Source organism: Macaca nemestrina, chromosome X, assembly GCF_043159975.1.
Source record: "Macaca nemestrina isolate mMacNem1 chromosome X, mMacNem.hap1, whole genome shotgun sequence".
NCBI lineage: Eukaryota > Metazoa > Chordata > Mammalia > Primates > Cercopithecidae > Macaca > Macaca nemestrina.
The window spans coordinates 54,640,668-54,712,756 of NC_092145.1; the positions used below are offsets into that span (position 1 = coordinate 54,640,668).

At 39.3% G+C, this 72,089-nt stretch overlaps 1 protein-coding gene across 1 annotated transcript; it reads right to left on the reverse strand.

Moving 5' to 3' along the window:
• Window positions 1-1,956: 1,956 nt before the first annotated feature.
• Window positions 1,957-17,761, reverse strand: LOC105499290 (tenomodulin). Its single transcript, XM_011771805.2, has 7 exons — window positions 17,463-17,761; window positions 17,167-17,298; window positions 8,261-8,401; window positions 7,933-8,034; window positions 4,189-4,342; window positions 2,660-2,826; window positions 1,957-2,330 (listed from the first exon to the last, which is right to left on the reverse strand). The coding sequence occupies exons 1-7, from the start codon at window positions 17,508-17,510 to the stop codon at window positions 2,121-2,123; spliced, it is 954 nt and encodes a 317-aa protein (XP_011770107.2). The 5' UTR covers window positions 17,511-17,761; the 3' UTR covers window positions 1,957-2,120.
• Window positions 17,762-72,089: the final 54,328 nt, after the last annotated feature.

The window sequence follows — 72,089 nt, forward strand, 5'->3', positions numbered from 1 at the left end:
GAGGCGGGAGAATGGCGTGAACCCGGGAGGCAGAGCTTGCAGTGAGCCCAGATCGTGCCACCGCACTCCAGCCTGGGCAACAGAGCCAGACTCCGTCTCAAGAAAAAAAAAAAAAAAAAAAAAAGAATGATATAATGGACTTTGGTGACTTGGGAGAAAGGGTCGGGGTGGGAGGGCAGTGAGGGATAAAAGACCACAAATAGAGTGCAGTGTATACTGCTTGGGTGATGGGTGCACCAAAATCTCACAAATCACCATTAAAGAACTTACTCATAAAATCAAATACCTCCTGTACTCCAATAACCTGTGGAAAAATAAATAAAAAATAGAAAAAATAAATAAAATTATTGGCTGATCTAAAAAAGCAATGTTAAAAATGGGTAGTCTTATTAAAAAACAATGATAGAAACATCATGAAGTTCATATAACCTCAAAGTAATTTCATATCTTTTATGTTTTTCTATTTCAACTATAAATTAATGCTTGTTATGATAATCAAAGTACTCTAAAACAATCAGATGTCTTCTAAATCATCAATTAAAAATATTTTCAGTAATGTGCATTGTTAGATATATTTTATTGTGCTCTCATTCTGTGAAAATTGGTAATCCAAGTATGGCATATATGCTAATTACCAATTAATGACTGACTAATCGCAACTCAACCTTGGGCAAAGCCATTTTCTATGGATTTCCTCAACTATTAACTGGGAGAAAATGACTCCTGCCCACAGGCATCTTGGTGAAGAATTTATTTGAAAATACTTTTCTGATAGAAAGTTCCAGACAGACATTTTCATGACACAATAACTTTGAAGTTGAGCAATGAAGTATGCTACCTTCAAATGAAACTAGAAGGGGTGCCAGATTGGTAGAGCACGAATTTTGAAACTGAAACTGGCTGGGACATCAAGGTTAACGTTACCCTTTAACCTCTTTCTTTCCCCTTTACCCCCTTTTCCTTTCCCAAGCAAAGTATGGAGTGATTGGGAAATAGGCCCTTACATTTTCTTTAAGAAAGTGGTATAGTGCTAGTTCCCTGTGATTTGGGAGGGAAAATCTCATTTGATTCCTCACCTCAACAATTTCCTATGATGCCTGTTTCTGCGAGTGGTATTTATGAGTTCTTGTTTTTTAGACAATTGTCTTGGAAATGTATCTAATCAAATACTGATATAAAGAGGAGCCAGATGGGAAGGCTATGGAATGTTGAATTTGTCCTAAGTTGAGTTCCTGTTTATAGGAGGAGAGCCTGAGACCCTTTTTGCTAGTTTAGCTTTCTCCTTTGCTGAGTCTGCACATTTGAAATATTTTAGTGTTAGCCCGCTGTGACACACTGCCTGTCCAGCAGCTTAATTGATACTTAAGCAAGTTCACAATATGTCCTTCATATAATTAAACACTGGGGCTATGCACAAAAGGATATGTTTTTAATGCATCAGTTATGGAGACATTTTATCATCAGCCCCTTATTTCCACTGTCTTAATACAGCAGAGTAAAATATGATATTTAGGTATCATTATGCTTTGCCCTTTTCTACTTCCAAACCTGTTGGATCCTCTCTGGAAAGGGAGTCTTATGACCTACAGTCAAACAAGCTAGGTCAGATAATTTCCTTATGGCCAGCTTTTACCCAGAAAAGCAGAGGAAAAATCAGAGTGATATTTTTAGGTTTAATGACTGACTTTGGAAAAAAGGGGTTCTGATTTCTATGACACGCCTTGAGGAAGAGAGATTCTAGTTTTTATGGCTATCCTCGGGGGAGAATGGGACTGAGAGACTGGCAGTTAGGGGAAGGTCAGAGAAAAACTTTTGCTTCTGATGCTTTCATTTTGGGGCATTGTTTTCTGAGCCTCAGCATAGTCATCTATGTTTGACAGGTCTGCTCCATTTCAGCGCTGGGAATATTCTCAGCAAACACTTACCCAGTGTGTTCAGCAGCAATCAGGCTGTTGGTGATAATGTAGAAGTTTATTAGAACATGAAGAGAGGAATTACCTACAAGTAATTCTGGAGAGCTGGCTACCAGGAGCCAAATGCCTCATAGGCAGAAATTCATTGAATAGCATGCATTTATTATATGTTGCCAGCAGTTTAAGCATTTGAGCTCAAACCTCCTATTAGACCCTCCCCAGCATGCGGGCCACCCACCAGTTACAAGGCATGATGACACGACAGATGACCCGTCCTCCTTGGTAGCAGTACGGATATGGGTAGTAACCTAGTAAAGGTTCACAGACGCGGCGGCAGTAGCGGTTGCCTCGACGGCAGTAAATACAACAATAACCTCTCTCATCCAGCATGGGATCAAATTCTATTCCATTTTCAGTCTGAAAGAAGAAGAAGCCAGTGTTGGGGGTGGGAGAGGAAGGTTCACTAGCAAGAGTTCTCACCAAGCAGGGGAGAACTAGAAGACTGTATGAGTTGGGGGCTTGTGAGAAAATTAAGTTCCTTAGCCTGATCATGGAGATATATCTACAGAGATTGAGATTGATTTTGAATGAGCCTCCCGGAGATTTCAAGTTGCTTAAACATTTTTTTTTTTTTTTTGTTAAAGCCATGATCATTCTCCTTCCAACGATTGTGATCTGAGGGGTAGTAAGTTTTGTGAGGGCTCTTTTTTTCTCCTCTATCAAGAGTTTACATAAACATAACTCACATAGTCATTTATTGGAAGTTCTTCCTCACTTGCTTGTCTGGCGTGACGGGTCTTCTCTACCTTCACTTGAGGGACCACCCACTGTTCATTTTGTTCAATCCCTTTTTTTTCATTGGCAGGAAAGTGAAGATCTTCTCCATCCTCCTCAAAGTCTTGTAACTCAGAAACTAAGATAATAAATGCAAAGTTGTGATGCAACTGCTTTGCAAATGTTCCTGAAAGAAGTGCTTGGGGGAATAGCAGCTGGGGATAGAGATTTTCATTGTGTCTTTAAACTGGCATCATTCAGGCATGGACCACTTTTCCAAGCTCCTTCAGTTGATATTTTAGAGTCGTTTCCAAAACAAGCCTGATCATTTCTACATACACAAACTTCTTTGCTTCTTTGGCATGAAACATTTACTGCTTTGCCTTACCAGCGTACTAAATTAAAAACTGAGAACAAGGGACTTCTGTATCTCCTACAGTGATGATTTTACCCATGGTAGATGCTCAATAAATATTTCTTGGTTGCCTGAATTGATTTGACATCCTCTGTCCTCCCACTTTCCTTATGTTTCTTGTCTTAAAAATTTTTTTAAAAACTTTCTGTTTAGAAGTAATCTTAGATTATGGAAGAGTTGCAGAAATAGTACAGAGTTCACATATTCTTCACCCAGTTTCTCCTAATGTTATCTTACATAACCATGGTACAATGATAAAAAATCAGAAGTTAGCATTGGTGCAATGTTATTAACTAAACTACAGACTTTATTCAGATTTCATTAGTATTTTTACTAATGTTCTTTTTCTGTTCCAGCATCCAGTCCAGGATACCACACTGCATTTAGTCACCTTTTTTATATCTCTAAAGAGTACACACAGATGCTTACATTGGTGAGAATAACCTCTCTTGGGTAATAGAGTAATCTATGCTGTGCAGAATGAGGGAGGCCAAATTGCATGTTAGCTAAACAGACTAAGACATCCGGGGGCCTTTACCTTTTCTATGGGCTGACTGGAAGTTGAGGGCTGGACTCTTCTACTCTGGACGTCTAGCCCTCAACTACTTTTATAGTAATTCCTAAAAGAGCGACAAAGAAATTTGTATTGCAGTGATTGTCTTATTTTCTAAGGAAAATGCCACCATTTGACATAGGGAATCCTTCTTGACAGCAGAGTATTGTTTTTGCCCTTCTCTCCTCTATTCTTGGGTTGGACCCACAGTGGTTTGAGCAACGGTCTGGTATAACGACTGCAATGAATATAGATGTGCAAAGAAAGATAGATTAGTTTTTTGCTATCACTAGTCACATTAGGATGGTGTTACCTTTGCTGGGATATTTAAAAGCCTGTCAACATTAATTTTTCTGATTTATAACTTGGCTGTGAAAAATTCCCTCCTCACTGGCAGTCAGCATATATAGACTCATCCAAGAAGGTATAAACCAATCATTTGTTTTCCTAGAAATGTAGCCTCTAAATGCTGGGAATGTTAACCTGTTACTGTCTTAGAAAATAGGAGGAGGATGAGGGTAAGGATGTCATACCTGATATTAGAGTGGGATTGATCCAATACATGGTCACGTTGTCACAAATCTCCAGAATTTTGGAATTTTTAAGAAAATCTCGGTTTTCAATAGGCTTTTCTGCTGGGACCCAAATCACTGACTGTTCAAAAAAAGTTGTGGTAATTTCTTCATTCTGAAAGAAGAAAGTAGCTTAGGGTGGGGATTGGCAGAGAAATTAATAGAACAAGTGAGACATTATGGGATGCTGGAAAACAACATATTTTGAGTGTGAGTAACAATTTTAATCCTAGTGCTGCTGGTGAACTAGCTCTGTGCCTTGCATTCAGTGGGTGTTGGGGGAGTTAACAACTGATCCTTCCTCCATCCTGGGTCTAACAGCAAGGCTGCTTACTAAACTAGGAGCCTTCTCTGTTACCATTTCACTCAAAGTCAGAAAGGCGCTTCATTATTTTCAGCATGTCCTGGGTCTGTGTATGTTTTAACTTGAGCTTCTGGAACCCTGAGTGATTTACATTTGTTTTCTTTTTTATAAATACATTTTGTTAGCCTGCCTTATTTAGGCTTGCATCTTGGGTGGCAAGCAGGATTTGATCTGGAGCTGAAAAAATTCCTATAATCCAAACTCGTGAGATCAATTCAATAACAATGGGATCTAATATTTGGGTTTTACAAGATTTGCCTGTTGATGGTAGCCAGTTATCGTACAAAAGATGTCTTTTTATGTTTTAAAGTGAGGTCTCCAGTTTTTGACTTCACTGGCCTTCCTACTATTGCATTCCTTTCATTGTAGATGCTTAGAGTTTATCTCACAGAGTGTTTTTGCTTTAAGCAGCTTTTTGTATACTGTGAAGGACGCCACTTTCTCTTCAGTTTCTAGTATGGAGGTAATTGTGTTGTATATCTAGTTCTTACTAATTTCTCCCGGAATCATTTACAATTCTAAAGTCTTAGCACCTTTGTCCTTGAGTCTGTAATGACCTCGAGATGCATTGAAAGGAATTGTATAAAATGAGGTTGGTATGCTGACTAGCTTTGTTAGCAAAATCAGGGCTATTTATATACCTGCTCTGCATGTTTAAAATACACATGCCATGGATACAGTGTGGAGGGAAGTACAGAAGAGAGTTTTGTCATTCAGGACCACAAATTTGTCTCATTAAAAAAAAATCTGTGGTGTGTATATAAAAAATAAGATTTACTTGAAGCTACAATATTCTTACTATCATGAAATGAATATTCGTGTTATTTAAAATATTTGGTGAAATTAACTGAAGACTAAATTAGGGCCAAAATGAGACATTATGAGCCTTTTCCTTTATTTTTTATTTGTTTATTTATTTTTTGACACTGAGTCTCGCTCTGTCGCCCAGGCTGGAGTGCAGTGGCGCGAACTCGGCTGACTGAAACCTCCACCTCCTGGGTTCAAGCAATCCTCCCACCTCATCCTCTTCAGTAGCTGGGATTACAGGCACGCGCCATCATGCCTGGCTAATTTTGTTTTGTTTTAGTAGAGATGGGTTTTCACCATGTTGACCAGAGTGGTCTCGAACTCCTGACCTCAAGTAATCCCCCTCTTCAGCCTCCCAAAGTGCTGGGATTATAGGTGTGAGCCACCGTGCCCAGCCCCCTTTGCCTTAATCTTTCAGAAAAATAAATCCTATTATATCACTTCAGGTTCTCATTGCTGGCTGGCCTACTCAAATGCTTACATTATTTTCTGAACGTAATTAGCATATGTTATTGTGTATAGTAGCTTTTTAATCCTATTGATTTTCCTTTTATCTTACCTTTGCCTACTGTAGTCATTCCTAATATCCTGAACGTTGATCTATTCCTCAGATGCATCTAACTCATGCTTACTTTAAAAAAAAAAAAAAAGTCTCCAAACTCTGTCACTACCATAGACCTTGGGAGCAGAGCATCATCTTTGGGAGAACGTTCTTTGTTTTCTTGGAAATTCTAGTAACAAGAGTCTGTAACTTCTCTGGCCCTGAGGAGACCAGTAGCATGAAAGAGTAAAATGGGAGCCAATGACAGCTCTAAGACTTGGGTAAGGGAAGGAAAAATAGTCCTCCCCACCCACTACCCCCAAATAAAGAAAAAATAAAGGAAAAGAAATGGGTTAGTGAGAATCAAGATGGAGGGAGCTGGGTGGGAGAAAAGTGAAAAAGAACAGGGAGAGAGAGAAGAAAGAAAGAGGTTTTTATAGTTTGTAGAAAGATCACTCTGCCATGGCCGGGCGCGGTGGCTCACGCCTGTAATCCCAGCCTTTGGGAGGCCTAGGCGGGCGGATCACGAGGTCAGGAGATTGAGACCATCCTGGCTATGGTGAAACTCCGTCTCTACTAAAATACAAAAAAAGAAATGAAAAAAAATGACGGGTGCTTGTAGTCCCAGCTACTCAGGAGGCTGAGGCAGGAGAATGGCATGAACCCAGGAGGCGGAGCTTGCTGTGAGCTGAGATTGCCCCACTGCACTCCAGCCTGGGAGACAGTGTGAGACTCCGTCTCAAAAAATAAATAAATAAATAAATAAATAAATAAATAAAGAAGGATCACTCTGACATTGCCATAATTCCACTTTAGATTTGCCAGCTAAGCAGTAAACTAAACCAATGCTTGTTTTTTTCTTGCTATAGTGGGGATATGTTGTCACAATATGACCTTAACTGAGGTCCCCCTTCTCCCACTAATAAAACCATACTGTAATTATAGACAAAATATCAGGAAACAATAAAGAGCCTCAGGGACCTTACAGATAGTTGTATTATAGGCAATAACATCCATCTCCCATTAGGTTTTCAGGGGCCATCCAGTGATTGCACCAGCACCCTAGGTTGCCTTACTTTGGCCTAGCAGGGTGTTTTTAGAGAGTTTGTATCACATTTCAGTGTTCACCTTCTTTGCTTTTGCCTTTCCTAGTAAGGTTAAATGTGAATTATTGGCCGGGCGCCGTGGCTCAAGCCTGTAATCCCAGCACTTTGGGAGGCCGAGACGGGCGGATCACGAGGTCAGGAGATCGAGACCATCCTGGCTCACACGGTGAAACCCTGTCTCTACTAAAAAAAAAAATATATATAAAAAACTAGCCGGGCGAGGTGGCGGGCGCCTGTAGTCCCAGCTATAGGGAGGCTGAGGCAGGAGAATGGCGTAAACCCGGGAGGCGGAGCGTGCAGTGAGCTGAGATCCGGCCACTGCACTCCAGCGTGGGTAACACAGCAAGACTCCGTCTCAAAAAATAAAAATAAAAGTGAATTATTCCATTAGCAGCCCAGCATAAAATGGTAAGGTGAATGAACCACAGTCTTTAAAATAGGTGAATACTGAAGTGTGACAAAAGTGGCAAGAACCCCAGGTGGCTTTGGAACTTTCTTTTTTAAAAATGCTTTATCTGAGGCAAGATTTTGTTTCTCTGGCTCATCCCTCTTACTAGAAATCTTTGGCTTCAGAGAAAATCAACATAACGTTAATGGGTGCCCTGGTATAAAAGTATAGCATTGCACCTAAAATTATGCAATTCAGTTTTTTGAAAGGCCTAAGTTCAAGACCCCAGTCTGCTACTCACTAGCTGTGTGACCTTGAGCAAGTCACTTTTTGGCTCTGAGTTCGAGTTTCCTGATCTGAAAATGATGATAATAATAGCACCTATCTATAAGGTTGTCGGAGAATCAAAGAAAAGTGAAGCATTTAGTACAATGTTTGGCACATAGGTAGCATCCAATAAATGATGTCTTTTGCCACCACAATTATTCTTCTTACATACCTCGTCTATTTCCTCTTCTGGTTCAGAAAATTCAGGAATCACTTTAATCTGAGTTTTGATAAAACATTTTTGAAGACCCACGAAGTAGATGCCAGTGTATCCCTATGAAACAGACAAAACAACAATAAAGCTTCCCAAAAGACCCACTATTAGTAAGTTCCATGATCTGTTGGGGTACCAGACTAGCAAAATTTGAATTCATAATGGAATGCTAGCCTCCTCTAGGTTTCCATTTGAATTCAAATTTTAGATGGAGGCTATTTTTAACTTGACTCAACTGCTCTAATATTTTAAGTGGAAAGCCTTAGGGGGAAAACATCCAACTTACGTTTTTAAAGTCGTGTACTTCCAATGTTTCATCAGTGCCATTTCCGCTTCTGAATATTTCAGTTCTGGTCACAGGATCAATTTCCATGTAAATCTTCTTCTTCTCTCCATTGCTGTAGAAAGTGTGCTCCATGTCATAGGTCTGGGAGAACAGAGGAAAACAATCTCTAAGATATTCAGTGTGGGTCAGGAGATGGAGATCATCCTGGCTAACACGGTGAAACCCCGTCTCTACTAAAAATACAAAAAAATTAGTCAGGCGTGGTGGCGGGCGCCTGTAGTCCCAGCTACTCGGGAGGCTGAAGCAGGAGAATGGCGTGAACCTGGGAGGCGTAGCTTGCAGTGAGCCGAGATCTTGCCACTGCACTCCAGCCTGGGCGACTGAGCAAGACTCCATCTCAAAAAAAAAAAAAAAAAAAAAAAAAAGGATACTCAGTGTGTCCCTAAAGTGAGGTGCTTTTTGGTGCTGCAGCTGATATGGAGATCACTTCAGAGCTGGTATTTTGAATTCAAGCCAAGCTGCTGAACTAATTACTAAGAATTCCAACAGTTTTCTTGGCAGCCTTGGCTAAATAGCAAATGATAGTTTGTAAACCAGCCTATAAAGTATTTTCCCCTTGTGTTAAGCTGAGGGATCACCTAAAACCTATGCTGCTTCTTTAAGCTACCACTTCCCTTTCCAAGTGCTAAGTAATCACGCCCCCCAATCCCCCCACACTGCCCCTTCCCTCGCCCATGAAATTCATTAGGTCTGAGAAAGAGATTTGAATACACTTAAAATGGTTACGTATTGTTTGTCTCCTTATCTATCCAGGGCTTTAATATTGCCACAACAGCCTTGAGTCTATCCTTTTAGAATCTGAAGACTTTCTCCTTGCCAATATTAGTCCTACCCTGCTCTGTTTGCTTCCTTTTGCACCTTAAACTCCAGGAAACATTTATACCTTTCCTTAGTCTTCTCTTTATAGGGCAACCAACCCCACCCAGTTTGTTCCTGGGTTCTGTTTCCCAAGCCATATTCAGTTGTTTTCAAGTTCTGCAGATTCTTTTGTGTATATGGAATTAAGCCAACTGAGCCAAGTGTCCTGCATTAAGTAACGTGGAGCCTCCCAAGAAGAAAGGCTGCTCATCAGGTCTTTCTTGAGTGGCTAAAACAAAACCCCAGATTTTCTCCTGTGCTCTAAAAGAGGCAATTGTATTTCTAGAGACCAAGAGGACCAGTCCCATATGGTACTGCAGTTTAGGAGTAAGCCCTTATCTTATAATTTTAGGGCATATTTATAGGTAGAAGCAAATAAGCGTAAAGGAATTTGTTATCTGTCACGAACCAGGCCAGACCTGATGATGCCTTTTGGAAGTCTATCTTATCTCTGTCATTAGGAGACCTTTGTTTATCAAGTTTCTTCATATTCATTTTTCCTTATGAAAAAAAATTTGGAAAACTAAAAGCCTTAAAAAGCAAGTCTTCAGAGCCCACATTGCTTTCTAATGATACGGTTCCCAGTGGCAGCCTTGTAGAGAACTTACACCAGGTTGGGTCGTTTTTTAGTGTCTGCTGATGCCATTGACTGAATGTTAGTTTAACCTGGTCAAATATTCACCAACTCAACTAGAGAAAAACAAATTGGAACCATTTGTAGAAGCAAGTATTACTTCAAGGGTGGCAAGTCTAATGTAGCTGCTGAAGAGAAAATCAAGAGTCAATGTAATTTACCCCTTGGTAGCTCTACAGTGCCTTGGACATGGTTGGAACCTAAGTATTTGTTGAATAAATTTTCCCCACCAATGGCACATCCTTATCTTCCTAAAGAGAGATTTTTGAGTATTGGCAAGGTCTTTTTAAAAAACCATTTTAAAAGTGAAAGAAAAACAATACTTAGAACTCTCCAGCAACTGCAGAGTTAACTCAGGAAGTCTGGCTTGGTTTGTGATAGTTAGCAAATTCCTTTAGGTTTGTTATTTGCTTCTAGCAATAAATATGTCCTTAGTTCCAGCTCTGCAGCCAGCTTGAGAAGAGAAATGTCTACCTATGGCAACAAATTGAGCTCTCAGTCTGTCTGACTTAAGTAGAGGAGAGAGGCATCCACTTCAGATCCAGTCTTGTCAGCTCTCCCAACGGGGGAATTTTGTTAGAAATACTATCCATTTTTGAGACAAATGTTGATGCCACTAGCCACTGGGGGCTGGGGTGGGGTGTTTATTTCATCAGTAGCACCACTGATGGATTATTGTATGGAAAAATGAGGTTAGAGACTAGGGGATGCTGGAACACTGCCTAACTGGGCGAAAGAAAAAATACAGGCTGTATTTTCAATCACTGGTAGAAGACTATGGAACCTACTGGTGACATTTAGAATTTCAGTGTGTTTCTGTGGAATGAGTTTTCCTGCACTGTTGGCAATGCACTTTACTTGGACACCTTGCTAGATGAAAACTATTGGAAACTGCCAAGCTCAGCAGATCTTGATTATTTTCAACATTCCTGCAAAGAGTTTTTTTTTGGTAGGAGAGAAGGGGTCCATTCTGATTGTGCTCATTAACTTGTTGACTTTATGTTAGTAATGATAAGTTACTAAATAGAGTGGGAACAGAATGACTTCGTTTATGTGTGACTCCTTGGTAGGGGGTAGGAGTGGGAAGCTATATATTCACCCAGACAGAATTTCACTATCAAGGTGTCCTTTTGGAACAGACCATTCTTCGTCTAGGAAGATGATGCTGGTGGCCCACTTTGGACTGTTTGGAGATGGGTATGAGCAAATCCAGACACACTGTCTCGCCTGGGTCCCTGTGGAGCACATTGCTTGGGTAATGGCTATGCAAGCTTCACTGGCCCATATGAAGACTGAGCTCATGCCTTTGGCATCACAAGTACTTTGCTCTCTACTAAGCTTCCTGGCTCAGGGGTTGAAGGTCTTTCTGGAGATGAAAGAATAAATGGCTTTGTCCTCTCCAGGAGCAAGCTAAAACAGAGACAGGATGACTGGCCTGAAGAGAGGTGTGAGTGGGCTACAAGTAGCTCATCTCAGCTGCCTCCAACTCAGCTTTATTCCAGGAAGGATAAGGCAAGGACAGAATATGATGAGAAGTACACCCCTGCCCCACTGGCAAATAGAGTTAATTTTTGGTGCTTCTAGCTTTCCTTTTCTGTTCTATTTTCATATTCATTCTATACCCTCATAGCCCTTCCCCCTTCTCTTCCCATCTCTCTCTGTCCCTTTGTCTCCTGTCTAGACATCTAGGAATCTTGTGGTGCTTCAGGTACCTTATGACAAAGAAGAAATCAATCTGACTCATGATTTCACACTTAGATATTAGTGATGAATGTTTGTCTGTTTAAAAATTTGAGTGCAATACTTCACTCAGAGGAATGAAGTACTAATGGTCGATTTTATTACTTTATTACTTTGCCATTACTTTCAATGGCAAAAACCACAATTACTTTTGCACCCATCTAATAGGCACAGTGGCACGAGGAATGGGAGATATTTGGGGGCAAGGGCATCTTTCCAGCACCACTCAAATGGGCTCTTACTCCACCCACACATAAGGCTGGCCTTAACTATAAGAACCAGAACACTGGAATGGAACAAGGAAGCCAATGGAGTGGAATAGGAATCAGAAGTGAAATGAGACAGATATGTGATTAAGTCCAGGCAGTGAGAGGTGTAAGAAGACCACACTGACAAAACATGTAGAGGACACAACCCATTTTTCTTCCCTGCCCAGGAATTCTGTCTTCAGTCCAGTTAAATCCTCCATTCAGGCAGCAAATGAGCCCTAACATCCCTCTTTCACGGTTTTCCCTGTTTTCTTGCCTCTGTGGCAGTCCCTGAGATCAGAAAAGAAAGCTTTTTATAAAAAGTAAAGCTATCTCAGACCTCAGTGTGATGGATCTGTTTTGGGGGCAAGAAGCTTTAGCCTGTCCTGACAGGGATTTGAGGGCATTTGGCTTAGGTTTGTTTTTTGAAGCCTGTGATTAATCTAGCTGCTCTTCACTCCATCTTCATCCCTTACTGTCTGTTTATGAGGTACACTCTCCAAAGGTGAAATACATGCTCAGAATAGCTGGCTAGCAGGTGTTAGGCTGGAAGGAAGGGAAGAGAATGCACTGTACCATATTATTATTAACCTAACTTGGGGGAATTAAAGGGCCTCTGGGTATTTCTTTACCAACACAGAACAGACAGATTGTTCCTTATGCGAAGTTAGAGTTCTGCATCTTCAATCACCATTTGGAAATATGCAAAATATTGGCATAAGCAGTACAGACATTCTTTTTCAACAAGAAAAAGCTACTTCTTTTATCTACAGACTTGAGCTGGCCAGTACGTTTTTCCCCTACCCATTATCCCCATCCCTGATTCTTAAATGCAGCTGAAGAATAGTGGAAAGAATCTTCAGACTAGCCTCTAGTTCTAACATTAACCCCACCACTTACAAGCTGTATGATTTTGGGCAAGTCACTGAGTGTCTCTAGGGACTCAGTTCCTATTTTAATCCTTCACTCCTTTTCATCTGTAACGTTAGATAGTTAGCAAAGTCCGCCGAGATTTGCTCAGATCAACCTGTCAGGTTGATCATTGGACTACTCCTACTGCTACCATCTGTTGATCATCCAGGCTACTTCCTCTACAGCCCCAATTCCACTCCCAACCACTCCAGAACAGCTGTCTTTGAAGGCCTAGGCTCTTCATCCTGGTGTCATATAAGTTGTTCAGCAAATGCTGCCTTAGGAGAATGAAGAGGCTGACTAAGAAGAACATGCCATCACAACCACAGCCTGGCTCCACATAATTGCTGGGAGCTGCCCTTGAGTAGCCCAGAGTAAGAGCTGGCCCAGTGAGAGTTGTACAAGGGTGGCCCTGGGTCTCACAGTGCATTAGGAGGAAAATGAAGGGAGGTCTTTTTTTTTTTTTTTTAAGAATGCCAACATGGCACCATCTGGTAAAGCTCAGTCTCCCTGTCAAAAAATATTCCAGTTACGTCTTCAACTTTTTCCTTGAGGGTATATTAATATTTCTCTAGACCCACATTTCACCCACCAGACTGTGGTGTAGGAAAGCCCAGAGGACCTGGGGAGGAAAGTTGTTTTCCTTGTGTGCCTAGAGAGGAGTGAAAAAAGTTAATATTGGGCTAATGCCCAATTGTGCGTGCCAAGAAATAGGCACGCACAAAAAGTTGCAATCAGACTCATCAAGAAAGTGCTTCTTCTGAGCAAAGGATTTTCAGCCTAGAATGACAGTGGGCTCACAACGCTGTGGGAGACTGTTTTAATGATCACCTGCAAATGAGGTGTGGCAGGAGGGCAGAAAAACGCCCGCTTATGCCTACCACTCCTCATTGCTCTGGTAATATGTAGAAGTTGAAGGAACATCCTCACAAATCTGTTGATTGCTGTGTGGTCCTGATGGCTTTCAAACAACCCGAAAGTCACCAGGCAGCTCCTATGTAAGGCAATAAGGACCATCTTTTATTTATTAAATGTATGATTCTTCTGCCTCACTCCACAAAGGATTGGCAGGGATGGCTACAAGGTCTGTGCTATGTTTCTAAACTGTTGGTTTAAAGGCTAGGATTTTTCTGATTTGTTTTCTTCATGTTGGATTAATTAGCTGAGGAGTTGGCTTCTGACTGTTTCCAGTAAAATGTGTAATACAGGGGGCTTTAAGCAAGAATGTTTCTTTGGCGATTCTGCTTCAGTGATCCCAGGGCAATCACTGCCTGGAAGGGAAGCCTCATTACGATGCTTTCTCAAAATTGCTGGGACTGAATAGGTCTCTTCTGCTTATTTAAGAAAGCTGAATAGAGAGCTGGATGGACCTGGCTTTCATTTAGCTCAGGTGGCTCCTATATGTGGCTGTGGGTCAGGGGCCTGGGACCTGTAAGAAAATGCAGCATCTCACCCAGAGTTAGTCATCCTTGTTTCACTTTATTTCGATTTCTTTCTCTCTCTGGTGTGTGTGTGTGTGTCTGTGCGTGTGCACACCTGTGTGCACACACACCTGAGGTGTGTGAGGGGAGGAGGTCAGGCATGGCTTTTTCTCAATTTGGATACAGGAATCTGGATCTTTTGTACACACCAAAGCGGGAGTGAGGAGAAGGACTTACTGGCATGGAAATGTCAACACCAGATGTGGGATGTTAAATAAATACTGTTTATTATACACAGATGTTGAAAGGCAAAATAAAACGGAGGCGTGGTGGAGGCTAGGAGAGCAAACACTAAGAGCTTGGAGGAATTCCCAGGACAGCAAACAAATCACTGCCACCGGTAAGCACAGTTGCATACACAGCTCTCTCTACCAAGGGCCACAGAGTCCCCACAAGTCTCACAGACTTGTTAAGGAAAGCCCAAAGAGACTGGATTTTAATCTGCTAACTCTTGTTTCTTGCTAGGCCATACCATTAAGGAGAGAGTCTTTAATTTGTGTAAGATACCTGGATCCTTTTCCTGTGCAGCTCTTCCAAGACTAACCTGACTGCTAGTCTCTTCCCAGAATTCTTAAGTCTGCTCTAAGGCAGGCTTATTGACAGTCTCAGCCATTGGAAACATAGATGGTCTCCTGAGCTCTTTGTCTGGGACTTGAAGGTAGTAGTGGACTAAGTAAAACATCCACATTTCCAGCTGATTTCTTAGTTTTCAATGAACCAAACCTGGTCTTGTGAAGGCCAGGACTTAAATATCAAAGACAATAAATCATAACTCCCCACTGGAACGGAAAACCAACAACATTTGTTCATGGTAGAGAAACTTGCTCTAGGGGACACCTGTTGTCTTTATCTGGATTACTTCATTATAGCTTTGTTCATTTCTGAGAGTCTCTTTGCTGAAAGTGACATCCCAAAATGGATTACTTCAAAAGAGGTTTGATTTTTGATAAACTTTATTCAGCAGCATATCCCACCTCTTCTGTGCATGCACTGACCAAGTTTTACTTTTGGTTTGAGGTATCATAGGATTGCTCCTTATAATCATTAAAAACAGAACTAGAATGAGATGTAAAGGTGACATAATAGGGAAACAGAGGAGACCATGGACCTGCTAGTGAGTTTGACACTTTGCAATATAAATGCAAGGTCTCCACCTAGTCGTTTATAGCTGCACTGAGGCAAATAGCACTACAAGTTTATAAAAACACATACACTCTTTTGGAATAGCATTTGCAGTACCAACGACAACAATAAAACAAGAAAGGCCATCTGGCCCCTTATTTAGGCAAGCCTCTAAGGATGGTCAAAAGGACTAGCTATCCACCATGCCCAGTTAAGTACATTGTGGCTATGGAGAACAAAAGGGTTTATGGCCCTTTAACTCGTGTATAATTTTCAAGAGGATCCAAGATTCAACTTGTGGGGTGACATATCACCTTGGGAATTAGCTAAGTGGTACCAGAATTGTATTGGAATGCATTTTGGCACTCTTATTAATTCGCTGTTTTCTTCCTGATCTCTATTGCTTTACCCACCCTGCCGGCCTGAACACAGGTGGCTTCTCTAGAAAGACATTTGAACGGTAAGTAGTTCAGAAGCAAGGAGCAGTAAGGGGAGGAGGAGGGGATAGGGCTAACTATAGGCATTGGGTGATGCCTGAAATCCTTTCTGGAACAAGGTATAAATAAAAAGGCAAACAAAGTAGGCTGGCTTGCTCTCCCTTCTACTTAAACCTGATAAGATATCCTTTGGGACTAAATGAAAGTGGGTATGACAGCAGAGGTGGAGAACTCAAGGGTGGTTATGCCTTATATCTCTGTTTTCTTTCAGACACTTAGCCAGCTTATTTTCTACTTTTCCCCCTCTGCCTTTCTCTCCCCACTGACCCATATCTTTATCTCTGCTCCTATTGCTCCTTTGGCTCCTAATGGTCCATGCCAACCCATTTTCTTGTATCATCCTCTTTCCTGGATTTGTGCTTTTTCCTCCCTACACCTGTTACCAAATAGAAATGAGCATCTTATGACAACAAATTAACAACAGTAATAACAATAACTTCAGCAGCAATCCACACACCAACAGAAAAACATGGCAAAGCCAGAAAACTATCTTCACAACTTGTAGTTTGTATATTTGTTGATTATCTTTCAAATGGAAATTGTGAACATGAAGGGATTATGGTTTTATTTGGGACTATGGTTTTATTTATTTATTGTATATCTAAACTTGCCCATTGCATATGAGCCCAGGAGTAACAATAACACTAAGGTACAGAAATACAAACTACAGTGGCTAGCCAAGCTTCACCAAATGACCCCCGTATCAGAAGCTTTCTGAGTTATCTGTGATTAATGACTTGGGGTCGCATGCTTCTACCTTGTGGCATTACTATCTCCGTGGGACAGTGATGATTGCAGCTGGCAAGGAGCTGAAAAGCTCTGTTTTTTTTTTTTTTTAAGTCATAAATAAATGTGAAGTCAGGTATGAGAATTGCTCCTCCTGAAAACCAGCTTGCTGCCTGTTCTCACTGCAGATGCATTAAGTCAGAAACATAATCCCTGAAAATCCTTTGCTGCCACTTTGGGTGGTTTCTCCTTATGTGGTGGTCTAATTACTTTTCCATCAGTTTCTGCCCAGATAATTGAAAGAAAGATGGAAAGTATCTTTTTCTTAAAGTAAAAACTTTGCTCCTAGGAGGAGTCTTAACTCCTCAAATACAAGCATTATAGAAGAATGGGTAATTCTACACCCTATCATTACTAACCAAAATACAGAAAACAAGTTTTTTTCCCCTTACCAAAATAATTAGGCAAATGAAGGAGAGAAAAATCTTGATTCAGTTTTTCACACCACCAGAAAATAAACACAAAAGAGACTTCACGATTTTCATTTTCAGAGTAATTTATATGCCTACTAATTAAATTCAATCAAACTCAGAACAGAAGCATCAGATTATGATGTGTATTTACTTACTTTTTTGGGTACCTCCGGCCAGAAGTGCTTGCTCCCCCAAAACAGGACAATTAGAGTTAGGGCCAGGATACCAAACACCAGTCCACAAATCTTAAGTGATTTACATATTTTCTTGGATTTAAAAGCTTCTGCCTAACCAAAGAACAAAGAGAATAAAACAATACATAATAAACCTCAATAAGCAAGCCATAATTCAAAGTCACTTTTGATTCCACTTTCTAATGTTCACTTTGCAATATGATAAATCTGTGAAACCATGCTTCTGCTCAAAAGGGAAAAAATATGAATCAACTTACATTTAGAATGTGACAGTCTTCACAATTCTCTGGAGGATTCTTTGCCATGGTCTCTCAAGCACACAGTACTCTTTCCCTGCTTTGAGAGGACTGAGAGACCACTGCTGAGGTGGAGTTGCAAGTGAGTCGGCTAACAGATGCCAGAGGAGAAGCTGAATTTATATGGCTCAAATATGTCATACCAGAGCCTGAAGGAGCCCAGGGGACTCCTGTGCTGCGATTTGTTACATAGATATACCCATATATGTATATAACTTCTGTGCACAGAATTCCATCCAGAATGGCAAAGACAGAAGGTTATAATGAAAACTATTGTCCTGGGGGTTGGGTTGGAAGGGGACCAAACCTAGGACACATTGAAATGATTTTTCACTATGAACTTAAAATATCAGTGGCAATACATGCTGCACACTCCAGAAATAAGCAAACAAAACAAAGAAGGGAACGAAGTCCTATTTTCGATTCCATTTGATTCAGCAAATATTTATTGCAGGGATATTAAATGTCAGGCACTGTGCTTGGTGTTTGAGATTCAGAAATGAAAAGATATTGCCTCCTTCACTAAGTTAAAGCTCTTTAAATGCTGCTATCAATATGTACTTAACTAATTATAATGAAAACAGGATAAAATAAAGACTAATTCTAAGCTCTCTCTCTTCATATTCTGTCTCTGATTTTTCTCCTTTCTTGAGTCTTCTTCCTCAGTCTGCTTTTTAATGTTTACATGCCTTATGGTTCTTTTCTTGATGATCATTCTCACTTTACACAGACTTCTTAGATTATATCATTCATTCCTACAGCTGAAAATATCACCTACATATCAATGATTTCCACATCTGTACCTGTAACCCAGTTCTATCTTTTAATTTCAAGGCCATTTGAACATCTCCACCTGGATAGACCTCAGGAATCTCAAGCTCAACATGTTCTATATCAAAGTCTTCTTTCAACACCTTCTCCTAACCTACTTTTCCCCTCATATTCCCTATCTTAGTTGGTGGCTATATTAGTTTGCTAGGGCTGCCATAACAAAATACCACAGACTGAGTAGCTTAAATGGCAGAAATTTATATTCTTACTGCTCTGGAGGCTAGAAGTCTAAGATCAAGATGTTATCAGGGTTGGCTTCTTCTGAGGCCTCTCTCCTTGGCTTGTAGATGACCATCTCCACATTCACATGACATGCTCCCTCTATGTATGCCTGTATCCTAATCTCCTTTTATTATAAGAACATCAGTTACATTGGATAAGGGCCCATTCATATGACCTCATTTAACCTTAATTACCTCATTAAAAACCCTATCGCCAGATACAGTCAAATATGGAAATACTAGAGGCTAGGGCATCAACATATGAATTTTGAGGGGACATAACTCAGCTTATAACAGTGAAATTGTCACACACCCAGTCTTTGAAACCAAAAATCTGAGGTTTTGTCTCTTTTTCACATTCCCTTTATCCAATGAATCACTAGATCCTATCTATTCCAATCAATCACTAGATCCTATCTATTCTAAATTTTTATGTCTCTGAAAGCTGTTCTTTCCTCCCTATGCTCAGTGCTAACACCCCAGTTTAGTTTGTCATCCTTTCTGACAAGTCTCACATCCATACCTTTTACCCAGGCTGTTCTCTTGGAGCTCTACACCCATATGTCCATCTAACCTGCTAGACATCTCCAATACCCAACAGACACCTCAAATTCCATATGTCCCAAACTGACTTAATTATCTCTCCTTTCAAACATACTCTTTTTTTTTTTTGGTATTACCTCTCTCACTATATGACACAATAATCAGTCTCTAGAATAGAAACCTCCAAATGATCCTTGATTTCTTCCTGTCTTGTTCATCCCCACGGCTAATCAACTATTAAGTCCAGTTAATTCTGCCTCTGAATTAGCTCTGCAATCCTATTCTCTCCATTGTCAATCACCACTGTTTAAGTTGGGGTTCTCAGTTACTTTTACTATTGCAATAGAATTCTGTTTTCCTTGTCTCTCATACATTGTCTTCAAGATGATCCTTCTAAGACTCAAATCTGGGATAATCTCTTCCTTGCTTAAAATCCTGTAGTATCTATTCATTGTCTATAAAATCCAAGCCACTTATTGTGACATAGTAGGCATTTAATGATCTGGACTCTGTCCAACTCTCTAGCCTTGATTTTGGACAATTTTTTTCTACAGCGATGGAGCCAACTGGGAGGTCGCAGCTGGGCAGGAAAATGGGGCATGTACATATGACTACCTCCACATCCTAATGTCTCAAGGAAAATAATTTTCTAATTGTTGGAGACATGATTGTGCGTTAAATTGATTACATAAATTATGAAATATGTCATGATTCTATATGTTCTACAATTCTTTGGTCAAGCTTAAAGAGAGAAAAAAGAAAAGCCACAAGAGCAGTTTCATGGAGAAACTTATGTTTATTGGGTCAGATGGTTCCCCTCAGTGATGTTCTTCACTCTATGCCTCTGACGCCTGCCTCACACTGTACACCCTATTAATGAACATGCCCTACTTCTTCACACTGTAGGACATTTGCCCATGCTATATTCATTGCCTGGAGTCTTCTGCCTTCCCTTGTTTACCTGGAAAATTCCCATTTGGCTTTCAAAATGCTGCCTAGATGTTATCACCTCCTGAAAGCCTTTCCTGGTCTCATCTCTTCCACTTTGTTAAGTTAATTACCCTTTCCCTTGCTTTACTTTTGTATCTTGCTCATACTTCAACCGTTATACTTTGTATGCTGTATTATAATTCTTTTTTATGTATTCCTCTCCTGAATAGACTTTGAGATCTTTTAAAACATGCCTTTCTTGCTAAAAGGATTGAATTAAACCAAGAGTCAAAGCAATATTCCATGGAAACATAGAGGGAAGAGTGATTAATTCTGATTCAGAAAAGCAGGAAAAATGGCACAAAGGACATGGCATTTCAATAGACTGTTCATTGATTAGCACATATCTATTCAGTGTCCCCTATGTGGCAGGCATTGTTATAGGAGCTAGATATACATTCATTAGTAGACAAGCAAACACAGTTCCTCCTTTATAGAGCTCAGAGTCTAGTTGGGTAGACAGACATTAAACTAAAAGGGAAAAATATCCTGTAAATAAAAGTACATAAATGATGATATATGCTAAGAAGGAAAAGTGCAGGTGCTATAAAGCACCTAATTTGGATTGGGTGGGATGGGTGAGGGAAATCCATGCTGAGGAGTTGTCGCTTAAGCTAAGACCTGAATACTGAGTAGAAGTTAGCTGGTAAAGAGTGGGGAAAAGATTATTCCAGGCCAACAGCACATGGAAATATCCTGAAGCAAAAAAGGGGTTGAAGTATTTAGAGAATAAAAGGAAAGTCAGTGTAACTGTAATGTAGTGAATGAGGAGGAGAGTTACTTGAGATAAGGCTGAAGAGGTAGGCAGGAGACAGATTCAAAGTTGTTTCTACTAGGACTGTTTTTGGCTGTATGTAATAGAAACCAAGTTATGGCAGTTTAACCAAATAAAGGGTTTATTTTTCTTACATAATGGGAGTCACAAAGTCAGCAGTCCAGGGCTAGTTCAAGTACAAGGACCCAAGCTTCCATCTTTCTGTTCTGTGATCTTTTGAGCATGGCCCCCATCATCATGCTTCCAAGACAGCTGCTCCACCTCTAGGCAGGATAAAGGGGAGATAGCAAAGGGCAAAAGAATATGTGGCAGTTAAATCTGTCCCTTTCCATTAAGAAAGTAACAGTGTTCCTGGAAGCCCTGTCCTGTAGATTTTTGCTTATCTTATTGGCCAGAACTGGGTTGGATGACTACTTGTACTTACAGTGGGTTCTGGGGAGGTTTTATTTTCAACTGAGCGTGTTATTACTCTTAATAATATCTTGTTTCTTTTTTTTAATAGAAGGGGGAAACATATTGAATAGGCAGCTTATAATTTCTGCAACAAAGGTCATGGTAAGTGTTTGAAGTTTATTTATTTATTTAAAATTAGAAATGGGGTCTTGCTATTTTGCCCAGGCCAGAGTCGGCCTACACTCAAGTGATCCTCCTACTTCAGCCTATCAAGTTGCTGGCATTATAGGCATGTGCCTCTGTACTCGACTGAAGTTATTCTACAAACAACGGGAATTAATTGAAAAGTTCTATGTAGAATTCCTTTTATGTTTATTAAAATCTCTCTGGCTGCCGTGAGAAGAATGAATTGTAAGGGGACAAGAGTTTTAAAAGATTAACCAGTTAGGAGGTAACTGAAGGAGATTATAGTGGCTTGGACTAGGAAGTAGTAGCAGAGATGGAAATAAGTAAACAGATTTGGGACATATTTTAGGTAAAGCATATACTTGGTGATAGATTGAATATATAAATAATGAGAGAAAGGGAAGAACAAAAAATGACATAGATTCTAGTTTGTGTCTTTGGGTGGAGAGTGGCACCATTCACTGGAATTAGGAAGCACTAAGGAGGACCGGTCTGGGGTAAGTGATAAGCATAGTTTTGGGCATGTTGAATTTGAATAGTCTATGAAGTATCCGACAGGAGTTGTCTAGTTGGCAGCTGGGCAAACGTGTCTGGAGCTTGGAAAACAGGTGCTTGAATGGAAATATAGATATGGGAGCCATTTGCCTTTGGATGGTATTCAAACCTATGGGAGTCTATAATATGGTCTAGGAAGAGAGTTCAGGACGAAAGGAGAAAAGAGCTCAAGACTGAGCCCCAGGGAATCGTCACATTATTTATTTTGGGTCATACTTTCAGAATGGCTTTCATTTTATAAAAAAGATACACATTCATTATAAAAATAATCGAGAAATATAAAAATACAAAAAGAGAAAAAAATCCCTCCAAATCTGCACCAACCAAGAATAGCCATTATTGTGCCTCAATTTTCTTATCTGAAAAACAGGAGGATACAAACAATACTTATACATAAGGTTGTTGTGATAACTTAATGAGGTAATCCATTTAAAGTGCATATTTTTCTGGGCATGGAGTCTTATGCCTGTAATTCCAACACTTTGGAAGGCTGAGGTGGGAGGATTGCTTGAATCTAGGAGTTCGAGACCAGTCTGCGTATCATAGGGGGACCTCTGTCTCTACAAAAAATGTTAAAATTAGCTGGGCATGGTGGCATGTGCCTGTGGTCCCAGCTACTTGGGAGGCTGAGTTGGGAGAATCACTTGAGCCCAGGAGGTTGAAGCTTCAGTGGGCCATGATCATGCCAGTGGACTCTAACCTGGGTGACAAAGTGAGACTGTGTCTCAAATAAATAAATAAAATACAAATAAAAAAATAAATAAATAAATGAAGTGCTTACTTTGATAGTGAACACCTAATAACCAGTAGTTGTTTTAAGATTAATGAGCATTATTCTGGAAATCACTTTTATTATATAGGATTAACAAATGGATAGGCAAATTTTAACACATTATGTATGTTTTAAGAATCACCGAATTGAACAAAGAAAACGAAATCAAAGTGTAAGTCAAGGACTTGGTAAACTTCTTCCCCCTCAAGGAATAGTAGTTTCTGAAAGACTATTTTAAAGTTAAGATCAAAGATTTAAGAAATATAAAGAAGTTGAAGTCTTCATATTTTTATCTACGTGTCTAAATTTTTGATAGTGTTGACTGATTTTCTATGTAGTTGTTTATGGGCATGTGCTCTGGAGATAGCCTGCCTGAGTTCAAGTCAGTTCTGCCACTTACTAGCTATGTGAAGGTGGGAAAATTATTTAATCTCCATGTGCTTTGATTTGCTCTCTGGAAGGGAATTAAAATGTACCTACTTAAAAAAAAAGGGCCTACTGCATTGGATTGTTGTGAGGAATGGATGAGTTAACACTTGTGAAATACTTGGCACACTGCCTGGCACATAGTAAACTGTCGTAATAAATATGAGGAAATGTACCCCCTGCACTTCCCCTCTCATCTCCTGATTTCTGTTAGCTATATTATTATTTGTGCCTTCTCATAGTTTATGACATTTACATTCTGTTCTCCACTTAAAATTATCTAAGTTGTTTGCTATTGTGCCTAAATTAATTCAATACTTACCACTAGTCCTTCTATCAAAGCTTCTTTATTCCTGAGCTCTTTTTTGGTACATATTTTGATTGTCTAGATTTTATCATCTACTAGTATTTTAAAAAAGAGGCACTCACATGTGTTGTATTTCTTGACCTTTTGCATGCTTGAACATATCTGTCTGTTGAAGGGCAAAATGACAGGATGTAAAATTGTTGGGTCACACTTTTGTTCCCTCAGGACTTGGTTGATATCCCTTCACTGTCTTTTGGCATCACGGGCTACACTGGTCCTTTAACCTTGCCTTTCCCATTCATCCTTTGGCTAGCTGTATTGTATTGTAGAAATTCTAGAATTAGAAGTCAGGTGACAGAAAAAGAGGAACTGGCCAGCTGGCCAGGGAAATGGAGTTCATTTGACAAAGAAGGCAGTGGTGAACTGTTGTCAAAGGCTTCTGCATGGTCAAAATCCTGTGAAAAGTAGGATTTGGGTGGAGGAAAACATGAAAGAGCATTCTGGGCTGCAAGAATAACATGAGCAAAGTCATACAGGTGTATAAGTATGTATTTGGGGTAGGAGAGTGAGTAGTCTGGTGTGAGTGACATATTGATCTCATGAGACAGATGAAGATATGACAGCCTGTGTAACTCAGATGACTTTCTTTTTCTCCAGATTGCCTTGTTTCTTCCTTCTGCCTCTCCATCGAGCTTTTCATTTGGGTCTAATAAAATCTCTGAATTATCTTTCTTTTCTCCCTTCTTTACTGTCTTCCATATTTCTCCACTTTTTCCCCTTTGGAATAAAAGGAATAGGATTTTCAGTAATGTTCTGTCTATAAATCAATTAATAAATTCAATACATATTGAATATTGACTGGGAATACTGCAGTGCATAAGACAGTGTAGTGGGGAAGACATGTAAACCAACAATCACAACCTAGTGTGAGGTAAGTGCTATCTTAGGGCAATACAGAGTGCTAGGGACACAGAAGAGGGCACCTAACTCAGTTGCAAGGTTATAGGGAGAAGAAAGGTACTCAGGGAAGGCTTCTGAAAGAAAGTGATAAAGAAACCAAGACTTACAAGATGAGTAGCCAAGTGAAGGTGTCAGAGAGACCGTGTCCCAGTTAGAAAGAAAATCATGAACAAAACCTTGAAATGTGAAAGAGAATGAAATGTTTGAGCAACTGAAATAATTTTAGTTTGGTAGGATTGTTTAAATTTTTTCCATTACTAAAGAAGAATACCTTCACTGATAAATAATCTGTTAAAAGTAGAAAGTAAAAAAAATCAGCATTGTTCCCCACCCCTCCAAGTTTCCAGTATTAACCACTATTAACAGTTTAATGAGTATTATTTCATATCTTTTACTACTCTTCTGAAAATACACACACACACACATATATATATTTGATTGTCTAGATTTTATCATCTACTAGTATTTTTTTTAAAAAAGCACTCACCTGTGTTTTATTTCTTGACCTTCTGCATGCTTGAACATATCTGTCTGTTGAAGGGCAAAATGACAGGATGTAAAATTGGGAAACAGAAATTCTAGGCCTAGGAGACAAAGAAAAGAGGGAGCCAAAGAAATTTCCTCTGACATTTCCCCAGATAGTCCTTTGGGAGAATGCTGCAGATTTGGAGGGATGACCCTCAAACCAGGGAAAAGGAAAAGCGAAAGATAATAATGTACTGCTTTTTTATCTGGCCCAAAGACCCCATTCATAAGCCTTCCATCTTTTGGCCTAAGTTTGGCTCAGATGAGGATTGAGTGTGCCAAGCTTTAATTCTCTATGTAAATGATAAAACCCTATAATCACAAGAAGAGATAGGTTACACTCTCTGCTGGATCAAGGAATCAGCCGCCATGTTTCCCCTCAAAGAAGAAAAAGAGCCTAGTAAAAAGCCCTTGCCCCACCGTCTCCACCAAAAATACAAAAAAATTAGCCGGGCGTGGTGGCGGGCGCCTGTAGTCCCAGCTACTTGGGAGGCTGGCGAGTGGCATGAACCCGGGAGGCGGAGCTTGCAGTGAGCCGAGATTGTGCCACTGCACTCCAGCCTGGGTGACAAAGCGAGACTCCATCTCAAAAAAAAAAAAAAAAAAGAAAAAGAAAAAAAGTCCTTGCCCAGTGAAAAGCTCTGGGACCCCCTATTATGCTTGCCCCCTCCACGTGTCTCACAAAATGGGGGACAGGAAGATCAATGGGCAGCAGGAGGGTTAAAGGAAGAAAGACCTGGAGACCATGAAGGAGGCGAACCAACTGCTCCTTTAAATCCTTATCCAAATGGAAAAAAAAAAAAAAAAAAAAAAGAATTAGAACAGTGTAAGAGGGATATTGAGAACTTCCCTATCCCTTTCACACAGTGGGCATCTAGCATGTTCCCTCTTAGGGAAGTTCCCATGGGACAGGGACCAGCTGGACCAATTCCTAGGTTCTTTCTTCCTTTTTTTTTTTTTTTGAGACTGAGTCTTGCTCTGTCACCCAGGCTGGAGTGCAGTGGTGTGATCTCGGCTCACTGCAACCTTCACCTCCTGGGTTCAAGTGATTCTCCTGCCTCAGCCTCCCGAGTAGCTGGGACTACAGCTGCCTGCCACCACGCTCAGCTAATTTTTTTTTTTTCATATTTTTAGTAAAGGTGGGGTTTCACCATGTTAGCCAGGCTGGTCTTGAACTCCTGACCTCAAATTATTCACCCACCTCGGCCTCCCAAAGTGCTAGGATTATAGGCGTGAGCCACTGTGCCTGGCCTGGGACCCAGCTTTTATACCTGGGCTGAAATGACATCTTATCATAAATATTATGTTCAAAGGAGAAGAAAGGGGAATGATTAGGAGAGTGGCCATGACCATCTGGGAGAAGCAACACCCTCCGGGCAAGAAGTCTTGCCAGCCAAACAAAAATTTCCAAATGTTGATCCCAAATGGGATAATAATGATCCCAGGGACAAGGCCCAAATGCAAGACTTCAAGGAACTAATAATTAAAGGGATCAAAGAGTCCACTTCTAGGATACAAAATGTCTTAAAGGCACTCAAGATTCAACAAGAAAGAGGAAACTCCCTCTGCATTCCTGCAGAGGCTCAGTGATCATATGAACAAATACTCCAGATTAGATTCAGAGGACCCAGTAGGGCAAGGCCTTTTGAAAGTTAACTTTGTAAAAAGACCTGGCCTAACAGTACAAAAAAACTACAAAAGATTAATGGATGAAATAAGAAACTGATTGAAGAATTACTGAGGGAAGCTCAGAATGTCTTCACAAGGAGAGAGGAAGAGAAACAGAAACAAGAAACGAAAATCATGGTTTCCACTGTGGAAGATGTAGTCAAAAAAAGTTGCCTAACCCCTACACCTTCCTTAGTAAGATACTCTATGAACATAAGTGGTTCAGTGTGGTGGATCTAAAAGATGCATTCTGAGTGTGTACCCTAGACTTTACGAGTAGGGACCTCTTTGCCTTTAAATGGGAAAATCTGCCACAATGTTTCATGGAAGCCCCAAACTTATTTGGTCAAATCTTAGAAAAAGTCATGGAGGAATTCCAACCTTCCAGGGGAACCCAGTTGTTGCAATATGTAGATGATCTTTTAATTTCTGGAGAGGTATCAAAAGCCACCATAAACTTGCTTTAATTTCCTAGGAGAAAGGGGATTGTGAGTCTCTAAGAACAAATTGAAGTTTGTAGAAAAAGAAGTTAAATATTTAGGACACCTGATTAGTGAAGGGAAGCAAAGAATAAAGCCAGAGAAAATATCGGGAATAGTAGGTCTGCCTTTGCCTAAAACAAAGAGAGAACTCCAAAAATTTTTGGGTTTAACTAGCTACTGTAGGTTATGGATTAACTCATATGCTCAAAAGACAAAGATTCTGTATCTCAAGTTACTAGAAGAACCCAATCCCTTGCAATGGTCCCCAAAGGAAATTCAGGCAGTGAAAGAGCTAAAGCAGGCCTTCATTACAGTCCCCATCCTGGCCCTCTCATCTTCAGAGAAACCATTCCATCTGTTTGTAACAGTAGACCAGGGCATGGCCCTTGGGGTGCTCACTCAAACCTGGGGAGGGAAGAGGCAACCTGTTGCTTTTTTCTCCAAGCTTCTCAATCCTGTCTCTCGGGGTGGCCAGAATGTGTGCAAGCAGTAGCTGCCACAGCCCCGCTGGTAGAAGAGAGCCAAATGCCACATGTTCTCACTCATAAGTGGGAGTTGAACAATGAGAACACATGGACACAGGGAAGGTAACATCACACACTGGGGCCTGTTGAGGAGTTGGGGGCTAGGGGAGGGATAACATTAGGAGAAATACCTAATGTAGGTGACAGGTTGATGGGTACAGCAAACCACCATGGTACATGTATACCTATGTAACAAAACTGCACGTTCTGCACATGTAACCCAGAACTTAAAGTATAATAAAAAAGAAGACAGTTGAAAGCTAACCTTTGGTGGGGCCCTAATAGTAAGCACCCCACACCAGGTCAGGAATATATTAAATCAAAAAGCCAGTAAATGGTTAACAGATTCCCAAATTCTAAAATATGAAGACATATTACTAGAAAAAAATAATTTGGTCATGACAATACTTGCCTGAATCCACCCAATTTCCTATGGAAAAGGAAGGAGAACAAAGAAACACCAGATCATAACTGCTTAAACATCATAAAATACCAAAACAGAGTTAAATCAGTCCTTAGGGAAGCTCCACTACACGATGGGATAAGGCTATTTGTAAAGGGGTCATCCCGAGTGATAAATGGCAAAAGACATAATTGTTATGCTGTCATTAATGGAAATAAGCACTCCTTATGTAAGAAAGGTAGACTACCTAATGGCTGGTTGGCCCAAACCTGTAAATTATATGCTCTTAGCCAGGCCCTAAAGCTCCTTAAAGACCAAGAAGGCACTATATATATACTAATTCTAAATATGCCTACGGAGTGGTACACACTTTTAGAAAAATTTGGACAGAGTGGGACCTAATAAATAGCAAGGGAAAGTAATTGGTACAAGGGGAACTGGTCAAACAGGTTTTAGAAAGCCTCCTCCTTCCAGCAGAGCTAGCCATAGTTCATGTAAGTGGTCAGCAGAAGGGGAACACTATAGAAGCTGTAGGAAACAGGTTTGCAGATAAAGCTGTTAAGTAAGCCTCCCTGGAGAAAGAAATTAAACTATTTAGTCCGATCCCAGACATCCCTAAGGTAGTATTAAGGCCCCAGTTTACCAGAGAGGAGAAGGAAGAATTAGACAAGATAAAGGTCACTCAAACTAAAGATGGGAAATGGGTGCTTCTTGATGGAAGAGAAATAATAAGTAAACTCTTGATGACAGAACTAACGTCTACATTACACAAAGGGAGTCACTGGGGGCCCCAGGCTCTGTGTAATGCAATACTTAGGAATTACGGGTGCTAAAGATTTATACCCTCACTAAAGAAGTATGTGGAAGTTATGTAACTTGTCAAAGAATAAACAAAAAGGTGATTAGAAAACAGGCCATGGAAGGAAGACCTCCTGGACTAAGACCATTTCAAAGCATTCAAGTAGATTTCACAGAAATGCCCAAAGTAAAAAGACTGAAAAATTTATTGGTGATCATAGATCACCTTTCTGGCTGGGTGAAAGCCTTTCCCTTCCAACAGTCACCCCTGGGAATGTGGTCAAAAAATATTAAAACAGATTGTACCTAGATTTAACCTGGTAAAAAATATTAATTTAAATAATAGGAGCCACTTTACCTCAAGGGTGTTAAGGTGAATTATGGAAGGTTTACAAATTAAATGGAATTATCACACCCCTTGGCATTCCCCTTCCTCTGGAAAGGTAGAAAGAATAAATCAGACTCTCAAAAAGCATATCACCAAACTAATCTTAGAAACTGAAATGCCTTGGACAAAATGTCTCCCAATAGCATTCCTTAGGATTAGGAGAGCCCCAAGAAAAGACTTGGGATTGTTCCCCTATGGGTTATTGTATGGACTCCCATATTTAGGCAGAGCTACAGATCTCCCTACTATGGAAATCAAGGATTAATATTTTTTATTATTTTTTAATTTTTATTATTTTTTTTAGATGGAGTCTCACTCTGTCACCCAGGCTGGAGTGCAGTGGTGTGATCTTGGCTCACTGCAAGCTCCACCTCCTGGGTTCACACCATTCTCCTGCCTCAGTCTCCCGAGTAGCTGGAACTACAGGCACCTGCCACCACACCCGGCTAATTTTGCTTTTGTATTTTTAGTAGAGATGGGGTTTTACCATGTTAGCCAGGATGGTCTCAATCTCCTGACCTCGTGATCTGCCCGCCTTGGCCTCCCAAAGTGCTGGGACTGCAGGCGTGAGCCACCACGCCCAGCAAACGAAGGATTATTTCTTAAGAAATTATATACTGGCCATATCCTCCACCCTGTCATCCCTTAGGTTAAAAGAACTCCTGACTCAAACTCCGCCTGTTGAGTTCACGGTTCACCACTTCCAGCCTGGTGACTTGGTGCTGATTAAAACTTGAAAAGAAGGCAAGCTCTACCCAAGCTGGGAAGGTCCCTATCAAGTGCTCCTGACCACTAAGACAGTTGTGTGAACAGCTGAATGGGAGTGCACTCACTATATTCCAGTCAAGGGACTGGTAAAAGAGACCCCAGAAGGGAGAGAAAAAGACCAATGGAAAGTGCACGGGTCACCTGAGAAACCCTTAAAGTTAACGCTGAGAAAAATCTAAAAACAAAAAACAAAACAAAACAAAAACATGGGCTGGCCCCATTTTTGGAAGTTAATATGTTTGGGATGGCCTACTATACAAAGAGCAGAAGGTCAAAATGGAAACTGGCGGGGGACTCCTCCCTACCCAGTGAGGTGGTAATTAATGTAACCAAGATGGTAGCATCCCAAACTATAAAATTTGATGCCTGCCAGATCTTACCTTGTGGCAATTTGGAAAATCAAAGACAGCTCTCACTGGTGGATAAATATCTTTGCCCTAAACCAGATACAGGTTACAGTAGGGCACCATCCTTCGCCAGCTGGGATGATGTATGGTGGACTACCCAATTTCAGGGTTGGAGAGTAAACATGGGGTGGGTAACTCCAAGCTGAAGACCCTTAAAGAATAAACTACATCTGTCCAAGGGCTCCCCGCCAAATAACTGCCAGAATTTAAAATGCAATCCTATACTCGTCACCATTAACAAATCCAGCCGTTCTAAACCAAAAACCAAAAGTAGTATTTTGGGCATATGGGTTAGGGGCAAACATTACAGAGAAGGACTCCCTAGGGTGATTTGTTCTCAAACTAACCAATAACTCAATCTGCCATTTGCCTAGGGCTACTCCAATCCCAAACCCTAATAAACACTTTAGTCCACCAAATAATGACCCTAAAAGAGTAAAAATAATTGAGGTAAAGGATTTAAAGCAACCCTTAGAAATTGAGACAGGGCACTCTGAGAATGTAAATGCCTGGGTCAAATTTTCAGTACAAGCCCTCAACAAGAGTAACTGCTACACATGTGCTGTGGGATGACCTTAGGCACAGGTGGTTCTTTTTCCCCTAGGTTGGGATACCGAACCTGCAGGAATGCATTGCATGTTGGCTGTATACCAAGATAAAAATACATGGGGAAATGAGACTTATAAGAGTCTGTCATTGCTCTTTCCCGCAAGCAATCCCCTCGTTCTCTATAGGGAATATGAACCACTCCTCTTGCCTCTCTAGGCAGGGGGCAGAGTTCAATAAGCCCATAAGAGAACTCTCGACTTGTACCCACATCCTAAATGTCACTGGTGAGTCAGGCAGTGGCAATTACTCAGCTCTCCATATACTCCGCACTAATGTCTGGTGGTATTGTGGGAAAAGGAACCTCTGTAACTTGTTACCATCCGATTGGACCAGGACTTATGCTTTAGTCCAGCTGGCCATTCCTTTCACCCTGACATTCTATAAGACACTTGAAAATACATACGGCCACCGCAATTGGAGAGATTTGACAAATTCTTTTAATCCCAATACATATGTTAACTCAATAGGAGTCCCTGAGGGTGGGGGAGTGCCTAATGAATTTAAGGCCTGAAACCAAATAGCTGCGGGGTTTGAGTCAGCACTCTTCTGGTGGTCAACTATTAATAAAAATGTGAATTAGATTAACTGCACTATTATAATCAACAGAGATTCATCAGTTATACTTGAGAAGCCCTCAAAGCGGTGACTAAACAGTTTAATGCCACCAGCTAAATGGCCTGGGAAAACAGGCTTGCACTGAACATAATACTAGCAGGAAAAGGTGGCGTATGTGTTATGCTAGGTGGGAAACGTTGCACTTTCCCAAAAATACTGCCCCAAAAGCTTTACAAGGGCTGACAACTCTAGCCAATGAACTGACAGAAGATGCTGGAATTAATGACTCATTTATGGGTTGGCTAGAAGGTTGGTTTAAAAAATAAAAAGGCATGGTAGCCTCAATCCTTACATCTCTCATAATTGTAGCAGGAGTCTTAACAGCAGTGGGATGTTATACTATCCCTTGTATGAGGGGACTAGCACAGAAATTAATTAAAACAGCTATTAATAAACAAATGCCCATAACTTACCAGCAAAATAACCTGCTACTATTAGAAACCAAATTAAACTCACTTTCCTATGAGGAAGAAAGTAAACAACTTCTAAAGTGATTCAAGAACAAAAAGGGTTTAGATGAAAATGAGACCAAACGAAGTAAATAGAAAAGAGGAGGGAATTTGTGAGAAAACATTTTAAACGGTCCATTTTCAAGGCGTAATAAATCTAAGTACAGGCAGCCAGCCTGTGAATGTAACAGACTGTACGGCTCATGCACCTAGAAGGTCAGGATAAGTGAACAGAATGTAGAGGAGGGGTCAGCCCATAAAAGGGAAGAAATTTTTGTTATTGGGAAATTGAAACTAAAGTGGGGAAGGGGATGGGGTATAACTTTATAAGGGGGTAATGAAATTTAGGGGACATCAGGGAAGATTGTAACCCCACAGTACTTGACCAATGAGGAACTGGGCGAGGGGCTTGCATGCTAGGAGATAAATTACCTGCTGTAACTGCCGCAGTGTTCCTGCCTACGAGATATCCGATCTTGCAAGACCACCATTAAAAGTCTTGCTTCCACTGTTCTTCATGTCTCTGAGTTCATTTTTTGGGTTTGGACAGGTGAATGTGTGTTTCTCACAGGTGAGAAATAAATTTCTATTGTTTATAAGCCACTCAGTCTATGGTATTTTGTTATAGCAGCCAGAATGGACTAAGACACATTCATATGTGTGTCTGCTACTTGCTCTTTTCATTTAGAAATATAGCACAGGCTGGGCGCAGTGGCTCATGCCTGTAATCCCAGCACTTTGGGAGGCTGAGGCGGGTGGATCACGAGGTCAGGAGATTGAGACCATCCTGGCTAACACGGTGAAACCCCATCTCTACTAAAAATACAAAAAATTAGCCGGGTGTGGTGGCAGGTGACTGTAGTCCCATCTACTTGGAAGGCTGAGGCAGGAGAATTGCCTGAACCGGGGAGTCAGAGGTTGCAGTGAGCCGAGATCGCACCACTGCACTCCAGCCTGGGCGACAGAGTAAGACCCCGTCTCAAAAAAAAAAAAAGAAAAAAAAAAGAAATATAGCACAGAAGTCCTTCCTTGTTAGCATGATAACTCATTTTTAGTAGCTGAATAATGGTTCATATACAATGGAATGTACTATAACTTATTTAGCCAGTTACCTATTGATGAACATTTAGGTTATGTCTAGTTTTTTGAAATTATAAATTATACAGGTTGCTGCAATGAGCCCACTAGTACATTGTAAATATCTTTGTCCACTTCCACAAGCATTTCCGCAAGATAGATTCTTAGTAGGATGTTTTAAACCTACTGAGAATCTATCTTAAATTACCAAAACTTGATGACTTAAAACAACAGAAATTTATTATCTCCCAGTTCTTGAGGCTAGAAGTCCTAAATCAAGATGTTGACAAGGCTGTGCCCCTTTTGAAGGCTCTAGCAAAGAATCCTTCCTTGCCTTTTCTTAGCTCTTGTGGATCCTAGCAATCCTTGCATTTTTAGTGTGTACCTGCATCACTCCAGTAGTTGCTTCCATCTTCATATGGCCTGCTTCTCTGTGTGTGAATCTGTGTATATCCAAATCTTCCTCTATTTATAAGGACACCAGTCATTGGATTTAGGATTCATCCTAATCCAGCATGGCCTCATCTAAACTTAATAACATATGTGAAGACACTGTTTCCAGGTAAGGTCCCATTCACAGGTCCTGGTGGGAGGATAGGACTTCCACATGTATTTTGGGGGAACACATTTCAAATCTTCACATAAGGAAATTTTGAGCTATTAAGTGTGCATATTTGAAAGTTTAATAAATATCATTATATTGCCCTCCAAGAGGTTATACCAATGAACACCTATTTCAACAGTGTATGACAGCACCTATTTTGCTCTATTTCTTTCAGTTGGGTTAACAATCTTTATTATTTATTTTTAACACTTTTGATCATCTGAGAGGCTGAATAAAATTACATCTTGGGGGCGGAGCAAGATGGCCGAATAGGAACAGCTCCAGTCTCCAACTCCCAGCGCGAGCCACACAGAAGACCGGTGATTTCTGCATTTTCAACTGAGGTACTGGGTTCATCTCACTGGGGAGTGCCGGACAATCGGTGCTGGTCAGCTGCTGCAGCCCAACCAGCGAAAGCTGAAGCAGGGCGAGGCATTGCCTCACCTGGGAAGCGCAAGGGGGAAGGGAATCCCTTTTCCTAGCCAGGGGAACTGAGACACACAACACCTGGAAAAGCGGGTAACTCCCACCCCAATACAGCGCTTTAAGCAAACAGGCACACCAGGAGATCATATCCCACACCTGGCCGGGAGGGTCCCACGCCCACGGAGCCTCCCTCATTGCTAGCACAGCAGTCTGTGATCTACCGGCAAGGCAGCAGCGAGGCTGGGGGAGGGGCGCCCGCCATTGCTGAGGCTTAAGTAGGTAAACAAAGCCGCTGGGAAGCTCGAACTGGGTGGAGCTCACAGCAGCTCAAGGAAACCTGCCTGTCTCTGTAGACTCCACCTCTGGGGACAGGGCACAGTAAATAATAACAAACACAGCAGAAGCCTCTGCAGACGCAAACAACTCTGTCTGACAGCTTTGAAGAGAGCAGTGGATCTCCCAACACGGAGGTTGAGATCTGAGAAGGGACAGACTCCCTGCTCAAGTGGGTCCCTGACCCCTGAGTAGCCTAACTGGGAGACATCCCCCACTAGGGGCAGTCTGACACCCCACACCTCACAGGGTGGAGTACACCCCTGAGAGGAAGCTTCCAAAGCAAGAATCAGACAGGTACACTTGCTGTTCAGAAATATTCTATCTTCTGCAGCCTCTGCTGCTGATACCCAGGCAAACAGGGTCTGGAGTGGACCTCAAGCAATCTCCAGCAGACCTACAGCTGAGGGTCCTGACTGTTAGAAGGAAAACTATCAAACAGGAAGGACACCTATACCAAAACCCCATCAGTACATCACCATCATCAAAGACCAGAGGCAGATAAAACCACAAAGATGGGGAAAAAGCAGGGCAGAAAAGCTGGAAATTCAAAAAATAAGAGTGCATCTCCCCCGGCAAAGGAGCGCAGCTCATCGCCAGCAACGGATCAAAGCTGGACGGAGAATGACTTTGACGAGATGAGAGAAGAAGGCTTCAGTCCATCAAATTTCTCAGAGCTAAAGGAGGAATTACGTACCCAGCGTAAAGAAACTAAAAATCTTGAAAAAAAAGTGGAAGAATTGATGGCTAGAGTAATTAATGCAGAGAAGGTCCTAAACGAAATGAAAGAGATGAAAACCATGACACAAGAAATACGTGACAAATGCACAAGCTTCAGTAACTGACTCGATCAACTGGAAGAAAGAGTATCAGAAATTGAGGATCAAATGAATGAAATGAAGCGAGAAGAGAAACCAAAAGAAAAAAGAAGAAAAAGAAATGAACAAAGCCTGCAAGAAGTATGGGACTATGTAAAAAGACCAAATCTACGTCTGATTGGGGTGCCTGAAAGTGAGGGGGAAAATGGAACCAAGTTGGAAAACACTCTTCAGGATATCATCCAGGAGAACTTCCCCAACCTAGTAGGGCAGGCCAACATTCAAATCCAGGAAATACAGAGAACGCCACAAAGATACTCCTCGAGAAGAGCAACTCTAAGACACATAATTGCCAGATTCACCAAAGTTGAAATGAAGGAAAAAATCTTAAGGGCAGCCAGAGAGAAAGGTCGGGTTACCCACAAAGGGAAGCCCATCAGACTAACAGCAGATCTCTCGGCAGAAACTCTCCAAGCCAGAAGAGAGTGGGGGCCAATATTCAACATTCTTAAAGAAAAGAATTTTAAACCCAGAATTTCATATCCAGCCAAACTAAGTTTCATAAGTGAAGGAGAAATAAAATCCTTTACAGATAAGCAAATGCTTAGAGATTTTGTCACCACTAGGCCTGCCTTATAAGAGACCCTGAAGGAAGCACTAAACATGGAAAGGAACAACTGGTACCAGCCATTGCAAAAACATGCCAAAATGTAAAGACCATCGAGGCTAGGAAGAAACTGCATCAACTAACGAGCAAAATAACCAGTTAATATAATGGCAGGATCAAGTTCACACATAACAATCTTAACCTTAAATGTAAATGGACTAAATGCTCCAATTAAAAGACACAGACTGGCAAACTGGATCAAGAGTCAAGACCCATCAGTCTGCTGTATTCAGGAGACCCATCTCACACGCAGAGACACACATAGGCTCAAAATAAAGGGATGGAGGAAGATTTACCAAGCAAATGGAGAACAAAAAAAAGCGGGGGTTGCAATACTAGTCTCTGATAAAACAGACTTTAAACCATCAAAGATCAAAAGAGACAAAGAAGGCCATTACATAATGGTAAAGGGATCAATTCAACAGGAAGAGCTAACTATCCTAAATATATATGCACCCAATACAGGAGCACCCAGATTCATAAAGCAAGTCCTTAGAGACTTACAAAGAGACTTAGACTCCCATACAATAATAATGGGAGACTTCAACACTCCACTGTCAACATTAGACAGAGCAACGAGACAGAAAGTTAACAAGGATATCCAGGAATTGAACTCATCTCTGCAGCAAGCAGACCTAATAGACATCTATAGAACTCTCCACCCCAAATCAACAGAATATACATTCTTCTCAGCACCACATCGTACTAACTCCAAAATTGACCACGTAATTGGAAGTAAAGCACTCCTCAGCAAATGTACAAGAACAGAAATTATAACAAACTGTCTCTCAGACCACAGTGCAATCAAACTAGAACTCAGGACTAAGAAACTCAATCAAAACCGCTCAACTACATGGAAACTGAACAACCTGCTCCTGAATGACTACTGGGTACATAACGAAATGAAGGCAGAAATAAAGATGTTCTTTGAAACCAATGAGAACAAAGATACAACATACCAGAATCTCTGGGACACATTTAAAGCAGTGTGTAGAGGGAAATTTATAGCACTAAATGCCCACAAGAGAAAGCAGGAAAGATCTAAAATTGACACTCTAACATCGCAATTAAAAGAACTAGAGAAGCAAGAGCAATCACATTCGAAAGCTAGCAGAAGGCAAGAAATAACTAAGATCAGAGCAGAACTGAAGGAGATAGAGACACAGAAAACCCTCCAAAAAATCAATGAATCCAGGAGTTGGTTTTTTGAAAAGATCAAGAAAATTGACAGACCACTAGCAAGACTAATAAAGAAGAAAAGAGAGAAGAATCAAATTGACGCAATTAAAAATGATAAAGGGGATATCACCACCGACCCCACAGAAATACAAACTACCATCAGAGAATACTATAAACACCTCTACGCAAATAAACTGGAAAATCTAGAAGAAATGGATAATTTCCTGGACACTTACACTCTTCCAAGACTAAACCAGGAAGAAGTTGAATCCCTGAATAGACCAATAGCAGGCTCTGAAATTGAGGCAATAATTCATAGCCTACCAACCAAAAAAAGTCCAGGACCAGATGGATTCACAGCTGAATTCTACGAGAGGTACAAGGAGGAGTTGGTACCATTCCTTCTGAAACTATTCCAATCAATAGAAAAAGAGGGAATCCTCCCTAACTCATTTTATGAGGCCAACATCATCCTGATACCAAAGCCTGGCAGAGACACAACAAAAAAAGAGAATTTTAGACCAATATCCCTGATGAACATCGATGCAAAAATCCTCAATAAAATACTGGCAAACCGGATTCAGCAACACATCAAAAAGCTTATCCACCATGATCAAGTGGGCTTCATCCCTGGGATGCAAGGCTGGTTCAACATTCGCAAATCAATAAACATAATCCAGCATATAAACAGAACCAAAGACAAGAACCACATGATTATCTCAATAGATGCAGAAAAGGCTTTTGACAAAATTCAACAGCCCTTCATGCTAAAAACGCTCAATAAATTCAGTATTGATGGAACGTACCTCAAAATAATAAGAGCTATTTATAACAAACCCACAGCCAATATCATACTGAATGGGCAAAAACTGGAAACATTCCCTTTGAAAACTGGCACAAGACAGGGATGCCCTCTCTCACCACTCCTATTCAACATAGTGTTGGAAGTTCTGGCTAGGGCAATTAGGCAAGAGAAAGAAATCAAGGGTATTCAGTTAGGAAAAGAAGAAGTCAAATTGTCCCTGTTTGCAGATGACATGATTGTATATTTAGAAAACCCCATTGTCTCAGCCCAAAATCTCCTTAAGCTGATAAGCAACTTCAGCAAAGTCTCAGGATACAAAATTAATGTGCAAAAATCACAAGCATTCTTATACACCAGTAACAGACAAACAGAGAGCCAAATCAGGAATGAACTTCCATTCACAATTGCTTCAAAGAGAATAAAATACCTAGGAATCCAACTGACAAGGGATGTAAAGGACCTCTTCAAGGAGAACTACAAACCACTGCTCAGTGAAATCAAAGAGGACACAAACAAATGGAAGAACATACCATGCTCATGGATAGGAAGAATCAATATCGTGAAAATGGCCATACTGCCCAAGGTAATTTATAGATTCAATGCCATCCCCATCAAGCTACCAATGAGTTTCTTCACAGAATTGGAAAAAACTGCTTTAAAGTTCATATGGAACCAAAAAAGAGCCCGCATCTCCAAGACAATCCTAAGTCAAAAGAACAAAGCTGGAGGCATCACGCTACCTGACTTCAAACTATACTACAAGGCTACAGTAACCAAAACAGCATGGTACTGGTACCAAAACAGAGATATAGACCAATGGAACAGAACAGAGTCCTCAGAAATAATACCACACATCTACAGCCATCTGATCTTTGACAAACCTGAGAGAAACAAGAAATGGGGAAAGGATTCCCTATTTAATAAATGGTGCTGGGAAAACTGGCTAGCCATAAGTAGAAAGCTGAAACTGGATCCTTTCCTTACTCCTTGTATGAAAATTAATTCAAGATGGATTAGAGACTTAAATGTTAGACCTAATACCATAAAAATCCTAGAGGAAAACCTAGGTAGTACCATTCAGGACATAGGCATGGGCAAAGACTTCATGTCTAAAACACCAAAAGCAACAGCAGCAAAAGCCAAAATTGACAAATGGGATCTAATTAAACTAAAGAGCTTCTGCACAGCAAAAGAAACTACCATCAGAGTGAACAGGCAACCTACAGAATGGGAGAAAATTTTTGCAATCTACACATCTGACAAAGGGCTAATATCCAGAACCTACAAAGAACTCCAACAAATTTACAAGAAAAAAACAAACAACCCCATCAAAAAGTGGGCAAAGGATATGAACAGACATTTCTCAAAAGAAGACATTCATACAGCCAACAGACACATGAAAAAATGCTCATCATCACTGGCCATCAGAGAAATGCAAATCAAAACCACAATGAGATACCATCTCACACCAGTTAGAATGGCGATCATTAAAAAGTCAGGAAACAACAGGTGCTGGAGAGGATGTGGAGAAATAGGAACACTCTTACACTGTTGGTGGGATTGTAAACTAGTTCAACCATTATGGAAAACAGTATGGCGATTCCTCAAGGATCTAGAACTAGATGTACCATATGACCCAGCCATCCCATTACTGGGTATATACCCAAAGGATTATAAATTATGCTGCTATAAAGACACATGCACACGTATGTTTATTGCAGCACTATTCACAATAGCAAAGACTTGGAATCAACCCAAATGTCCATCAGTGACAGATTGGATTAAGAAAATGTGGCACATATACACCATGGAATACTATGCAGCCATAAAAAAGGATGAGTTTGTGTCCTTTGTAGGGACATGGATGCAGCTGGAAACCATCATTCTTAGCAAACTATCACAAGAACAGAAAACCAAACACCGCATGTTCTCACTCATAGGTGGGAACTGAACAATGAGATCACTTGGACTCAGGAAGGGGAACATCACACACCGGGGCCTATCATGGGGAGGGGGGAGGGGGGAGGGATTGCATTGGGAGTTATACCTGATGTAAATGACGAGTTGATGGGTGCACCACACCAACATGGCACAAGTATACATATGTAACAAACCTGCACGTTATGCACATGTACCCTACAACTTAAAGTATAATAATAATAAATAAATTAAAAAAAATTACATCTCATTTAAATTGTAACCCTATTCATATTTCTTCTTTGAATTTCCTGTTAATACCATTTGCCCAATTCTATTTTTTTTTTTTTTTTTTTTTTTTTTTTTGAGACAGGGTCTCACTCTGTCACCTAGGCTGGAATGTGCAGTGGTGTGATCTTGGCTCATTGCAACCTCTGCCTCCCTGGTTCAAGTGATTCTTGTTCCTCAGCCTCCCAAGCCCAAGTAGCTGGGACTATAGATGCATGCTGCCATGCCCAGCTAATTTTTGTATTTTTTGTAGAGATGGTGTTTCACCATTGTTGGCCAGGCTGGTCTTGAACTCCTGACCTCAAGTGATCCACCCACCTCAGCCTCCCAATATGCTGGGATTACGGGTGTGAGTCACTGTGCCCAGCCCAATTCTATTGTTCTTTTAATTTACTTTTTATTGCTATGTAATTTGCATACCATTAAATTCACCATTTAAACATATATGATTCAGTTTTCCATTTTCCCAGTCCCTGACAACCACCAATCTACTTTTTGTCTTTATGAATTAGCCTATTCTGGACATTTCATAGAAATGGTATCATATGGTATGTGACCTTTTGTGTTTGGCTTGTTTCACTTAGCATAATGTTTCCAAGGTTCATCCATATTGTATCATGTATAAGCATTTCATTTTTCTTTATTGCCAAACAATATCCCATTGTATGGATATACATACTATATTTTATTTAACCATTCATTAGTAGCTAGACATTGGCTTGCTTCCACTCTTTGCTTATTAAGACTAATGCTGCTATGAACATTTGAGTGCTATGAACATTTGTGTGCAAGTTTTTGTGTGAACATATGTTTTTAAATTCTCTTGGGTATATCCCTAGGAGCGGAATTGCTGGGACATATGATAACTCTATGTTTAACTTTTAGAAGAGCCACCAAACTGTTTTTTACAGTGGCTGCTCCATTTTACATTTCCACCAGCAATGTACAAGCATTCCAATTTCTCCACGTTCTTTCCAACACTTATTATTATTATTACTGAGACAGAGTCTCACTCTGTCACCCAGGCTGTAGTATAGTGGCACAATCTCAGCTCACTGCAACCTCCACTTCCTGGGTTCAAGTGATTCTTGTGCCTCAGCCTCCTGATAGCTGGGACTACAGGTGCACACCACCACACCAAGCTATTTTTCTTTCTTTTTTTTTTTTTTTGTATTTTTAGTAGAGATGGGGTTTCACCATGTTGGCCAGGCTTGTCATGAACCTCTGACCTCAGGTGATCTGCTTGCCTCAGACTCCCAAAGTGCTGAGATTATGGATGTGAGCCACTGTGCCCAGCTTTTTTCTCTTTTTAAAGAGAAAAAGAGAAGTTAAATATATATACACATATACATAGACATATATAATAGCCATACTAGTGGGTGTGAAGTAGTATTTCATTGTGGTTTTTATTTTTGTTTCCCTAATCACTAATGATGTTGAGCATTTTTCATGTGCTTATTAGCCATTTGTGTATCTTCTTAATGTCTATTCAAATCTCTTTACTATTTTTAAATTGGGTTATTTGTATTTTTATTATTGAGTTGTAAGAGGTTTTCTTATGTGTTCTGAATAAAGTCCCTTGTCATGAATATAATATGTAAATATTTTCTTCCATTTTATAGGTGACCTTTTCACTTTTTTGATAACTTTTTTGATCTGTAAAAGTTTGGATTTTCATGAATTCCACATTACACATTCTTTTTTAATTTTGTTGCTTGTACTTTTGGTGTCATATCTAAGACTTCATTGCCAAATCCAAGGTCATAAATGTTTACCTCTGTGTTTTCTTCTAAGAGTTTTATGGTTTGGATTTTACATTTAGATCTTTAATCCATTTTGAGTTAGTTTTTGTATATGGTGTGTGAGGTAGGGATCCAAATTCATTCATCTAGTTTTCACAGCACCATTTCTTGAAAAGACTGTCCTTTCTCCATTGAATGATCTTGGTACCCTTCTCAAAAATTATTGGACCATATATGCAAAGGTTTATTTTTGGGCTTTCTATTCTATTCAATTGGTCTATATGCCTGTATTATTCCATTGCAATACTGTCTTCATTACTGTAGCATTTTAAAATCAGAAAGAATGAGTCATCCAACTTGGTTTTTCTTTTTCAAGATTGTTTTATCTATTATAGGGTTCTTGCCTTTTCATCTTAATTTTAGGATCAGCCTGTCAATTTCTGCAAATGAGTCCGTTAGAATTTTGATATGATAGCTCTGAATTTGTAGATCAATTTTGGGAATGTTGCCTTTTTAACAAGTCTCCTAATCTATGAACCCAGGATGTCTTTCCATTTATTTAGGTCTGATTCATTCATTGATAGTGTATAGAAATATGAGTGGGTTTCGTATATTGATTTTGTATCCTGAAACTTTGCTAAACTTGTTTATTGGCTTCACTTTTTTTTTCTATTTTTAGTGGAATTTTAAGGATTTTTCACTATAGGGTAATGTCATTTGCAAATAAATATATTTTAAATTCTTCCTTTCCAAACTGATGCCTTTTATTATTTCTCCTCCTACTCCTCTTCTCTTCTTCTTTCCCTTCCCATTCCGCTTGTTCTTCCCCTTCCCCCTTCCCCTCCCCTTCTGCCTTTCCTTCTCGTTCTCCTTATTTTCTCCCTCTTCCCCCTTCCTCCACTGTCCCCCTCCCCCATCCACCTCCCCCTCTCTCCTCCCCCTCCCTCCCCTGCTCCTCCTCCTCCTTCTTCTTTCTTCAATACTTGTCCTGGATAGATCCTGTGGTAGATCTCCTGAGTTTTGCAAATTCAGTTTGAAACATCTTGATTTAGAGGTGTTTGGGCATCATTCAAGTGGGAAAGTCAAGTAGATGGTTGATTAGGTCAGAAGAACAATCTGGGATGGAGATTCAGATTTAGTGGATGTTAACATAGAGATAGTAATTTAAAAACCTTGAAATAATGACTTTGCCCCCAAAAGGTGTTTAGAATAAGAAGAGGACCTAGAACAGAGTTCTGGAAATCAATATCCAATAAGGAATGGGGATAGGAAGAAAAGTTCACAAAGGAAACTGATACGTCACTGCCAGAATAGTAGACATTAAATATTGGGAGTATGGTGTCATGGAAGCCAGGGGAAGAAAGGGTTCAAGAAAGTGGAAATATTCAGTAGTCTGAGGGCAATGAAATGCTGTAAATGCCGCCGGGCACAGTGGCTCATGCCTGTAATCCCAGCACTTTGGGAAGCCGAAGCGGGTGGATCACCTGAGGTCAGGATTTCGAGACCAGACTCGCCAACATGGTGAAACCCTGTCTCTACTAAAAATACAAAACTTAGCTGGATGTGGTGGCAGGTGCCTGTAATCCCAGCTACTGAGGAGGCTGAGGCAGGAGAATCGTTTGAACCTGGGAGGTGGAGGTTGCAGTGAGCTGAGCTCACACCACTGCATTCCAGCCTGGGTGACAGGGTGAGACTCTGTCTCAAAAAAAAAAAAAAAAAAAAAAAAAAAAAAAAAAAAAAGAAACACTATAAATGCTTCCGAGAATTTTATTAAAATAATGTCTGAGGTAGATTAGCATGCTAAAACACTCACAGGACAAAACCAGTAAAGGTGATGGTAAGGTGTTAGAGGCAGAGGAGATAATCAGTAGCCTATATATTTTTTTTCAGTGACCAAATACATAATAGCTTTAGATTTGGATTATATCTGAATTTTCTATGTATAGCTTATGCCTTTTGATGTGGTGAAAAATTCACTATAGGGAACTCTTTTGCTTGAAAGAAGTTCTTCTAATGGGCCATATAAGAGCAGGTTCCAGGTAGAAGAGGCCTGATCTATTCTCTCTACCTCAGTGTTTTTACAAAGTATGCTTTGACTTGCATTAGAATGCACCAGAGGTGCTTTTAAAGATACAGATTGATGGTCATAATTTCAGACCTACTGAATTATAATCCTAGGAATGGTACCCTGGAATCTGTATTTTAACAACTTCCCACAGATAATTGCTATGCATACCTAATTTGAGAAACATGGTTCTGGAAGAATTATCATCTAAAAGTTACTTAAGCTCACTCATTTACCCTAATGTAATAGAGAACAGACCTACCTAAAAGGAACACTGACCATGAGTTTATTTGGCTACGTTTCTGTACCTGGGTGCACAGCCACATAGAATGTTTGCCAAATTTCCCTTATGTTGCCAATGATGTCTCCTGTGTCTGGCTGAAACAATGGTGTTCTTTCTCTGTAGGTTACTGAATGGTGCTAATGCCTTTCATTGGTCAGATTCCATCCTTCCATACAATCTCATCTTTCAAGGTCAAGAGTCCTTACTTTCATCCTGTCTGCTGTAGACTGAATATTCATGTCTTCCCAAAATTCATATGTTGGAATTCTAATTCCCAATGTGATGGTGTTTGGAGGTCAGGCGTATGAGAGGTGATTAGGTCATGAGGGCAGAGCCCTCATAAATGTGATGAAAGCTCTTATAAAAGAAACCCCAGAGAGCTCCCTCACCCCTTCTGCCATGAGAAGACAATTGTCTATAAATCCCAAAATGGACCCTCACCAGACAACATATCTGCCAGCACTTTGATCTAAGACTTCCTGGCCTCCAGAACTGTGAGAAATAAATGTTGGTTGTTTAATCCACCCCATCTATGGTATTCTGTTATAGCAACCCAAACTAAGACACCACCCTATATCCCTTTGGACTGACAACTACATCAATCTATATAAGAAAAAACAGCTTGGAGGTAGAAAATGACCATCTAACCCAAGGCTTCAAGTTCTCTGTAAAATGGATGACATAGCAAACAGTATCTAAATCCCTTCCTAAATTGCTAACACCATCTTATACTTTTCCACTTCATGCATCTCTGGATTTGTGAGTGTGTGTGTGTGTGTGTGTGTGTGTGTGTGTGTGAACATGTGCATTGCCTTTTGCCCTGACCAATTAGTCTCTTCTTACTTCACTATTTACTTCATGTGTGTATTCACAGTGTGTATTTTCTTTTATTGATCATAACATCAAGGAAAGTTGGGACTAAAACGACCTTAGAAACTTTCTCCTCCAACCCTCTTATTTTTACAGGTAGAAAAATTGAAGGCCAGAGTCATGAAACAACTTGCCCAAAGTAACACAGCTAATTAATGGCTCAGCTAGAACAAGTGCCTGGGTCTCATGATTCCTTTTCCAGGGCTCTTCCTACTTATGGTAGGGATAGTTATTCCCAGAGAAGATGAACTAATACTTTTTTTATACATTCTTGAAGTGGGACCAAGTTTGGGGTGCAAAAGGAAGGAATAGGAGGAAAACAGTGAGTTTTTTAAAAAAAACTTAGTCTGTTAAAGAGATTTAGCTTTCAACCACTATATTACTTTTCATTTTTTCCTCCCTTCTCTGCCAGAAACAATAAAATGACCACTGTGGCACTGAGACCAAGGCAAGGTATTATACTTAAATCTGAGTTTAAATGATTTACAATTGAGTGGGAAGATTGTCTGGTGTACTGAGTTTACCAGGCTATTTCTTAATGTCACAGACCAGCCATGTGACCCTCATCAAATCGTGGAGAAGCTTTTTCCCTCAGGTTTTCATTTTACAGGGATGACTCTACTCAGACTGCTTAAGCAGAGACCAATGAGAAAGCAGGGATTTAAAAAAAAAAAAAAAAGAAGTTACTTATTCAAAAGGTATAAGCTCTGGGAAACTTAGTGACTGCCTTTTATAAAAGATAAGATTGAGTCAGAGAGGTGAATGGATTCCTTCAATGCCTCACATTGTGACTTGATTAATATTCACTTCTGAAAACTTAAAAAAAATTCTATAAGATGAATAGAATATCGTATTTTAAAATGGGGAAAAATCTGGAGTAAGAGAAGATGTTTTTCTTCCTGCTGATCTTCTTTCTTTCTAAATAAGCACCTTGGATATTATCAAAAGAGTCATTAGAATGTGAGTATGAAAGAGAGAGAGAGAGACAAGAAAAGAAATAGATCATGCAAAGAGAATTTGACATAAGAGCAGTAACTGCAGGGAGAAAAAAAACTTCAGTGAGACGTGGTAAAGTCAAGCAATTTGGGTGAAAAGAACATGTGGCGCTGTGCAGTAGTAGGTGCCAAGGAGGATAGGTGGAAAATAGCATGTGCCTGGCCAAAGAACTTTTCAATTTTTAAAAAAACTGAGAACAGGAGGAGATAAACGGACAGTCTCCAAGGTGTTCTGGAAAATCAATCACAAACATCATCTAGAAGCAGCTGACTTAATTCATTCTATTCCTATTACAATAAATCTGACTGGCATATAAAATTTGCTTGCCTGGAAATATTGGCCTGAAAAATTACTTTTGGGCTTTTGCTTGAATTTTTATGTGAATAAAGATGACTAGGAAACCACCAAAAACACAGAAAACCCAATCATTTCCTTTTCCAGAGAATGTTTCAAAACCTAGATCCAGCCCAGGGTGTGGGTAGTAACCCACTCTATAAAATAATTTATGCACATTTTGGTTATCTAAAATGAGGAGGCTGCTTTGCATATATGAAGATACAGAACTTCCACTAGGCCAGGTACTTGGAGTGTTTTTTCTTATACTGGGGATGGTTTTGTGTTAACCCATCTGTACTTTCTTATCCAGCCTCTTTCATGTTCAATGCTAAGAGGCTAGCCAAGAAACAGAATAAATCGAATGGCCTACACAACTCAGCCAAGTAATTCTAATGAAAACTCCACTGAAGTGACTTTGATGTATTCCTAAGCCTTAAATTAGAGCTACTGAAAAAGAACATGATATTTCATAACATAACCTTGCTGCAGATCAGCTCTCATTGACAACACTCAAATCACTTCAGAATAGTGAGTCTTTTATTGTGTGCATTTTGCTGAGTGCATGGTAGGCCCATTTAATCTGCGGACTTGCATCCTTCGGTTCCAGGAAATTTTCTTACATTATTTACTTGATAATTTCATCCCTTACATTTTTTTCTCTTTGTAAACTAGATGGATATTATACCCCTGGATTGATCCTCAAATTTTATTATCTTTTTTCTTCCATTTTCAATATCTTTATCTTTTTGCTTTCGCTATCTTATTAAGATAGACTTTATTTTTTACAGAAGTTTTAGGTTCACGGCAAAATTGATAGGGACGTAAAGGGATTACCCATATGCCCCCTGCCTCTACGTACACACAGCCTTCCCAACTGTCAAAATCCCACACCACAATGGCACATTTGTTACAATTGATGAACCTCTATTGACACATCATTATCACCCAAAGTCCATAGTTTATATTAGGGTTCACTCTTGGTGTGGTACATTCTATGGGTTTTAACTAATGCCTAATGACACATATCCACCATAATAGTACCAAACATAGTACTTTCACTGCCCTAAAAATCTTCTGTGCTCCACTTATTCATCCTTCCCTCCTCCCTAACCCCTGACAACCACTGATCCTTTTACCATATTCATAGTTTTGCTTTATCTAGAATGACATATAGTTGGAATTATACAGCATGTATCCCTTTCAGAGTGGCTTCTTTCACTTAGCAATATGCATTTAAGATTCTTTTATGTCCTCTTGTGGCTTGATAGCTCATTTATTTCCTGCTGAATAATATTCCATTGTCTGAATGTATCACAATTTATTCATCCATTTATCCATTCATCTACTGAAAGACATCTTGACTGCTTCTAATTTCTGACAATTATGAATAAAGAGTCTATAAATATCTGGGTGCAGAGTTTGTGTGTCCATAAGTTTTCAACTCATTTGGGTATATACCAAGGACCATAATTGCTGGATCTCATAGTAAGAGTATGTTTAGTTTTGTAAGAAATTGCCAAACTGTCTTCCAAAGTGACTTTACTATTTTTTATTCCCACCAACAATGAATGAGACTTTCAGCTGTTCCACATCATTGTTCGCACTTGGCGTTGTTAGTGCTTTGGATCTGGGCTGTTCTAATAGATGTACAGTGGTTTCTCATTGTTCTTTTTTTAAAAAATTACTTTTTAATTTTTCTTTTCTTTTTAATAAATTATTTAATATTTGTGAGTACACAGTAGGTATATATATTTATGGGCTACATGAGATGTTTAGATACAAGCATGCAATGTGTGAAAATCACCTCATGTAAAATGGGGTATCCATCCCCTCAAGCATTTATTCTTTGTGTTAAAAACAATCAAATTATACGCTTTTAGTTATTTTGAAATGTACAATTAAGTTATTATTAACTATAGTCACCATGTGCTATCAAATACTAGGTCTTATTCATTCTTTCTATTTTTTGTGTACCTATTATCCATCCTCATCTCCTACCCACCTCCTACTACCCTTCCCAGCCTCTGGTAACTATCCTTCTACTCTCTTTCTCCATGAGTTGAATAGTTTTGATTTTTAGATCCCATAAATAAGTGAGAACATTTGATGTTTGTCTTTCTGTGCCTGGTTTGTTTCATTTAGCATAATGATTTCCAGTTCCATCTATGTTGCTGCAAATCATTGGATATTACTGTTTTTTAAGGCTGAATAGTACTCCATTGTGTATATGTGCCACATTTTGTTTATCTTTTCATCTGTTAATGGAACTTAGGTTGCTTCCAGATTCTGGCTATTGTCAACAGTACTGCAACAAACATAGGACTGCAGATGTCTCTTCGACATACTGATTTCCTTTCTTTTGAGTATATACCCAGCAATGGGATTGCTGGAATATATGATAGTTCAATTTTTAGTTTTTTGAGGAACCTTCAAACTGTTCCCCATAGTGGTGGTTCTAATGTACATTCCCACCAACAGTGTGTGAGAGTTCCCTTTTCTCCACATCATCGCCAGCATTTGTTACTGTCTGTCTTTTGGATATAAGCCATTTTAACTGGGGTGGGATGATATCTCATTGTAGTTTTGATTTGCATTTCTCTGATGATCAGTGATATTAAGCACCTTCTCATATGCCTGTTTGCCATTTGTATGTCTTTTTGAGAAATGTTTATTTAAATCTTTTGCCCATTTGAAAATCCGAATATTAGATATTTTCCTATAGAGTTGTTTGAGCTCCTTGTACATTCTGATTATTAATCTCTTGTCAGATGGGTAGATTGAAAATATTTTCTCTCATTCTGTGAGTTGTCTCTTCACTTTGTTGATTGTTTCCTTTGCTGTGCAAAAGCTTTTTAACTTCATGTGATCACGTTTGTTCATTTTTGCTTAGGTTGCCTGTGCTTGTGGGGTATTGATCAAGAAATCTTCACTCAGACCAATGTCCTGGAGAATTTCTCTGATTTTTTTTGGTAATAGTTTCATAGTTTGAGGTCTCAGATTTAAGTCTTTGGTCCATTTTGATTTGATATTTATGTATGGTGAGAGAGAGAGGTCTAATTTCATTCTTCTGCATATGAATATCTAGTTTTCCCAGTATCATTTACTGAAGATACTTTCTTTTCCTCAGTGTATGTCTTGACATCTTTGTTGAAAATGAGTTTACTGTAGGTGTGTGGATTTGTTTCTGGGTTCTCTATTCTGTTCCACTGGTCTATGCATCTTATAATCTGCAAACAAGGATAATTTGACTCCGTCCTTTCCAATTTGGATGCCCCTTATTTATTTCTCTTGTCTGATTGCTCTAGCTAGGACTTCCAGTACTGTGCTGAATAACAGCGGTGAAAGGGGACATCCTTTTTGTGTTGTAAATCTTAGAGGAAAAGCTTTCAGTGTTTCCTCATTCAGTATGATACTCACTGTTGGTCTGTCATACATGGCTTTTATCACGTTGAGGTATGTTTCCTCTGTACCCAGGTTAATGAGGGTTTTTTTTCCAGAGTCTCACTCTGTCGCTAGGCTGGAGTGCAGTGACACCATCTCAGCTCACTGCAACCTCCGTCTCCCAGGTTCAAGTGATTCTCCTGTCTCAGCCTCCCAAGTAGCTGGAACCAAAGGTGCACACCACCACGCCCAGCTAATTTTTAAATTTTTAGTAGAGACGGAATTTCACCATGTTGGCCAGGATGGTCTTGATCTCCTGACCTCGTGATCTGCCCACCGCAGCCTTCCAAAGTGCTGGGATTACAGGCATGAACCACCATGCCCAGCCGAGTTTTTTTTTTTTTTTTTTTTTTTAATCATGAGAGGATGTTAAATTTTATCAAATGCTTTTTCAGCATCCATTAAAATCATCATATGGTTTTTTTCCTTCATTCTGTTAATACGATGTGTCACATTGGTTGATTTGCACATGCCAAACCATCCTTGCATCCCTGGGATAAATCCCACTTGGTCATGATGAATGATCTTTTTAATGTATTGTTGAATTCTGTTTGCAACTATTTTGTTGAGGATTTTTGTACCCATATTCATCAGAGAGATTGGCCTGTAGTTTTCTTTTTTTTTTTTTTTTTTTTTTTTTGAGACGGAGTTTTACTCTTGTTGTCCAGGCTGGAGTGCAATGGCATGATCTCAGCTCACCGCAACCTCCGCCTCCTGGGTTCAAGCGATTCTCCTACCTCAGCCTCCCTAGTAGCTGGGATTACAGGCATGCGCCACCATGCCTGGCTAATTTTGTGTGTGTGTGTGTGTGTGTGTGTGTGTGTGTGTGTGTGTGTGTGTATATATATATATATTTTTTTTAGTAGAGATGGGGTTTCACCATGTTGGCCAGGCTGGTCTTGAACTCCCAACCTCAGGTGATCTGCCCACCTCAGCCTTCCAAAGTGCTGGGATTACAGGCGTGAGCCACCACACCCGGCCTTTGAAGTGTCTTTGTATGGTTTTGGTATCAGGGTAATATTGGCCTTGTAGAATGAGTTTGTAAATATTCCCTCCTCCTTTTTTTCAGAACAGCATTCACTCTTCTTTAAATGTTTGGCAGCATTCAGCAATGAAGCCATCAGGTCCCAGGCTTTTCTTTACTGGGAGACTTTTTATTACAACTTGGATATTGTTACTCATTATTGATATGTTCAGATTTTGGATTTATTCATGGTTTAATTTAGGTGTGTTACAGGTGTCTAGAAATTTGTCCACTTCTATATTTTGCAGTTTATTGGCATATAGTTGCTCATAGTAGCCACTAATAATGCTTTGAATCTCTGTGGTATCAGCTGTAATATCTTCCTTTTTGTCCTTGATTTTATTTATTTAGGTATTCTCTTTTTTTTCTGTCTAACTAAAGGTTTGTCAATTTTATTTAACTTTTCAAAAAATCAACTTTTTGTTTTGCTGATCTTTTATATCGTTTTCTTCATGGGAATTTCATTTATATCTGCTCAGATCCTTATTATTTCTTTTCATCTACTAATTTTGGTTTTGGTTTGCTCTTGGTTTTCTAGTTCTTTAAGAGCCATCATTAGGTTGTTTATTTGAAATTTTCTTTTTTTCTGATACAGGTACTTGTTATAATCTTCACTCTTAGTACGCTTTTGTTGTATCCCACAAGTTATGGTATGTTGTATTTCCATTATCATTTGTTTCAAGACATTTTTCAATGTCCTTAATTTCTTCATTGACCCACTGGTCATTCAGGAGCATATTGTTTAATTTCCATGTATTTGGATCATTTCCAAAATTCCTCTTGTTATTGATTTCTGGTTTTATTCCACTGTGGTCAGAGAAGATGCTTGATATTATGTCAAATTGTTTGAATATTTTAAGACTTGTTTTCTGAGCTAACATATGGTCTATCCTTGAGAATGATCCACATGCTGAGGAAAAGAATATGTATTCTGCAGCTGTTGGATGAAATGTTCTGCAATTATCCATTAGAACCATTTGGTTTATAGTCCATGTCAAGTCCAATGTTTCTTTGCTAATTTTCTGTCTAGAAGATCTGTCCAATGTGGAAAATGGTGTGTTGAAGTTTCCAGCTATTATTATATTTGGGCCTATCTTTCTCTTTAGCTCTAATAATATTTTCTTTACGTATCCAGGTGCTCCAGTGTTGGGACCATGTATATTTAAAATTGCTATATCCTCTTGCTGAATTTACTTCTTCATCATTATATAGTGACTGTCTTTGTCTCTTTCTATAGTTTTTCTCTTGAAATGTATTTTGTCTGACATAAGTATTGCCACTTCTGCTCTTTTTTTGGTTTCCATTGGCATGGAATATCTTCTTTCATCCCTTTGTTTTCAGTCTGTGTATTTTTATAGGTGAAGTATTCTCCTTATAGGCAACAGATCATTGGGTCTTGATTTTTCATCCATTCAACCATTCTATGGCTTTTGATTGAAGAATTTAGTTTATTTACATTTTATGTTATCATTGATAAGTAATGACTTACTCCTGCCATTTTGTTACTTGTTTTCTGGTTGTTCCGTGGTCTTCTCTTCTTCCTTTCTATTCTTCCTAGCTTCCTTTTAGTGAAAGTGATTTTCTTTGGTATAATTTTTTGCTTTTTATTTTTTATTTATCTTTTGTATGTTTTGGTTTGAGGTTACCACATGGCTTGTAAACACCATCTTATCGCCAAGTATTTTAAGCTGATAACAACTTAACACTGTTTGCAGAAACAAACAAAAAGAAAACCAATAAAGACTCTAAATCCTAAATTTGTCCTTCTGTTTTTAAACCTTTTGTTGTTTCTATTTATATCTTATTGTACTGTGTATGTCTTGAAAATTTGTTGTAGTTATTATTTTGATTGGTTCATTGTTCAGTCTCTACTTAAGATAGGAGTAGTTCACGCATCACAGTTACAGTGTTATAATATTCTGTGTTTTTCTGTGTACCTACTAGTCCCAGTGAGTTTTGTACCTCACATGATATCTTATTGCTCAGTAACATTTTTTCTTTTTGATTGAAGTACTCCCTTTAGCATTTCTTTTAGGATGAGTTTGGTGTTGATGAAATCCCTCAGCTTTTGTTTTTCTGGGAAAATCTTTATTTATCTTCATATTTGAAGGATATTTTTTCCAGATATACTCTTCTGGGGTAAACACTTTTTTTTCCTTCAACACCTTAAATATATCATGTAACTCTCTTTTGGCCTGTAAGGTTTCCACTAAAAAGTCTGCTGCCAGACATATTGGAGCTCCATTGTATGTTTTTTTTTTTTTTTAACTGCTTTTTGGATCTCTTCTTTATCCTTGACCTTTAGGAGTTTGCTTGTTGAATGCCTTGAGGTAGTCATCTTTTTCTTAAATCTGCTTGGTGTTCTATAACCTTCCTGCACTTGAATATTGATATCTTTCTCTACGGTTGGGAAGTTCTCTGTTATTATCCCTTTTAATAAACTTTCTACCCCTATCTTTCTCTCTACCTCTTCTTTAAGGCCAATAACTCTTAGATTTGCCCTTTTGAGGCTATTTTCTAGATCCTGTAGATGTGCTTCTTTGTTTTTTTATTCTTTTCTCTTTTTTCTCTTCTGACTGTATTTTCAAATAGCCTGTCTTCAAGCTTACTAATTCATTCTTCTGCTTGATCCATTCTGGTATTAAAAGACTGATGAATTCTTCAGTATGCCAATTGAATCTTTTGGTTGTAGAATTTCTGCTTGATTCTTTTAAAATTATTTCAATCACTTTGTTAAATGTATATGATAGAATTTGGAATTCTTTCTTTGTCTTATCTTAAATTTCTTTGAATTTCCTCAACACAGCTATTTCGAGTTCTCTGTCTGAAAGGTCACATACCTCTGTTTCTCCAGGATTGGTCTCTGGTGCCTTATTTATTTCATTTGGTGAGGTTATGTTTTCCTGAATTATCTTGATACTTGTAGATGTTAGTCTGTGTCTGGGCATTGAAAAGTTAAGCATTTATTTTACTCTTCTCAATCTGGGCTGGTTTATGTCTGCTCCTCTTGGGAAGGTTTTTCGGATATTTGAAAGGACTTGGCCAGGCATGGTGGCTCATACCTGAAATCCCAGCACTTTGGGAAGCTGAGGTGGGAGGATCACTTGAGGTCAGGAATTCAAGACCAGTCCGACCAACATGGAAAACCCCGTCTCTACTAAAAATACAAAAATTAGCCAGGCATGGTGGTATGCACCTGTAATCCCAGCTACTTGGGAGGCTGAGGCAGGAGAATCACTTGAACCTGGGAGGCAGAGGTTGCGGTGAGCCAAGACCATGCCATTGCACTCCAGCCTGGGCAACAAGAGCGAAACTCCATCTCAAAAAAAAAAAAAAAAAAAAAAAAGGACTTGGTTGCTGTGATCTAAGCTGTATCTGCTTTAGAAGACACCCCAAGCCCAGTAACACTGTGCTTCTTGCAGACCTGTAGAGGTACTTACTGCCTTGATGGTCTTGGACAAAATTCAGGAAAATTCTCTGGATTATTAACAGGCAGAAACTCTTGTTCTTTTTCATTACATTCACCCAAATGAAGCGAGTCTCTCTCTGTTCTGATTCACCTGGAGCTAAGGGTGGTGTGACACAAGCACCCCTGTGGCTACCACCACTGTGATTATGCTGGGTCAGACCTAAAGCCAGCACAGCACTGGGTCTCACTCAAGACCTGCTGTAACCACTCCCTGGCTACCACCTATGTTCATTTATTGCCATGGTTCTCTACAATAAACTTGTGGCAAAGCCAGCCAAGCATGTGGTCTTCCCTTCAGGATGGTGAGTTCCCCCAGGTCCCAGGCAGGTCAAGAGTTCTCATTTGAGAGCCAGGGACAGGAGTGAAAAACCTTAGAATTGTACCTCGTGATCGATTGTACTGAGGCTGAGCTCGCACTCAAACAACAAGTTGCAGTTCTTCCTACTCTTCTCTCTCCTTTCCAAAGGCAGACGAACCTCACTTTGTGGCCACCACCACTACAAGCCCACAAGGAGTACTGCCAGACTACCACCATGTTACCTTAAGGCCCACAGGGCTTTTCAGTCCACTTGTGAATGCTTCCTGGCCACAGCATTCTCTTCTGGCCTAGGACAAGTCCAAAAATGCTATCCAAAAGCCAAGACCTGGAATCTAGGATCCCAAGAGTCCACTTGGTGTTCTACCCCCCTGTAGCCAAACTGATGTCTAAGGTACAAGAGAGAGTCCCCTTTACTTTCTCCTCTTCTCTCCTCTCCTCTCCCTCTCTCTCTCTCTCTCTCTCCTCCTCCTCCTCCTCCTCCTCCTCCTCCTCCTCCTTCTTCTTCTTCTTCTTCCTCTTCCTCTTCCTCTTCCTCTTCTTCTTCTTCTTTGACAGAGTCTTGCTCTGTCACCCAGGCTCGAGTGCAGTAGCGCGATCACGGCTCACTGCAAGCTCTGCCTCCCAAGTTCACACCATTCTCCTGCCTCAGCCTCCCAAGTAGCTGGGACTACAGGCACCTGCCACCATGCCGGGCTAATTTTTTTTGTATTTTTAGTAGAGATGGGGTTTCACTGTGTTAGCCAGGATGGTCTTGATCTCCTGACCTCATGATCCGCCCACCTCGGGCTCCCAAAGTGCTGGGATTATAGGTTGAGCCACCATGCCCAGCTTACTTTTTCCTCTTTTCTTAAGCAGAAGGAGTCTTGCCCCATACCACCACAGTTGTGAATGTCCTGAGTCTTACCTGAAGCCAGCAAGTCTCAGAGTCTCACCCAAGGCCTTAAACATGGTACCTGGGGATTGCTGCTGGTTATTCAGGGCCTAAGGGTTCTTCAGTTAGCAAGTGATAAATCTTGACAGGCCTGGGTCCTTCCCTTCAAGGCTGCAGGTTCCCTTCTAGTCCAGGGTGTATCTAGAAATGCCATCTAGGAGCTAGGGCCTGGAAAGGGGGCCTTATGACTCTGACCAGTGCCCTATCTTGCTGTGGCTGAGTTGGTATCAAAGATGCAAGACAAAGTCCTTCCCACTGTTCCCTCTCCTCTCCTCAGGTGGAGGGAAGGGGTCTCTTTTGGAGCAATGAACTGTACAGCCTGGGAATGGGGAGGGATGAGGCTAGCGCTCCTTTAGCCACCCCAGCTGGTGTCTCAGTAGGTCCCATGCTGCCCAGTTCGCTGGCTCTGGATCAGTTCAACACTGAGACTCACCTAAGAGTTGCAGTCTTTGTGGCCTAGACTCCCTTTGAAGTTTATTTAGAGCCCCAGAGTACTTTAGACTGCAGTGGTGGTGAGGCTTGAGCAAACTCAAGTTTAGACCACTGGAATTGGCAATTCCCCTCTGGCTAGGGCTGGTTTAAATCCTCCCTCTGTGGGCGGGTGTCAGCTAATATTGGTCCAGTTTTGTTTTCTGCTGTAACAGGGCAGCACTGAGTTCAATGTATCACAATTGCTGTGCTCTCCCTCCCACAGTGCTGAGAAATGCTCTCTGCACCACACAGCTGCTGCCCAGCTGGGAGGTCAGTGAGGGGTGGTGTCAGCAATTCAAGACTGTTTTTCCCACCTCTTCAGTGTCAATTTCAGCAATTTGAAGTTAAAGGCAGGTACTGTGAATGCTTACCTGAATTTCGGTTCTTATGAAGGTGCTTTTTTGGTGTAGATGGTTATTAAATTGATGTCCTTTCGGGTGGGGTGAAGGTGGACTATCAGTGGAGCCTTCTTTCCACCACATTGTTCCACTCATTATTCTTTAATGTGCAATTACCTAATGACATATGATGTTGAGCATCTTTTCATTTGTTTATTTTCTGTCTGTATGTATTCTTTGATGAGATGTCTGTTTGAGTCTTTTGCTCATTTTAAAATCAGGGTTGTTTTTTTTTTCTTATTGTTGAGGTTAAGTGTTCTTTGTATATTTTGGATAGTAATCCTTTATCAGATACATCTTTTACAAATATTTCCTCCCAGTTTTTGGCGTGTTTTTCATTCTCTCAACAATGTCCGAAGCAGGGCAGAAGTTTTAAATTTCAATGGGTTTCAGCTTATCAATTCTTTTTTTCATGGATTATGCCTTTGGTGCTAAATCAAAAATGTCATTGCCATATCCAAGGTCATTTAGGTTCTCTCCTATGTTATAATCCACAGTTGTGTACTTTACATTTAACTCTATAATCCATTTTAAGTTAATTTTTATGAGAGGTATAAAGTCTCTGTCTAGATTTTTCCTTTTGCATGTGGATGTCTAGTTATTCCAGCATCATTTGTTGAGAAGACTATCTTTGCTCCATTGTATTGCCTATGCTCCCTTGTCAAAAATCAGCTGACTATATTTTTGTGGTCTATTTACTGGGCTTTGTATTTTGCCCACTTGATCTTTTTATCTTTTTTTTTTTTTTTTTTTTTTGAGACGGAGTCGCTTTGTCACCCAGGCTGGAGTGCAATGGTGCAATCTCGGCTCACTGCAACCTCCACCTCCCGGGTTCAAGCAATTCTCTGCCTCAGCCTCCTGAGTAGCTGGGATGGGATTACAGGCGCCCGCCACCACGCCTGGCTAATTTTTTGTATTTTTAGTAGAGACAAGGTTTCACCATCTTGGCCAGGCTGATCTTGAACTCCTGACCTCGTGATCCACCCGCCTCGGCCTCCCAAAGTGCTGGGATTACAGGCGTGAGCCACCGCACTCGGCCTATTTATCTATTCTTTCACCAATACCACACGTACTGCATCATGTATCTTTATAGTAAGCAAGAATTCAGGTAGTGTCAGTCTTCTGACTTTATTCTTCTTCAATATTGTGTTGGAGAGTAAATAACATCCCACACACCTACAACTATCTGATCTTCAACAAACCTAACAAAAACAAGCAATGGGGAAAGGAATCCCTATTCAATAAATGGTGCTGGGAGAACTGGCAAGCCGTATGAAGAAGATTGAAACTAGACCCCTTCCTTAAACCATATACAAAAATTCATTCAAGATGGTTTAAAGAATTAAACGTAAAACCAAAAACTATAAAAACCCTAGAAGACAACCTAAGCAACGCCATTCAGGTCATAGGCCTGGGCAAAGATTTCATGATGAGGATGCCAAAAGCAATTGCAACAAAATCAAAAATCAACAAATGGAATCTAATTAAACTAAAGATCTCTGAACAGCAAAAGAAACTGTCAACAGAGTAAACAGACAGTGCACAGAATGGGAGAAAACTTTTGCAAACTATGTATCTGACAAAGGTGTAATATCCAGCCTCCATAAGAATCTTAAAACAAATTTACAAGAAAAAAAAACCCATTAAAAAGTGGGGAAAGGAAATGAACAGAAACTTTTCAAAAGAAGACATACATGTGGCCAACAATCATAAGAAAAAAGCTCAACATCACTAATTGTTAGAGAAATGCAAATCAAAACTACAACAAGATACCATCGCACACCAGTCAGAATGACTATTATTAAAACATCATACAATAACAGATGCTGGCAGGTTGTGGAGAAAAGAGAACACTTATACACTGTTGGTGAGTGTGTAAATTAGTTCAACCATTGTGGTAAGCAGTTTGGTGATTTCTGAAAGAGTTAAAAGCCAGATCTACCATTTGACCCAGCAATCCCATTACTAGGCATATGTCCAGAGGAATGTAAATAATTATATTATAAAGACGCATGCACACTTTGTTCATTGCAGCACTATTCACTATAGCAAAGGTATGGAATCAACCTAAATGTCCATCAATGACAGAGGGATAAAGGAAATGTGGTACACATGTACCATGGAATACTATGGAACCAAAAAACAGAATAAAATCATGTTCTTAGGCAACCTACAGAATGGGAGAAAATTTCTGCAATCTATCCATTGGATAAAGGTCTAATATCCAGAATTTACAAACAAACAAACAACATCAAAAAGTGGGTGAAGGATATGAACAAACACTTCTCAAAAGAAGATATTTATGAGGCCGACAAACATACGGAAAAAAGCTCATCATCACTGGTCATTAGAGCAATGCAAATCAAAACCACAATGAGATACCATCTCACTCCAGTTAGAATGGCGATCATTAAAAAGTCAGGAAACAACAGATGCTGGCTAGGCTGTGGAGAAATAGGAATGCTTTTGCACTGTTAATAGGAGTGTAAATTAGTTCAACCATTGTTGAAGACAGTGTGGTGATTCCTCAAGGATCTAGAACCAGAAATACCATTTGACCCAGCAATCCCATTACTGGGTATATACCCAAAGGATTATAAATCATGCTACTATAAAGACACATGTACATGTATATTTATTGCAGCACTATTTACAACAGCAAAGACTTAGAACCAACCCAAATGCCCATCAATGATAGATTGGATAAAGAAAATGTGGCACATACACACCATGGAATACTATGCAGCCATTAAAACAATGAGTGCATGTCCTTTGCAGGGACATGGATGAAGCTGGAAACCATCATCCTCAGCAAACTAACACAAGAACAGTAAACCAAACACTACATGTTCTCACTTATAAGTGGGAGTTGAACAATGAGAACACATGGACACAGGGAGGGGAACATCACACACTGGGGCCTGTTGGAGGTTGGGGGACAAGGGGAGGGAGAGCATTAGGATGAGTATCTAATACACGCGGGGCTTAAAACCTAGATGACAGGTTGATAGGTGCAACAAACCGACAAGGCACATGTATACCCATGTAACAAACCTGCACATTCTGCACATGTATCCCAGAACTTAAAGTAAAATTAAAAAATAATAATAAATAAATATAAATTTTTAAAAATCATGTTCTTTGCAGGAACATGGATGGAGCTGGTGGCCATTAGCCTTAGCAAACTAATGCAGGAACGGAGAACCAAATACTGTATGTTCTCATTCATAAGTGGGAGCTGAACAAAGAGAACACAAGGGCACATGGGAAGAAACAACACACACTGCGGCCTATTGTAGGTTGGATGGTGGGAGAAGGAGTGAAAGGATCAAGAAAAATGACCAGTGGGTACCCACTTAATACCTGGGTGATGAAATCACCTGTACAACAAACCCTCATAAGTTTACCTATGTAACAAACCTGCACATGTACCTCTGAACTTAAAATAAAGGTTGAAAAAATGTGTTGGCTATTCTGGGTCTTTTGCTTCTCCATATAAACTGTAAAATCAGTTTGTCAATATATATAAAATAAGTTGCAGGGATTTTGTTTGTGATTACATTAAATCTATAGAACAGATTAAGAAGAAGTGACATCTTGACAATATCAAGCCTTCCTGTTCATGCACATTATAATAGTCTGTTCTAAAATTGCTTAAGGGAAATACCTAAGATTGGGTAATTTATAAAGAAAGGGGGTTTAATTTAGCTCATATTTCTACAAGCTTTACAGGAAGCATGGTGCTGACATCTGCTTTAGGTGAGGACCTCAGAAAACTTATGATAACTGCCAAAGGAAAAGGGGAGCCATCATGGCATATGACAGGAGGTTTTTTGCCCTTCTTTTAATTTTTTACATAGGCAACCATGTTACCTGTTATCATTAATGGTCATTAGAGAAATGCAAATCAAAACCACAAAGAGATACCATCTCACTCCAGTTAGAATGGTGATCATTAAAAAGTCAGGAAACAACAGATGCTGGCAAGGATGTAGAGAAACAGGAACGCTTTTACACTATTGGTGGGAGTGTAAATTAGTTCAACCATTGTTGAAGACAGTGTGGTGATTCCTCAAGGATCTAGAACCAGAAATACCATTTGACCCAGCAATCCCATTACTGGGTATATACCCAAAGGATTATAAATCATTCTACTATAAAGATACATGAACATGTATGTTTATTGCAGCACTATACACAGTAGCAAAGACTTGGTACCAACCCAAATGCCCACTGATGATAGACTGGAAAAAGGAAATGTGGCACATATACACCATGGAATACTATGCAGCTAGAAAAAAGGATGAGTACATGTCCTCTGCAGGGACATGGATGAAGCTGGAAACCATCATTCTCAGCAAACTAACACAGGAACAGAAAACCAAACACCACATGTTCTCACTCATAAGTGGGAGTTGAACAGTGAGAACACATGGACACAGGGAGGGGAACATCACACACTGGGGCCTGTTGCGGGGTGGGGCGCTAGGGGAGGGATAGCATTAGGAGAAATATCTAATGCAGATGACAGGTTGATAGGTGCAGCAAACCACCATGACACGTGTATACCTATGTAACAAACCTGCACGTTCTGCACATGGTATTCCAGAACTTAAAGTATTTTTTCAAAGGATACTAAAAATAAATGTTATTTACCACTATTAAAAAAAAATCAAAAGTGTACTCTTGAGTGACATCAGCAAGATGGCATAATAGGAAGCCTTGGACCTTTCTTCTCTTCACATACACTGTAGTTCATGGAAAACTTACCTTTGTGAGAAATGCAGAAACAGTTGAGAAGCTCCTGGACCCCAGGTGAGCACAAAACTACCTACATCAAAGCCAGTAAGAAGATTTAAAACACCCCATTTCCCACTTTTACACTGTTGGTGGGAGTGTAAATTAGTTCAACCATTGTGGAAGACAGGATGGCGATTCCTCAGGGGTCTAGAACTAGAATTACCAATTGACCCAGCAATCCCATTTCTGGGTATATACCCAAAGGATTATAAATCATGCTACTATAAAGACACATGCACATGTATGTTTATTGTGGCACTATTCACAATAGCAAAGACTTGGAACCAACCCAAATGCCCATCAGTGATAGACTGGATTAAGAAAATGTAACACATATACACCATGGAATACTATGCAGCTATAAAAAAGGATGAGTACATGTCCTTTGCAGGGACATGGATGAAGCTGGAAACCATCATTCTCAGCAAACTATCCCAAAGACAGAAAACCAAACACTGCATGTTCTCACTCACAGGTGGGAACCGAACAATGAAATCACTTGGACACAGGGCAGGGAACATCACACACTGGGGCCTGTCAGGGGGTGGGGAGCTGGGCATTAGGAGAAATACCTAATGTAAATGATGAGTTGATGGGTACAGCAAACCAACATGGCACATGTATACCTATGTATAAAACCTGCACATTGTGCACATGTACCCTAGAACTTACAGTATAATAAAAATAATAATAAAACCCTGTTTCCATAATACCTACCTCTGTCATAGCGCTGTATGATTGAGAAAAAACCCTCCAGCTCTCAGCTTCTCTATGGGAAGGGAAAGAGATGGACTGCACATCTAATACCCCAAATTCTCCATGTCCTACTCAGAGGACTGGCTTCTGTTTTTCTCATCTTGAAGCACTAACAGGACCTGGCATGACCTAGCTATCAGGGGCTAATGAGAACAGAGATGGCAGTTTGGGATGGTAGTCACCATCGACCCACAGTCCTTCCCCCCAGCTCAGCACAGAGCAAGCAGATGATCAAAACCCCCAGTTTTCATCTTCTCCCTGGGGAGGGAAAGAGGTGGGCCACATGTCAAATGCCTCAACTTTTCTGGAGGCTACCCAGAGGACTGCTTTCTGTCTAGCATATCTCAGAGCTCTGATGGGACCTGGCATAATCTAGATGCCTGGGGGCTGGTGAAAACAGGGATGGTGATTTGATCTAGCACACTACTAGTTGCCACATCCGCCCCCACACCCCTGGCTCAGTACAATAAAAATAGGTGAAAATCCCCAGATCCCAGCTTCTCTCTGAGGAGGAATAAAGTTCAGAACATTCGGTGATCCAAGTTTTGGGGAGGCTGCCTGAGAAACTGCCTTTTGACTAATTTGTCTTGATGTGCTAATGAGAATTAGCCTACTCTATCTAGATGCCTGGTGGCTGTTAAGAACAAAGAACATAGATTGGATAGTATGAAGGTTGAAGAGGGCCCTCAAATCTCTGGCTGGGCTTATCATTGAGGTTCTTCTCCTGCATAAGGCCAATCTGTGAAGACTGAAAAGGGTGGATATTTTTATAATGCATAGACACCAAGACATATTCAAGGAAAATGAAGAAACAGAGAAATATGTTTTAAACAAAGGAACAGGTAAATATTCAGAAAATAACTCCAATAAATTTGAGTTATATAATTTACCTCATGGAAAATTCTTTATTCTTTATGGATGACATGATAAATATGCTCACCAAGATCAGGAGAAAAATGCATGAACAAAGTGAGAATTTCAAAAAAATTCTAAACATATTCAATGACAAAATAGAAAATATATATTTAAATAGTACCAAACAAAAATCATGGAGTTGAAGAATGCAATATCCGAACTGAAAAACTACTAGAGGGTTCCACAACAGACTAGATCAAACAGAAGAAAGGATTAGTGAACTCAGGGACAGCTCACTGGAAATTACTCAGTCAGAGGAGCAAAAAGAAAAAAGAATGAAAAGAATGAAGAAAGCCTAATGGACTTGTGGGACACCACTAAGCCAACCAAAACAGGAGTCTTGGAAGGAGAAGAGAGAGCAAAACCCCCAAACAATCATGAAAAAGAACACTCAAGGAAATAGTGGATGAACACTTCCCAAATCTGGGGAAAGAAATAGATATCCGGATGCAGAAAGCCCAAAAGATTTCAGGTAAAATAAACTCAAAGACACCCACACTAAAATACACTATAATCATCAAAGTAAAAGACAATGAGAATATTGGGAGCAACAAGAGAAAAGCCACTTGTCATATATAAGGGATTTCCCCATATCAGTGGATTTTTCAACAGAAACCTTTCTGGCCAGAAGGGGATGAAATTATATATTAAAAATGCCAAAAGAAATAACTGTCAACCAAGAATACTACACCTGGCAAAATATTCTTCAAAAATGAAGGAGAAGTAAAGAATTTTCCTGAGAAACAAAAGCTGGAGTTCAACACTAGTCTTGCCTTACAAGAAATGAGAAAGGGAGCTCTTTCAGTCGAATTGAAAGAACACCAAAAAGCAACACAACAGCTTAAGAAAGTATAAAACTCATTGGTATAGGTAAATATATAGACAGATATAGAACAACTTACTATTTTAATGGTGGTGGGTAAAGCTACTTTTAATTGTAGTACAAAAATATAAAAGTATTAAAAGTAACTATAACTAAACATATGTTAGGATATAAAATATAAATGCATGTACATTGTGACAGTAATAACAGTGTGTGTGTCTGTGTGTGTGTGTCTGTGTGTGTGTCTGTGTGTGTGTGAGTGTAGAAAGAGTAAAAATGCAGAGTTTTGGTATGTGATTGAAATTAAGTTGTTGTCAGCTTAAAATAGACTGTTATGAAATACTTTATGTAAGTCCCATGGCAACCACACAAATATCTATGGGAATATGCAAAGAAGAGAAGGGACTCTAAGCATATCAATAGCAACAATGCAAGTCAATGAAACATAAAAGAAGACAACAAGAGGCAAAAATGGGAAGAAAAGAGCTACCAAACAGGAAACAAGTAGCAAAATGGCAATAGTAAATCCTTTCCCATCAATAATTACTTTAAATTAAATCCCTCAATCAAAATACATAGAGTGGCTAAATGGATAAAAAACAAAAATCCAACTATATGCTGTCTCCAAGAAAATTATTTATTTATTTATTCTACTTTAAATTCTAGGGTACATGTGCACAACGTGCAGGTTTGTTACATAGGTATACATGTGCCATGTTGGTTTGCTGCACCCATCAACTTGTCATTTACATTAGGTATTTCTCCTAATGCTATCCCTCCCCCAGCTCCCTACCCCCCGACAGGCCCCAGTGTATGATGTTCCCTGCCCTTTGTCCAAGTGTTCTCATTGTTCAATTCTCACCTATGAGTGAGAACATGCAGTGTTTGGTTTTCTGTCCTTGGGATAGTTTGCTGAGAATGATGGTTTCCAGCTTCATCCATGTCCCTGCAAAGGACATGTACTCATCCTTTTTTATGGCTGCATAGTATTCCATTGTGAATAGTGCCACAATAAACATACCTATGCATGTGTCTTTATAGTAGCATGATTTATAATCCTTTGGGTATATACCCAGTAATGGGATCGCTGGGTCAAATGGTATTTCTGGTTCTAGATCCTTGAGGAATCACCACGCTGTCTTCAACAATGGTTGAACTAATTTACAGTCCCACCAACAGTGAAAAAGCATTTCTATTTCTCCATATCCTCTCCAGCATCTGTTTCCTGACTTTTTAATGATTGCCATTCCAACTGGCATGAGATGGTATCTCATTGGAAACTCACTTTTAATTTAAGGATACACATAAGCTGAAAGTGAAGGAATGAAAAAAAGATGATCTATGCCAATGACAACCAAAAGAAAGCAGAGGTTTGCTATATTTACTTGAGACAAAATATACTTTAAGTCAAAAACAGTCACAAGAAACAAAGAAGGACATTACATAATGATAAAAGGGTCAATTCTCTAGGAAGTTATAAAAATTACATAACAATTACACATACATATGCACCCAGTATCAGAGCACCTAAATATATAAGGTAAACATTGGCAGAACTGAAGGGAGAAATAGACAGCAATATAACAATAATAAGAGACTTCAATACCCCACTTTTAATAATGGATATAACATTCAGACAGAAAATCAATAAGGAAACAGCAGACTTGAACAACACTGTAGATGAAATAAAACTAACGAACATATGCAGAACATTTCACCCAACATCAGCAGAAGATACATTCTTCTCAAGCACACATAGAACATTCTTTAGGATGGATCGCATGATAGATCACAAAACAGGACTCAACAAACTTAAGATTGAAACCATACCAAATATTTTTTGTGACCAAAACAGAATGAAACTAGAAATTATCAGCAAGAGGAAAACTAAAATTAACAAGTATGTGGAAATTAAACAACACACCTTTGAACACCAACATGTCAAGAAAGAATTCAAAAAGGAAATTAGGGAGTAAGACAAATAAATGTGAAAATGCAACATACAAAAATCATGTGATGCAGGAAAAGCAGTCCTAAGAGGGAAGTTTGTAGTGACAAATGCCTGTTTTAAATTTTTTTTTTTGAAACAGGGTCTCACTCTGTCACTCTGCATGTTGGAATGCAGTGGTGTGATTGTAGCTCACTGCAGCCTTTAGCTACTCTGTGCAAGCAATCCTCCTGCCTCAGCCTCCCAAGTAGCTGGAACTACAGGTGCTTAACACTCATTTTTAAAAACAAGGAAGATCTCAAATAAATAACCGAACTATACACCTTAAGAAATAGAAAAAGATGAATAACTAAGCCCAAAGTTAGCAGAAAGAAGAAAACGATAACCATTTGAGAAGAACAAAATTAAATAGAAAATATAAAAACTGGAAAAAAATAAAACTAAGAATTGGTTTTTTGAAACAATAAAATTTGATAAACATTTAGCTAGACTAAGTAAGGAGCACACTAAGTTCTCAAGCACACATGGAACATTCTCTAGGATGGATCCCATGATAGGTCACTAAACATGACTTAATAAACTTAAGATTGAAATCATGCCAAATATTTTTTGGTATGGAGGTAAGGAAAAAAGAGAAAATACTGAAACCAATAGAATCTTAAATGAAAGAGGAGATATTGTAACTGATGCTACAGAAATAAAAAAGATCGTGAGATACTACTATGGACAATTATATGTCAACAAACTAGGGGAAATGGATAACCTAGAAGAAATGGATAATTTCCTAAAAACATACAATTTATCAAGATTAAATCCTGAAGAAATAGAAAGTCTTAACAGACCTATAACTAGTTAGGAGATTGAACTAGTAATCAAAAACCTCCCAACAAAGAAAAGCCCAGAACCAGATGGCTTCACTGATAAATTCTGCCAAACATTTAAGGAAGAATTAATGCCAATTCTTCTCAAACTCTTCCAAAAAATTAAAGAGAGAACACTTCCAAACTCATTTTATGAGGCCAGCATTACCCTAATACCAAAGTCAGACAAAGACACCATAAGAAAAGAAAACTACTGGCAAATATTACTGATGAGTGTAGACCCAAAAATCTTTGACAAAATACTAGCAAACTGAATTCAACAGCACATGAAAAGAATCATACACCATGACCTAATGGGATTTATCACTGGGATACGGGGATGGTTCAACATACGCAAATCAATGACTGTGGTACACTATATTAACATAATGAATATAATCACATGATTATCTCAATAGATGCAGAAAAAGTATTTGTCAAAATGTAACACCTTTTTATGATAAAAACTCTTAACAAACTATGAAAAGAAAGAAGTTACCTGAACATAATAGAGGCCATATACGAAAATCTACAACTAATAACAAATTCAACAGTGAAAAACTGAAAGCTTTTCTTCTAAGATCAGGAACATGTCAACTGAATAGGTACTCTTGCCAGTTTTATTTAACATAGTACTGGAAGTCATAGCCAGTGCAATTAGGCAAGAAAAAGAAACAAAAGACATCCAAATCAGAAAGTAAGAAGTAAAACTGTCCCTGTTTGCAGATTATATGATATTACATATAGAAAACCCTAAACATTCCACACTCCAAAATACTGTTATAACTAATAAACTAATTCAGCAAAGTTACGGTTTACAAAATCAACATAAAAAACACAGTTGAATTTGTATACACTAACAATGAACTATCTAAAAAGATACGCCATGGAACACTATGCAGCCATGCAGCCACAAAAAGGAACAAGATCAGGTCCTGTGCAGGGACATGGATGGAGCTGGAAACCATTATCCTCAGCAAACTACACAGGAACAGAAAACCAAACACTGCGTATTCTCACTTGTAAGTGGGAGCTGAACAGTAAGAACACATGGACAGATAGAGGGGAACAAAATACACTGGAGCCTGTTGGAGGGGTAGCAGGAGGGAGAGCATCAGGAAGAACAGCTAATGGATACTGGGCTTAAACTAGGCAGTAAGTTGATCTGTGCAGCAATCCACCATAGCACATGTTTACTTATGTGACAAACCTGCACATCCTGCCCATGTACCCTGGAACTTAAAATAAAAGTTGAAGAAAAAAACACACAAGGAACTATCTAAAAAGGAAGTTAGGAAAACAATCCTATTAAAATTGAATACTGTTAAAATGTCATACTACCCAAGCCGATCCACAGATTCAATATAATTCCTATCAAAATTCTCATGGCATTCTTTTTATAGAAACAGAAAAAATAATGTTAAAATTCATATGGGGCCATAAAAGATCCAAATAATCAAAATAATCTTCAAAAAGGAGAACAAAGTTGCAGCCATCACATTTTCTGATTTCAAAATATGTTACAAAGCTACAGTAAATGAAATAATTTGATACTGGCATAAAGACACACATACAGATTAATGGGACAGGAAAGATAGCCAAGAAATAAATCTACCTGTATAAAGTCAACTGATCTTCAACAAGCATTCCAGGAATGCACAATGGGGAAAAGATTCAACAAATGGTGCTGGAAAGACTGGATATGCACATAAAAAAGAATAAAATTGGACCCTTGTTTTACACCATACATAAAAATCAACTCAAAATGGATTGAAGACTTAAACATAATACCAGAAACTGTAAAACTCCTGGAAGAAAACATAGGGAAAAGACTTCATGATATTGGTCTTGGCAATGATTTCATGGGCACTACACCAAAAGCATATGCAACAAAAGCAAAAATAGACAAGTGGGCCCGGGTCAAAGTGAAAAGCTTCTGCACGGTAAAGGAAAAAACCTGATCGAGTGAAAAAGGAAAACTAGAAATGGGAGAAATTTTTTGTAAACCACATAGTTGACAAGGATTAATTTCCAAAATGTATAAGGAACTTCTATAACTCAAGAACAAAATACACACCCCAAAACTAATAAGCCAAAATGTGGACTCTAACTAACTGACTGTCGATGAATTTATGGATAAAGAAAATGTGGTACATATACACAATGGAATATTATTAAGCGAAAAAGAATGAAATCTTGTCATTTGCAACAGCATGGTTGGAACTGGAGGATATTATGTTACCTGAAATAAACCAGGCACAGAAAGATAATTATTACATGTTCTCATTCGTATGTGGGAGATTAAAAAAATGAACTCGTGGAGATAGAGAATATATTGATGGTTATTAAAGGCTGAAAAGAATAGTGGGAGTGGTGTAGGGGTATAAGGGAAGGGGGAGATGGTGGATGGCTACAAAAATACAGTTAGATAGAAGGAATAAGACCCAGTGTTTGGTAGCACAATAGGGTGATAAGGGTTAAAAATAATTTATTGTGGATTTCAAAATAACCAAAGGAGTGGAATTGGAATGTTCCTAACACAAATAAATGATAAATGCTTGAGGTGTGATGGATATCCCAGTTACCCTGATTTGATCATCACACATTATATGCTTGTATCAAAATAACACATGACCCTTAAATATGTACAATTATTATGTATCCATAATAATTTAAAAAACTTTTAATGGGCTAAATACTTGAAAATAAATTTCCCCAAAGAAGACAAATGGCCAACAGATATATGAAAATGTGCTCAATGCCACTAATCATCAGGGAAATGCAAATAAAAATCACAATGAAATATCCCCTCACATCTGTTAGGATGGCTATTTTAAAAACAGAAAAACTGAAACAAACAAACAAACAAAAACCCCAAAAAGAAAAGTGTTGGCAAGGAGGTTGAGAAATTGGAACCTTTGTACAGTATGGAGATGGCTAAAAAAAATTGTACTGTATAATCTAGCGATCATACTTCTGGGTATTTTTCCAAAAGAATTGAAATTAGGATCTTGAAGAGATATTAGCACTTCAATGTTTATTGCAGCATTACTCACAATGTCCAAGATGTGGAAACAATCTTAATATCCATTGACATGAATGGATAAAGAAAATGTGCTATATACATACAATAGAATATTATTCAGCCTTATAAAAAGAAGAAAATTCTGCCTTATGTGACAAAATGGAGAAAGCTTTGAAAACATTATGCCAAGTGAAATAAGCCAGTCACAGGAGGACAAATACTGCACAATTCCACGTATATGATGTATCAAAAATAGTCAAATGGACATAAAGTTTCAATTATGCAAGATGAGTAAGTTCTGGAGATCTGTACAGCATTGTCCCCATAGTTAACACACTGTATTGTACAACTAAACCTTATTAAGAGGGTAGATCTTATGGTAAGTGCTCTTACAACAATACATTAAAATTTTTAAAAATGAAAAAATTAGAGAAGTGTAGGTCCATGAGTTCTTATCCACAATTCCAAAATATATAGAGCTCTATAAAGGAAAACTCTTTTATAACTAATGTTATTGTAAATCCTGACCTGAACCAACACAAGGCTATTTAGAGTCTTTGTTTATGCCACTTAATGTGAATATTCACAATTTATGCTGATGAAACATTATGGGGTTATATAGTAAATATTACGCATACTTTATTATGTTTCTGAAATTAAAACGAATCCAAATTCTGACCAATTTGCCACAAGAATTTCATTCAATTCTGGATAACTTTATTGTAGTTCAAGTTTTATGCCTTACATTAAGAAAAATCTCCCATTACCTCTTTGTTCCCAACATCATGCTTTTTATTGTCTGTAAGGGATCATGATTGTGAATCTGGACATTATGACATGACTTAAAGTTGAGGAAGTCTGATTCATCAGGCTGTACTGCTTAAGGTACATTTTTTTTTCATTTCCTTTTTCTTTTAAAGGAAATTAAACATAGTGGTTCAGAGCATGAGCTTTAGAGACAGACTGACAAGTTTATATACCTGTATTTTATTAGCTGTATGGCTTTGAGCAAATCACTTTAGCTTTCTAAAGCTCTGCTATCATTTCTGTGAAGTAGAGATTAAAGAAAAATTTTGTGCTTTGTAGGGTTGATATAAAAGCAAAAAAATATTGCATGGAGATTACTTAGACTAGTGCCTGGTACATATGCATATTTAATAAATATTAGTTGTCATGATGATAAGTAAATCTAATTTAGAATCAAAATGTGGAAAGGGGACCAAGAAAAAGATTATTTTAATGCGTCTTGGATAAATAAAATCGTAACGCTGTATAACTGCTAAAATTATTTTCTAAAATAAATATTTCTGATTGCATTCCAAAACAAAAATCTGACCTCTCTTCCACCTTTCAACCTGTGGTAATCATGCTTAAGGTATAATTATGTCTTAAATTATCTCATTTTAGAAAGCTGTATGAGGCTGTTCTTGCATTCCTAGAAATAAATACTGGAGACTGGGTAGCAGTCTTTATAAAGCAGTATTTATAAAGAAAAGACATTTTATTGGCTCATGGTTCTGCAGGCTGTACAGGAAGCATGGTGAGGCATCTGCTCAGCTTCTGGGGATGCCTGAAGGAGCTTTTACTCATGGCAGAATGCAAAGGGGGAACAAGAAGGTCACTTGCTGAAAGCAGGAGTAAGAGAGAGAGAGGGTTGAGGGTGGTGCCACATTTTACAGCAACCAGATCTTGTAAGAATTCACTCACTATTGTGAGAACAACAGCAGACCATGAGGAAGGGATCAGCCTCCATGACCCAAATACCTCCTACCAGACCTCACATCCAACATTGGGGATTACATTTCAACATGAGATTTGAGCAGAGACAAATATCCAAAGTATGTCAGAAGTATAAAGAGGTGATACTGTGTGAGAAGATATCCCACTGTGGTTTTGATTTACATTTCTCCGATGATTAGTGATATTGAACATTTTTTAAAAATACCTATTGTCTTTTTTGAAGAAATGTCTATTCTGGTCCTTTGCCCATCTTTTTTATCAGTTGTATTTTTTTTCCTATTATGTGAGTTTCTTGGTTAATTTTGGAAATTAACTCCCTATCGGATATATGATTTGCAAGTATTTTCTCCCAATCCATAGGCTTTTTGTTGCTTGCTTCCTTTGCAGATGCTTTTTAGTTTGATGTAGTCCCATTTGTTTGTTTTTGCTTTAGTTTCTGAGCTTTTGGTGTCAAAAAACAAAACTTTGCTAAGATCAATGTCAAAGAGCTTGTTCTTATATTTTCTTTTATAAGTTTTATGGTTTCAAGTCTTACACTTAGGTCTTTAGTGTGGTTTGCTGTGGTGGATAGTGCAGTGATGAACATGTGAGTACATGTGCCTTTTTGAATTGATTCCATTTTGCATTGATTTTTGTGTATGACATAAGATAGGGTCCAGTTTCATTA

Coding starts and splice junctions, on each gene's coding strand:
- LOC105499290 (XM_011771805.2), bottom strand. CDS start 17,510: ATGGCAAAGAATCCTCCAGAGAATTGTGAAGACTGTCACATTCTAAAT. Junction 4,343..7,932: donor CAGAAGAGGAAATAGACGAG/GTATGTAAGAAG, acceptor TTCTTCTTTCAG/AATGAAGAAATTACCACAAC. Junction 2,331..2,659: donor AACTTCCAATAAATGACTAT/GTGAGTTATGTT, acceptor TTCTTCTTTCAG/ACTGAAAATGGAATAGAATT.